We start from the raw sequence: 60948 nt of genomic DNA, 5'->3' as shown, positions 1-60948 counted from the left end.
GTCTGATCTCTTCGTATCCATGCTCCTTACAATTTTTCTCAATCATGATCTTATCATTGGGAATAATAATAATGTAGGCATCGTTGACAGGTTCTATTATGTCCTGGTCTAATTGAATTTGCATCGTCTGGCATTGATAATCGGTTTTACCAATTAGTAATTTCGGAAAACAATCTTCCTTTGAAATTTGGTTGCCAACATGGTATATGCAGGTATTTTCAATTCTCGTACAGGGTTCATCTTCATAATGATGGTAAGTCGAGTTGAGAATTATATAGGGTTTTGAAGGAACGATAGCTTAGTTGAGTATTGGAATTGGAAACAAATTGAAGTAATCATAAACATTCTCAAGAAGTATCGGAAAATGAATTGCAATTATAATAATTCCATTTTTATAATTAATTTCAATTTTTAGTCATTTGTTATACGACTGAATGTTTTTAAAGTTTGATAAACTGCCTTTGTATAGGTTTAACATTATTTTCAATTATTCTTCGATATCAGATAATGTTAATATCGTGCTATGAATGATGTTCAAGGTAGAACGGTAATCTTTCGTTGCTTGGCCTATTCTTCTTTCGAGTTCATGAATGAATAACAGAGACTCCGGGCCATAAACACCAGAATTTTCAACCGCTACTGGATGGAACAGATAGTTACCAAGATTTTAGTATTTTCTTCGTTTCAACTTTTCGCCAGACAATGCTGCGTTTCCAGCAGACTCCGAACTTTCGGCTAGATGGGAAGCCGCGACCGTGTCAACGCAAACGAAGTCCCATACCACAGGTTTTCCGAATTTCCATGGTATGAAAGATATACCATCTGATCGTTCAACATCATCTCGACTGGTACTTAAGGGTTCCAGACATCCGCTGACACCATAGCTAGTTTCAATATGTCGTTCACCTCGTGTACATCTCGTGATGTCGAGATGTACGCCCTGCACTTCTTCTGCAACTCGAACCATGTGTACCTTTCTCATCAACTTTACTTCCGCAAACACAAGTATGAGGCACACAAATAGAAAAACTCATCTTGAGTCCTACTGTTATTCTGAAAGATTCATCGTTTAATAGTGTTCCAAGAGATGCAACAGGTGAAGCATTCAGCCAAGCACCCAATTCTTTGATTATTGCTGCTTTCAGACGAACCATATTGTATGCATTTGTAGATTTCAGAAGTTTATCATTTATAATGTTCAGAAGAGGTCGGTCCCATGCACTTTGTATTTTTTTTATCTGTAGGAGGAGCAATATTAGTTGCGGCATGCCAAAGTGATTCACTTTCAGCATAAAAAACGTTTTCGATATGGATAAATATGGAAGGAAGGATGGAATCGATAAGATTAAAAACACAATTGACTGACGGCAGAAAAGCTAATAAAGGAGCCGAACGTAGCCCTAGTCCGCCAAGGTTTACAAGAAGCGTTACTTGGAGCCATGAACCATTATTGAAATAATTATTTGTAACAAATTCCATCGTGTTACGGAGTAAATTATCAAATCCGTTATGCTCTAACTGACTTGACCAAGTAGGGGAATATCTGAGGGCGTACATAAGTTTTGGAATCACCAAAGAATTTTTCAAAAGAAACAATGTAACGTGTTTAGGAAGATCATTCAATCTGTTGTTCAGTAATTTGAGCATTATGCATGTTATATACATATTAACCTTTCTCTGGAATCACTCTATCTGTTAAAAAACTCGCATCAAAATTCGTTGCGTAGTTTTGAAGGTCTAAGCATATGTAATAGGGACAGAAAGCGACTTTTTTCATTGTACGTAGGGATGTGAATTTTCATGGGCCCAATGTCAACACTATTTGTTTTCAATGTGGCCTCATCACTGATTATATTATTCTGGCGAAAATCCATTAGAGTATTTTTCTTGTCATGAAGGTAGAATTATGCTGTCAGTTTCTTTTTCTTATCGCTGAGTCCGAATTCGTATTAGCATTTCAACTTTCAAATGGTTTTGCTTTTGGTTTCTATCAGACAATGCTATTTTCCATATCTTAAATTTATTCGTTGGCATATTCTACAGGGTGTCCCTGGACTTCCTCTTTTCCTCTCGGGAATGTATAGATGGGGTCAAAATATCACCAGTACTTCATATAACTTTTTTTCCTAAAATCCTTCGTTACCAAGTAACGGGCCCTCGAAGTTACAAAATGAAAAATGTTTTTTTTTGATAACTTTTCAAGTGAATATTCAAAATCATCCAAATTTTGGTAATTGACTAAACAAATGAATTCCTTCGATGAGCTTTCATGTAGGAGTCAATTGTTTTGCTACAAAGTCAGGAACGGACTACCCCCGATGGTCCACACCCCAAAACTTTGAAATGACAGATATTTTTCAATATTTTTCAACAAATTGAGGTTACTTGGACAATTTTATGAATAAAAATACTCGTGTGGAAAGTCGATTGGAGCAACGAGTCTTGATAAAAATGTAGTTTCATTCGACGACATCAAACCCGCTCGTCCACCATTATTTGAAATGAATAATTATCAAAGCAGAAATAATAATGATAACGTTAATTTAACAACATTTATCCTGAGATGTCTACCATTATTCGAAAATATTAGTTTTTAAGGAAGATGGAAATGATAGGTAAAATGTTCATAACGAATTTTTATAATGCAAACACGTTTAACTAACGAAACTCAAAAGCCTCAAGAGCAAACAGAAATGAAAAATCCGCTACAGAAACTGCTCGATATGACCACCTTCTCTCTCTATACATTTTCTTAGTCTGCGAAGACACCCTCTCTGTACTTGAAATAGCATTCCAGGGTCGTTTCGTATGGCTTCACAATGTAATGTTATTCTATTCAACAATGCATCTCTTGTGTGAATAGGTGTAGCGTAAACAAGGCTTTTTAGATGCCCCCACAGAAAGAAATCCAATGGATTTAAATCCGGAGACCGCGATGGCCATGAATATGGCCCACCTCTACCAATCCATCTATTGTGGAAAATATGGTTCAGATGGTCACGCACAATCAAACTAAAATGAGGAGGAGCGCCATCGTGCATAAACCACATATCTCTTCGGGTTTGCAATGGAACATGTTCCAAAAGTCCATTCAAATCGTTCTGAATGAACTCCAAATAACGTTCTCCATTCAATCGGTCCTGTAGAACGAATGGTCCTATAAGATGGTTTCCTATGAGACCAGCCCAAACATTCACGTTGAATTTCCGTTGGTGTTTGGTTTGCAATATCCCATGGGGATTTTCTTCGGCCCATATATGGAGATTATGAGAGTTGATAACTCCATCTCTACTGAAACCTGCTTCATCAGTGAATAAAACTCGATTTATAAAAGTCATATCCTCTCTTTGCCTATCCATGAACCAATTGGCATATTCCAGTCGTGCTGGAAAATCTTGAGGTGTCATGGCATGTACCTTCTGGATGTGAAATGGGTGGAGCAGTTGTTCCCTAATTATTCTATGAATAGTGGACTTGGATGTATGGAACTGTTCTGATAGATTTCTGATGCTCATTGAAGGATCATCAGCGACGGCTTCCAAAATATTTTCCTCCAATACAACGATACGTACAGTCCTAGGAGCGCCCTCACCACCTCGTTTTGGCAAAACTGTACCTACAATAATATCGAAATAAAACAACGTGCTCAAATTAATTATCAATTATTACATACCTGTCTCCCTCAAGCTGCGATCGACACGCTCGAATGTTTCTCTTGGCGGTACCGTTCGATTGGGAAAATGCTCCGAGCATTTTCCCGACGAGCTTCTGCAGCATTACATAATGATCGTCCATAAAATACATGCATATCTGCATATTCATTGAATGTAAACTGTTCGGCCATATCAAAAAAATTCAAAATATCCTATAGAATATTGACAATACAATGATAGTCATATGACAACGCACCACTCAACAAAACAAAATCGCATTCCAGTTTCTCATTTTTTATCAAAACTTTCTAAAAGGTTTTTTTGTCAACATCTGTGAAAGAAATGGAACATAATTATTCCCTGGATATTTTTCACCTCAACAGTTTAGATGTGAAGAAGAATTTGAAACATTCGAATGTTGAGTTTCATAAGATTCAGATAACTGATCAACACGAAACGTGATTATTCCACACGTATTATGTACATACAAAATATGGAATGAATTCGATATTTCATAGTAGAGTGGCTTGTTAGTTTAAAAACACCACGAATCTACAGAACTTGATATTTCTTTCGAAAAAATATCTGCTATCACAATTGTGACTTAAACTTCCATATAGGTACTGTACTTTTTGTTTACGACTTCATTTTAGCATACTTTGTATTATTCCTGTTATAAATGTTGTTGAATTAACGTTATCATTATTATTTCTGCTTTGATAATTATTCATTTCAAATAATGGTGGACGAGCGGGTTTGATGTCGTCGAGTAGAACTACATTTTTATCAAGACTCGTTGCTCCGATCGACTTTCCATACGAGTACTTTTATTCATAAAATTGTCCAAGTAACCTCATTTTGTTGAAAAATATCGAAAAATATCTGTTATTTCAAAGTTTTGTGGTGTGGACCATAATGGGGTAGTCCGTTCCTGACTTTGTAGCAAAACAACTGACTCCTGCATGAAAGCTTATCGACGGAATTCATTTGTTTAGTCAATTACCAAAATTTGGATGTATTTGAATATTCACTTGAAAAGTTATCAAAGAAAAACATTTTTCATTTTGTAACTTCGAGGGCCCGTAACTTGGTTACGAAGACTTTTAGGAAAAAAAGTTATATGAAGTACTGGTGATATTTTGACCCCATCTATACATTCCCGAGAGGAAAAGAGGAAGTCCAGGGACACCCTGTATATACACTACACCGTGGTCTGTTGATAAATGCGGTTGATATTTCATAATCTATTTCTTCATCACTTCTTCAATTTGGTCCGACTTTTTTGGTCCGACTTATGAAAGCTGATGTATTACTCACACTGTGAAAAAACAGCATATTTCAACATTATCGGCTAATGAACTGAATACTCGTTCATTGATCAGTCGAAGTGAGCAAGGTTTGCTGAATGAAAGAAAAGAAACTGATAATTGAATGATTGTAAACAAATATCAGTTCATTCATTGCCAGGGTATATTTGATATAACCTCATTAAACTATTCCTAAAAGTCTGTGTTCTCAATACTCCTTCGAATTTAATGAAACTGCATACTTCTATCTTTCGATTCATTGTAAACTTTTGTGAGACTTGTGGAAAAATCAAAATTTCATCTGATGGCATCCTCACTAAGTATTACTGACATCAGTTAAACCAAAGTAGAATAACGTTGGCGGTCAGAGTGCTGATTGGTTTATCATAACCGATTGTAATTATATTCGTGATATGGGTGTATGTGAGATTTCACACTATTTTTCTAAATACATTTTTCAGTTTTTACAATCTCAATGAAAATGGACTGAATGTGGCATCGCCCGAAACGTCCTAGTCGAATGGTAGATGATGATAATAAAAATTGTATTCAATAAGGGCATTGAAGAAGCAATTTTTTTACCGAATAAAGTTCATTGAAGTTCTTGACAAAAGTTAAGTTTTTAACATAAGTGTGGAAAAAAGATCATTATGAATTTTAGAAAAAGTGAAATGAGACACGTACGTATGAATAATTTTCAACATTTCGACAAACTGTTTAAAAAAATGCTCCATTGATTTAGAAGTATATCCTGCTGATAAACGTGATTTTTCACGAGTAGAAGGACATTGACACTTTATTTGATATACATATCATCAAAATACGTTTCTGTGAGATCACAAAACGAATTTTCGAGCAAAATTTTGATGTATTATAATTCAGATATGCTAATAAATTGGAAAGCAAAATCTCAGTTCACACAAGTTTTGATTTTAGAGGGTTTACGTTCATGTGGGGACGTCATTGAGTCAACGAAAAAACCTATTCCAGATTCTATAAGAGTTCGTATAAAGTTTGTTCAAATTGTTTCCTAAAATAATTCATCCATATTATGATTACTGAAATGAGATTTTTTTTATGTCAAAATGTGTTATAATTCCACATTTTAGATCGGTTGAACATAAAAACATCTCTTGGTGTTCTTATTTTTTTTGCCATTGTTTCCCCAGGCTACAAAATGAATTGAATTATGAACATTTGCATCAGAATCTACATCAGAAAACTTCTGTACAACACTATCTCCTGAGTATACTTATCTGATTGTTGAGTGAGTACACTTTTATTATTATTACTGTTTCGCAAAATTTGTCTTCAGTTCTTTTCATCATATCAAAAATGTGTTCTGTGTTTCTAATCGGCCTTTCTGAAGATTTTTTCAATCAAAACTGATTTTCCTCATTTAGAATTACACAAATAATGACAATGATAAATGGAATTGGACCATTATAGAGTATAGTATACTTTTTCAATTAGAAAAGCAATTTTCCAGCATTTCATTTTATTTCAGTATTCAAATCGAATAACTTTCTTTCTCATACGTATTATTATTCTCGACCTAATTTCCTGCTTTGGGCTTTTGGGACTGATAGGCATACTATAATAATATTGACGAGTCACTTGTATTGTTTTCTTTTCAATTGCCATTCGTTGTAAAAACCTTACAACTTTATAGATTGATCAGCTGCTTTAACTACTACTTCAGTTTAACCGGTCCCACTGGTCTTCTTTTGCAGCTTTTGAAGTACTTGCAAACGTGTAATTTCCGAAGAACCAAATTTTCTGTTTTTTTTTATCAAACTCCCGAAGTTATTTCCTTATCAGAATATGTTTTTCCACATCAATTTCGATGAAAAATTTGGTAACACTACTGATACTAGCTTTTTTCAAGACGACTTATGGTAATCCTAAATCGTATGACACTGAACAGGTTTGTGTAGTGTACTGCTTTTGCTTTGCACTCAGAAGAATTATTAATGATATCACAACAAAGAATGTCGTCTGTTAACAATGTGAACATTCCTGAACTTGGTGGTAGAAATCATTGATCTGAGTAGGATCAAAATTAAATTTGGTGCTTGCTATATTCCTACAATGCATATCTATTATTTATTATGTTGTCAATGATCTAACAAAGTGCATTTTGTCAAAGAGATATGATTTATAACCAGTTGAGGATAGTTTTTCTGAAACTGTAGCCTTGAAAATTTCGGAACGGTGGTTTACATAATCAAATGTCTCACAAGAGTCACTATACTGAAACAGCTCAATATTCGACATTTCGTCAATTTCAATCAATTCTTCAATGATATTGTCAAGTATGGAAATGAAAAATAGCGAGCGTGTTTCTCTTCGTCACTAATTTCGCTAATAGAGATAACAACATATACTTCAAAGAAAGATGAGAATGTATCTTTATCATACGAATAATTTGAAAATTTTATAGCTATATAAGGAATTTTTTCAGAAATCCCCACAGAAATTTCATCCGAACTATTAGTTTCCAATCTAAGGATCCTGTTCAGGTGTAATATTTTCATTACTGTTTCCGAAAATATACTGTAGCAGTAATCATGTTCAAATTGCCTCGATAGTATTTTTTCATTAATGTAATTCAATGTGTATATCAAAGTAATTTTTCCGGAAGGCTTTTTATTTCAGTTTGTATCTGAAAGTAACTTTTATGCATGATCTTTACATCTTTGTGAAGAGTTTATTATCCACTGAACTGCTTTCTTTCTTCTTTCGGAAGTTTCCAAATAAAGAAGTAGAAAAGTACAAGTTTTTGTGTAAAGATGGAGAAGTAGAAACTCAAAACCCTTCCTTTCTTTGAATATACAGTCATTTTATCTCCAGATTCCAAAAATTTTTTCTATATAACTCAATTCCAACTAGCAATTTCTCATTTTATAATAGCTGCGAAAACGATTCGAAGAAACAAATTATAAAATTGTATTTCTTCCAGGAATGTTTTCAATGTGTTTATAAAACAGCTATAAGCAGGGAGTTACCACCGTTTTACAAAATATTTGTAAGGCCATTCACAAATACTACAAGACAGTTCCATAAACATCAAGGCAGTTACTATAAAAGTAGTTTTGTGAATATGCTTACAAAATAATTGGAAGGCAATTTTGTAATGCAGCCTAAGCCGATAACGATAAAATAAAAAAGTGTTCAAAACGTTTTCTTGAAGGCGCAATAAGTAATTTTGTTTCGGACACTAGGAAAGTGTAACAGATATGCCACCTACTGAAAACTAACAAATAGGGAGGTTGAAACAATTTTAATAATTTCACTTTTGTACTTATAAACCTGTTGAAGATATTGTTTGTGCTTCAAAGATTAATATTGTCACTTCGAATTAAATCTTAATGGCAAACAAATATATAACATATTATCAGCAAAATTTAAGCGCGCCACTCGTTTATTGACGTTTTTGGACAAAATTATTATATATATAAAAATTCACACTGACGACGTACTAATTTTCCAGTCGCAAACTTAACTCAGTTTGTTTTAAGGTAATTGACGATGTTTCATGACGAATTTCATTAGTTAAGACTTCCATTGTCTGATATTACATAAAATGATATGAAATCCCTGAATGAACTAATAAAAAAAGAAGAATTGAAAATGAATAGCTGTAAATAACAATTATATTAAGCACAAAAACCTGAAACGAAATGATAATGAAATAAAATACAAGTGAGAATAGAACAATAGAACAATTGAACCAAAAATCAAAAATAAAAAGTTAAGAGATTCCCAGCCAAGTTACTTCACGACGTTTCGATTGTTAGTATCCACAATAGTCTTCGTGTCATGACTGCTCCAATTCCTCTGAGAGATCACTATTTATGGGTCATTCGAGTACTTTCAGTTATCTCCACTTTCCGTTTTCAGCTTCACCGGTTTAATGGGACATGACCGTTTGGCGGGAGTTGACCATTTTTCGCTTGATTATGGGTTTCCATATGTTGCGTATCTCTACGCTAGCTTGGCTGAATAGATTGTTAGATAACAATTATGCAGCCTCTTTGAATTTCCTCCTGAACCAATGTTCCTCTCTGTGTATGATCTCAGCTTGGGACCACCCTATGTTATGTTGATGTATCCAAATATGCTCTGCTATACCTGATTTGCAGGTTTCCCCTCAGGAATCTAAGGGATCCTAGATATGCGATATTTCATATTTTCAACTCATCTAATGTCAGTATTCTGAATTGATATCATTTTGAAATGGCGTCATCCTATAAAATGGTTTGGTATCAATAGCAAACATTTTAAAGTATTCTAGCTACTATGTTACCCCTATTAAACTGTTAAGAAACACTTCAAGGAGTGATGGTATTACGGCAGAGTCGGACTACTTTCAAAACAATAGATTTCTACAAAAGTACTGGTATGAAAATAGGATTTCTCACGATAGTTTGGACAAATATTATGTTTTGGCTGACAAGCTTCTTCCATCGATTATAAAGGCTAAATTTCGAAGGTGTTTTGAGCTAGTGATTTGAGGGTATATATACGTGATGCTCCACTTAAGTCGACAGATTTTGATCCGTTTTCAGCAAGAAAAAAATTGGAGTACTAGGTTACGTGGGTCTCAGTCTGAACGAACCTCTATTGTTATTTTTTTATGTAGGTAATGGGATACTAATCAAATGAATTCGACAAATCAAACTTCATTACACGACCTATAAAATCAATGTCAGCTGGTTCTTCCTAAATGCTGCATTTTATTCTTGGCGACAGCAAGTATATATTCGCGGAATTAATTTGAATTTCATGAAAGTTATTTCATTGTTTGGGGATTATTATTGAAGTGACAATAATTTCATCAGAGCTACAGGAAGCAGTTATGAAATAAGTTCGAAATAGTTTCATAAAGATCATACAAACCTCGCAGAAAAGGAATAAAACTGTTACAATACAGATTACTTTTATATGAATATATGTTTATTAAGTTAGTTAGTTTATGTGATAATTTCTTGACTATTTATTAACTTTTTTAATTTTGTTTTATAAACGCTTGTAATGAGTGTTATTTATAGAGGTATAGAACTTTAAGTTGGCATTACTTTTCAAGATGGCGACCGATTTAACAGCTGTCAAGTGATTTATTCTTAGTTTGGTTTGGCAATTCATCATGAATAGACTCACGCCTGAACAACGTTTGCAAATAGTGCAATTTTATTTCGAAAATAATGGTTCTGTGCGGAAAACGTATCGCGCACTACGTCCATTTTATCGTCGACAAAATCGTCCATCAGAGCAGTTAATTCGATTAACCATGGAACGTTTTCGCACCACGTTTACTCTTATTGATAACTCGCATCCCCAGAGACGCCGTACGGTGCGTACAGAAGAAGCTCTTGCTGCTGTACAGCGTAGCATTGAGGAAGACCCGGAGGAGTCCATCCGCCATCGAGCACAGGAATTGGATCTGTGTCCATCCACTTTATGGAAGATTTTGCGGAAGAATCTTGGTTTGCGTGCTTACAAAATCCAACTTGTGCAAGAATTGAAGCCAAACGATCATCAAGTAAGGCGTAGATTCGTCGAATGGGCCCAAAACGAGATTACCGTTGTTCCCAATTTTCATAAGCAAATTTTGTTCAGCGATGAAGCGCACTTCTGGTTGAATGGCTACGTCAACAAACAAAACTGTCGCATTTGGAGTAAAGGTAATCCTCAAGTGTATATCAAAACACCGTTACATCCACAAAAACTGACTGTTTGGTGCGCTTTATGGGCTGGTGGAATCATTGGTCCGTACTTTTTCAAAAACGATGGTGGCCAGAACGTTACAGTCAATGGTGATCGGATAGAGCCATGATTACTAACTTTTTCATTCCTGAATTGAATAACCATGATGTCCAGGAGATGTGGTTTCAACAAGACGGTGCAACATGCCACACAGCTCGTGCCACAATAGATTTATTGAAAGACACGTTTGGTGACCGCCTAATTTCACGTTTTGGACCTGTGAATTGGCCTCCAAGATCTTGTGATTCAACACCGCTAGACTACTTTCTGTGGGGCTATGTAAAGTCATTGGTCTATGCGGATAAGCCACAAACGCTTGACCATTTGGAAGACAACATTCGCCGTGTTATTGCCGATATATGGCCACAAATGTTGGAAAAAGTCATCGAAAATTGAACGTCCAGATTGGACTACATCCGCGCCAGCCGTGGCAGTCATATGCCAGAAATCATATTTAAAATGTAATGCCACAAGATTATCTTTCGGATAAATAAAATTCATGTCAATCGAATAATCCATCGTTGTTTTATTGCAACTTAAAGTTCTATACCTCTATAAAAAAACGCGCATGACCAATTTATAAGACACTCTTATTGCCTACAGCTGTATTGTGTTCACGGCTCATCTAATATAATCAATTGGTATTTTGGAAGTAATTTTAAAACACCTACAAAATTGAAACTGTTACAGAGTTATATACTTAATTAGAACACAATTTTGCTGTAATGTTGATTCAGATTAATTGAAATTTTGGAAACTGTGTCGATTGAATGCTACATTTCACTTACAGATATTGAACTGTTGATTTGGATAATACTGACTGAAAGCCAGCATATCTGACGAGTATTGTTGAATATACGGAAAAGTAGATAACCATAAATAAATTAAAATTATCTTTATATTATCGCCTTTCCCGGTTCAAGGTTCTAGTATTTATTTTGTAGCCATATGTATGGAAGCACGATATGCAGCAAACTTAGAATTTTCATGAGATGTAATTTTTCATAAAGATCATTTTATACTGCTCAATAGAATCAAATCCAAATATTTTTCACTAGAATTCATTTTCATTCAGTTATATTTTGTTATATTTCTATTCAATAATTTTTTTTCTGAAGACTCGAATATATTTGTATACCTTAGATATCATAACATTATATACTGAATCTGCCAGGAGATCTGAAGTGATTTTGTATTTTTTCAGAAAATGAACGGAAGTGTAACCACCACCAACGTTAGTATGCGGTATAGTCCAATCAACAAGTTCAAAAACATGAAAAATAGAGATAAAGGTCCTAAAAATATGAGCGATAGCTCATTCGATTCGGAATCACCTCTAGAAAAATGTTTTTGGAGGATTTTGGTGCAGGTAAAAAATTGCAATTGTTGTTAACAAAATGAGATTTAAAAAAATGGTATTCAGTATTTCGGTAATAACTCAAAAAATATTGATATTTAAGCAATTTTGGAAAAGCTCTCTATCTCCATTATTCATAATTTTAATTTGGCGTTGAAAATATGGTTGCGCGCGGCATGCGCGCGCTGCCGCTGAAGAGAGTTTATCAAAAGAAATAATTTTTTTATAACATAAAATGTCATTTTAAAAATTTGAAAAAAATCAAGTATTTTCTTAACACTTGAATGAATCGAGTCCCGTAGAAAAAAAGTTTCATCACCATTTTTCAAAAAGTTATTCAATTGTTAACTAACAAATTTTTTCCCAATCTCCGTTGGCATAAATAATGGGATAAAGGGTATAAATAATTGGCCTATAAATTTGCTTTACTTTGCCAAGCTTTCGCTTCTAGTGGGAAGCTTCTTCAGAGCTTATAATTTATTGAGTTGTGGGTTTTTTTGCCAAAGAATACAATTACAAATCATACTTACAGTAAAAATGAGTAAAAAAAATTATTAATTGAAAATATAAATCGACAAAAAAAGTTAAACATTAATGGAGTTTTTTGGTTTGACAAATGTCATACCTTCATATAAATGTCATTTTTCAATGGGCATGATGATTTGACAATCTTTGACTCTAAAGGGAAAGTTGATTGATACAATTTTCATTATTATCAATATGAGTTTTGGTATAGTTCCAGCAAGTTACTGTATATACTGCTGAGATTATCAATGTCAGTTCTCTCATTCATACAATTAGAAGACTCATTAATTTCAACCATTTCAAGAAAAAGGTGTTTGGAAATATTTTTTTCTGTACGTAAAATTATTTAAAAATTACGTAAAAAACTCATATCCTATGTTAATAACTGCCATTCTTTAATGTGAAAACAGACATAGCTGAATTTAAATAAAAAAAAAATTATCAACAATTTTTAGATATTTCATTTTGCAATAGTTATAAAAAATCATAATTAACAAATCAATACATTTTTATGAACTTTTATCAGAGGATCCTGAGGAGTATATATATCGAAAGGGCTCCACGAAGTTTAGAATTTATAGGCCAATTATTTATACCTTTTATCCCATTATCATATATATATATATATATATATATATATATATATATATATATATATATACATATATATATATATATATATATATATATATATATATATATATATATATATATATATATATATATATATATATATATATATATATATAATTATAAAGCGTTGGGTAGTCTTGACTGACTAGTTAAGGAGAAATACGGAATGATGTTGGGGATGCAGTCAAAATTGCTGGGCTGTTGTTCAAAGAATACTCTTTGTTATATGGTCGAGCTTTCGAGAATGTTTATTCCCTTTATCAAGACATCTACAATAAATTGATAACATTGAAGCAAAATTGTAAAACAATAGATAAAAAAGTACTTACTAACTTGAGGTTATAGTAAAAAGTCGAACGTTTCGCTGAGAAACACAAACTTAGTACTTTTCATTATGTAGAAAAGTGTCACACATCAAATTTTTATGGTTTAAAGAAACATTTAAGAAGTAACATTTAAAGGATTTGAAATTTTAAATTTTATTTTAACGGCTATGCATGGCACTTACTAGTGGCGTGGTAGCAACTAGAAAGAAAGGAAACAGGAAATATTTGCAAATTGATAATTGACATTATGACATTTGAAGTTTAAAATTTGAAAATTGACAGTATAAACCAAAACAGGATTACCAAAAGACACACCAATAGCAATGTTGACACTAGCAGTTTCAAAAAGTATCTGAATATGGATACAGTGCTGCCAAGTACTCATAAAAGAAGTGAATAACAAGACTCAGCACTGCTTTCAAACTCACACACTATCTGTTACTTTGGGAACCTGGAGGAATCAGTTTCAATTTCAAGATGTAATTATAAATATTAATGAGGTTGTTAATCTCAGTCTTCTTGTTCATGTTATTTGTATTCCTTTTGATGAAGAACATTTCTTTAAACAGCCGTTTGTGTAAGTTACTTTCAGTACACAATACTCTAACTTCGGTGTAATTCATTGTGTGTTTTGTGTTGATGACATGTTCAACCAATGCACAGGTAGCTTTATTCATATTACAATCACTTTTATGTGACGTTATACGTCCTGATAAAATTCTATATGTTTGACCAACATATGTCTTATCACATGTATGACAAGGAATTTCATATACTACATTAGACTTTTCTGAAGTTTTCAAAGGAGTTTTAATTTTGGAAAACAGACTATTCGTAGTGGTGACAATGTATTGAGCAAATTAGGTTTGTGTTTCTCAGCGAAACGTTCGACTTTTTACTATAACCTCAAGTTAGTAAGTACTTTTTTATCTATTGTTTTACAATTTTGCTTCAATGTTATCAATTTATTGTAGATGTCTTGATAAAGGGAATAAACATTCTCGGAAGTATATATATATATATATATATATATATATATATATATATATATATATATATATATATATATATATATATATATATATATATATATATATACTTCATTCGATCCACATTCATTAATTCGTTAATTATGATTTTTTATAAATATTGGAAAATTGAATATCTAAAAATTGTTGATGAAATTTTTTTTTCAATTGATATCTAGCTATGTCTGTTTTCACATTGAAGAATGTTATTACCATAGGATATGAGTTTTTTACGTAATTTATTTATTGAATTGTTTTGAACAGATAGAGAAATTCAATATTTTTGAAAAATTTGTTTTTGCTATTTTGCTGTCTAGAGATAATTATGATTTAAAACAAATTTTTTCCTAATTTTGATTTTTAATTGTGTGAAATCGATTTTTTTATATTTCGATTGTTTAAATAATTAGTCAAGAAATAATCTCGCTTTTAAAAATCCCAATTCACATTGTTGAATGGTTCGGAAAAGAAATTTTCATTTAGTATTCAATTGTGTATTAGTTTAACAATTTGTTGCAAACAAATATTGACCAACGTTATATGTTTTTTCTGGAGCAGAAAAAAGTTATAAAAACAGCTATATATAAAAAAGTGCCATGATTTTTTTTTTTTATTATAATACTTTCTAATATCTATTATAATGAATAAAAAAAATTATGGCACTTCTTTACATATAGCTGTTTTTATAATTTTTTCTGCTTCAGAAAAAAAATCTAACGTTGGTCAATATTTGTTTATAACAAATTGTTAAACTAATAAACAATCGAATAATAAATAAAAAAAGTTTTTTTGTCCAACTATTTGAAAGTGTAAATTATGAAAATTATGTGTCAACTAATCATTTGAACAATTGAAATATAAAAAAATCGATTTTAAACAATTGAAAATTGAAATTGAGAAATTTTTATTTCTTTTAGATTCTGATTATCTCTAGACAACAAAATGGCAAAAAAAATTCTTCAAAAATATTGAATTTCTCTATTTATTTAAAACAATTTAATAAACAAATTACGTAAAAAACTCATATCCTATGTTGATAACTGCCATTCTTTAATGTGAAAACAGACATAGCTAAATATAAATAAAAAAAATTATCAACAACTTTTAGATATTTCATTTTGCAATAGTCATAACAAATCGTAATTAACAAATTAATAAATTTTTATGAACTTTTATCAGTGGATATATATATCGAAAGGGCTCCACGAAGTTTACAATTTATAGGTCAATTATTTATACCTTTTATCCCATTATCTATGCCAACGGAAATTGGGAAAAAATTTGTTAGTTAACAGTTGAATAACTTTTTGGAAAATGATGATAAAACTTTTTTTCTACGGGACTCGATTCATTCAAGTGTTAAGAAGATACTAGGATTTTTTCAAATTCTTAAAATGACATTTTATGTTATGAAATATTATTTCTTTTGATAAATAAACTTTCTTTAGCGGCAGCGCGCGCATGCCGTAGCAGTTACGCGGAACCACATTTTCAAAGTCAAATTAAAATTATAAATAATGGAGATAGAGTTTCGGGAGTCGGGACTTTTTCATCGGAAATTTCCTCCTCTTTAACAAGCTTTTTTCAAAATTGCCTAAATATTAATATTTTTTGAGTTATTGACGAAAAACTAAATAAAATTTTTTTTAATAACAATTTTTGTTAATAACAATTGCAATTTTTTACCTGCACTGAAATCTTTCGAAAACATTTTTCTAGAGGTGATTCAGAATCTAATGAGCTACCGCTCATAGTTTCAGGACCTTCATCTCTATTTTTCATGTTTTTGAACTTGTTGATTAGACTAGTAGAACGGTAGGACGGTAAGACACCCCGTGTGATAAAATCATCTTTATTCGAGATATAACATCAATTTAATAATTCTTCATTAGTTCACTTGACAGTGTACTATTTATGAGTATTTACACTGTGTTTATAACTACAGTACAGTTATGTTTGCTTTGATTGGAACCTGAATCATCCGGCATGAATAATTTTCCTTCAACATCAATTTTCACAACAGGATCTTCTTTTTCGCAAACGAAAAATCGTTGGTCTGAACAATTTTGGTCATTCCATTCCACTTTATCTCCAGAAACAAAAACTTCAAGACATACTCCTAGGTTCATGGAAGCATTGGGTTCTCCTTTTCTCCAATTGAAGTACGTTATGGGTTCGTCATTCAGCCATTCCCATTGTCGATTAGGTTTTCTATTTCCTGCAGTCCAATAGGCATTCACTTCTGAAAAATAAACAACATATTTGAAAAGATATGCCAAGGCAGTGAATATATTTCTCTGCAGTGTTTGAAAAAAATCGAAATGAAATTAAAATTTTTCATATAGCTAATGGATATAATGAATCATCTACAACATTCATTCTAATCGTGTGTTACGATTTTTTTTGAAGGACAAAACACAAGCACTACATAAAAATCTTCAAGGCACTCTACGAGCGGTGCTTGTGCGAAAGTGGCGATTCACATTGGATTTGAATCGCTGGAGATTATATTCATTTAGAAAAACGTTCTCATGAAGTTCATTCCACATAAACGCAGTTCTCCAGTGGAGTTCGAGGTGTTCTGAGTTCAACCTCAAAACGATGAGCAGCCACAGTCCGTCGCGTATTTCTGATATTCACCGCTATTGGTGAAATCAAATGTGCCAAGTCACTTGAGTACTTCCCGTATTTATAGAAGAGAGACAAATCTCCATCAAGAGCCACACAATTATCACAGCGCCGCTCCTACATTTAAATTCAACTTTTGTAGAATTGGTTTATTTTTGCCTCAAAATAGGTCCCAGTTTCAGCAATAACCTTTTCATTCGAGCGAAATTTCTTACCGGTGAGTATTTTTTGAGGTCTGCCAGTAGTCGCTGAAAGCCAAATCTAGCGAATACGGTGGATGCGACAGCAATTTGAAGTTCAATTTATGTAGTTTTACGATTGTTTTGATTGATTTGTGACACGGTGCGATGTCTTGATAAAATAAACGACCATATGCGGTCATTTCTTTGTAATTTCGGCCTTCGAACGCTCCAATGATGCTATATAATATTCACCATTGATGATATGTCCCTTCTCAAGATAGTCGATGAATTTTACATCACGCATATTCCAAAATACCTAAGCCATAACCTTTTCAGCTGATTGTTGTGCTTTCGGGAGCTTTGGACGAGGTTCACCAGCTGCTTTCCACTCAGATGACGATCGTTTTGATTCCGGAGTGGAGTGATGAATCCACGTTTCATCCATTGACACATATCGACGTAAAAATTCCGGTTCGTAATGTTTAAACATGGCCGAACACTGCTCAGAAACATCAAGACGTTCTTGATTTTGGTCAACAATGAGCTCGCCCGGCACCCACTTTGAGCAGAGCTTTTATATAGTCAAATGCTCATGGAATATAAAGCCAACACATTCTTTTGATAACTTCACAATTTGAGCTAACTCACGCAGCTTCACTTTTTCGATGATTCGAAACGAGTTTGTTGATTTTTTTTTATGTTTTCTGGTGTTACTGCCTCATTTGGACGTCCAATGCGTTCTCTATCATCGGTGTCTCTACGACCACGTTTTGAGTCAGCAAACGAACGTTCCTCATGAAGTGGAGTCCTTATAAAACTTTTTAAGCCATTGCTAGGCTTGTACGGTATTGTTTCCAATCAAGAAGCAGTTCAAAATTAAAAGGCGAAATTGCTTTTGATCCATTGTTTTGAAAATAACAAAAGTAATGTCACTCTTAGCACAATAACCTACACGTCGTCTTGATTTTAAACATGTTGGAGCCTGGCTCCCTTACCCTTTGGACAGATGTTTGCCAGAAGGACAAACGGGTCATAACTGATGGTGAGTGTTGATGGTATGGCGGCATGAATGTCCTCAGACATCAGTACCGGCCTTCACGGTGTACCCCTACCTGGCTGGGGTGAATTGGATGAAAAAATTGTTCATCTTCAAACGGAAGACATAGGGGCCTCATTCGACAGAGTATCGGGGCCTTCTATATCGGGAGGGGTCGTCTACAGTATAATCCATAGATTCCCTGACTAAAGGGTTTTCATGAGTTTCTGCACCATCAAAAACTCTCTGATTTCTAGACTGAATGGATAGCACAATAACTCACTAACGAATGACTTTTGAAGGTAAATACTGACTGAAAAAGCGGTGAAAGCAGTGACTGGCGCTATCTATGTGTTGGATCCGATACTTTTCAACCCATGTAGGACATTGGCTAAGATTATCATACGACAAGTATTCCTCACATTCACAGAGGTGCTGACTACACCTCAAGTGACACTGTTTGATAATCAAGTTGGTACTTCAATTTTGAATGTATTTGATATCTAGTGATAGATGTTTTTCGCATCATGATTCAAAAATTGAAGATCTGAACAAATTACGAGCGACAGATTTGAATTCTTGCACGATCTATCAACATATGTACAAAGTTAGGTTTTTATCATTTTTAACGTCCAAATTTTTCGGCAAAACAAAAGCGAATCGGTAAAAACACCGGGGTTTCTGTGCATCTTGAACATTACTCAACCATGACAATCAAGCATCCTTTCAATATAGTTTGTAAGTTCGAGGTTATTCGTCGTTGTAACTCTATCAGTGGAGTTACGTGAATGCATATTCAAAAAAGTTTCAGAAATGATTTTTTTCTTGATGTCATCGGCATCCGACTACATTGGTCATTAGCCTGGTGTCCTGGGTAAGTAATGTTAACAATTCCCCGAGCCACATATGGAGCATCATGACTATTCGCAGTCTTTCAGCCATGTAACGTTGCAGAATCATCCCAGCTTCAACTAGATACATTCTCTCGAGAAAAATAATTGGTCGAGGTTGGGATCGAACTCATCATCTTCCACTCATGAGCCGGGCGCATCACCACTGCGCCAATTCACCGCTCAGAAATGAAATATTGAAGCTGAACATTTCTATATTACGTTAAAATATGGATGAAGTGAATTTTCATTTATCGTCAAGTGAAGTAGAGTATGGCTCTGCTCTTGAAACTGATTTGTGACAATTCATATAAACATAAGCACATAATTTTACATTCCAATATGGGCTCAGCGCCCCAGAATGACTAGATCACTCACCTTTTTCTTTCATCACTTCATATAATGCCCGATTTTCTTCCGCATTACGAATAATGGCGAGTTGCATAAACATATCCGAACAATGCTTCAACGCTTGAGAACGAGTAGCCTGAAAATGAAAGTGTCACTAGTAAATGTAGGTTGTAGTGAGAACAAAACTATTGAAAGCGGCGCATAAATGTTCATGATTTTATGGTTTTCGTCTGAAGCTGAATAATATCATACATACTCGTACACCTGGAATATAGTAAAATGTGTAATACATGCAATCATGACTTGTTTTCATTCTCTTTATCCCCCCTATCTTTCTCTGTCAGCATGATGATGTAATTTTTCGATAAGATACTGAAGAGAACTGTCCAATTTGTGGCATTCAAAATGATTCGTTTTTCAACAGTTTCTCCTGGGAGTTCCGAGATGGCCGTGGTAGAGGACGGACGTGCTGATAACGTCCGGAAATGTGTGAGTATCCGCCGGTATCCAGGCCGGATTGGTTCGCATAACCACGTAAAGGGGGATGTATAAGTGAAAAAAAACCAAAAGGTCTCCTAAGCAGGAGGCGACTACATAAGAACTAAATTGTTTTTATCATTTAAAGAATTGTTTTTATAACAATACAAAGTTCGAAAAAATGGGTGGCAGCATTGCTTCGTGCAAGACCGATTTCTGTGGCTGGATGTGAAAAAAATTATTCTGAACATTATAAAATGGTTATTGAAATGATGTCGTCTTGCCTTTGAGTGTTCAACCAGACCCTGCACAGTGTGTAAAAATGAATAAAGTTGAATCGATAGGGAATTTCCTGAAGTGTAACAAAGGACAAACTGAGCGCCTCAATCGAACATAGGTATTATTTCTTTGACAAAAATAAAAAAATTAAGTGTACAGATGTCATATTCGGTAATGAAGGTTCATATGTTATAGGTTATGTTTACAACCCCTTATCTTGATAATGGTAACCAGATACGATCCATTTCCACAGAGTTGGTTGAAATATACTTGATATGTGGTGAAAGACTGAGTACATGCGGATTCTTTAAGATTTCCCATTTTTGCGGAGAATTTCAGGGTAACATATTTTGTCTCATTTCATTTCATCCGATTCCGTTATCAGTCTCCTCTTTTTATGTGTACGATGTTCGTATTCTTTTACATCTAGGTGTTTCGAAGTTTCACTTATATAATAATAATATTAATCGATTTTATTGACGAAATGTAATACAACATGTAGTAGATATGAATAATGTAGAAAATTCTCAAATAATATTTTTCTGATTGATTCGGCCGTTACTTGATGAAGATCCACAGTAATTCCAAAAACTACACGTCACGATTTGATCTCTACAAACTTTATTTGAACAATATATCACAACATGTTTCGCTAGCACAGCAGCTTTATCAAGTGAGAAAGCTTTTTCAAGTGAGAAAGCTAGCGAAACATGTTGTGAAATTTTATTCAAATAAAGTTTGTGGAAATCAAATCGTGAGGTGTAGTTTTTGAAATTCTTAAATAACATCTTCTACATTTTTGTCAAAAGGCAGAATTTCTTTATAGGAACAAGGTATAATATGAATACAATCTTTTTATTCATCCGTATTTTCGGGTTTAGTTTGTGTCAGAAGATATCTCGTTTCCATTTTTTGAAATAACCAAGAACATGAGGTATGACATGTCTCTAAAAACTGTCCTTCCGGATAGGCGTTTTCCTCCAAAATCGTTTCAATGATGATAAATTCCTATTCCTGTGGAAAATCTTATATACAGATGAAACTTCAAGACTCCTGGATGTAAGAAAAAAGAAAGATAACAGTATCGTGACTATTGATCTTATAATAAAAGAAAAATATGAATTGTGGAAACACATCCTGCATGTAAATATTCATGTAGATTATCGAATATTACAACTGGATATTTCTCAAAGAAATTACACGTGTTTTCGATTGGGTCGGTCTTCAACTTCACGAGTGAATTTTTGCTATTTGATAATGGAAAAGATTTTTTTTCGAAACGTTAACCATCTAAAGGGAGGAGTGTATACCATGTTTTCTTTGATAATGCAAAATTGTTGAGATTGTTTATGGCTAAAACACGAAAAATAGTAGGAATCATTAACCCACACACAAATATTGTTGGACCCGTTTCTAACAAAATTACTTGAGTGAGCTGGATAGGAATCGTAATTTAATCATGAGTATGCACCAAGATGAACGATTTTTGTGATATAATTTTGTGATAAAACATATTTATTATAATACTTGGATAATTCCTGAATGGAAAAAAATAATTCTGTTATGTTATGTTAACGATTTTCATGGGCCAAAAATAAACTTTTATAGCCCAAGCAAAGTATTATGTACTGAGGACAATTTCAGAAACTGACAGAAACGATGGAAACTAAAAAAAGACAACCACATGAGCGAAATTCAGTGATGTCAGAAGGGTATCGAAAGGTTGTCCAAGTGTGAGTCGTTCGTAAATTGCATGTGCGAAAATGTTTGTAGGTTGTAATTCCCATCTATTTCCTTTTTGGTATCATAACTGTTGTGTTGAATAATATGAATATGTTGAACAATATGAAATGAAGAAAGATTTCATTACTTGAAAGAATTTCCGCAACAATGCCAAAAAGTCGTTTATGACATTCGAAAGATTGGCTTGGAAATAGTTGAAAATAGCAGAATGTGATACCAAAGACTTGTCAACTGAGACTACTTGATTTATTTCAGAAGGTAAAATGTATAGTGTGATCAATAAAGTCCACATCAAATGTGATTTTTTCATTGATAGCTTCATTCGAAATTTGACTTTGGCATACATTTCTGTTTCGATTCAGTAGAGAAATAACCAAATTTTGATTTTCTCGATTCCAAAAATACGATTATTATTCAGAATATCTAGAATATCTAGAATATCAAGAAAAAATTGTTTGCAAAGTTAATTTATTTTCAACCCATACTTAACAAAGCCGATCAGTTTGTATGGCGAGTGGTGTATGGAAAGAGTACGGCCCTGCCGTACTCTTAAAAACCTGATTCAGTTCCCAGCGGGGAAGGCAGTTACGTTACACATGATCGAAAACAAATAACCATTCCATCATATGGAATAAAACATAGTCGAAACTGAAATGTTTTATGTAGTGTACATAAACAGAGGCATAGTTTACAGAAAAGGGAGAAAATCTGAATCTTCTTATGCTACTGAAATTTGGTCTATGGGCATCAAATTCAGAAAAAATAATTTTTCATTAACAGTTTCAACAATAACCTCCATTTGAATGAACATTATGTAAATCATATGACTATTTTTCTGATCATTCGAAATCTCAAGGAAAACAGAAATCAATGTCAAACAAGTAGAATTTTTTAAAGTTATTCGCATGTGAGTAAAAATAACAAATCATGTAATTATTTTATATCTTTCATCTTACCTTCTGAGTACTGAGATAGAATTTCTTTGGTGGTGTGCTTGGTTCTGACGTGCTTATAGAACACATTTTTTTATTCACGCTAACACTGACCAGTTTCGTATCGCATTTGTTTTGTATTTTTTCGCAAACATAAGCACGTTTATCTTCACAGGGTTGGTCGTTCCACAGAACATCGAATTGCTTTTTAAAAACTTCCAAGCAACTTTCATTTCCTCTAGCCGAATTAGGTTCTCCCGGACCCCAGTTGAAATATGTGAACTTCTCACCATTCAACCAGGTCCAGGTTGATCCGTCAGAATTTTTATTTCCGGATGTCCAAACGGGATGACTATAATCTGCAACAAATGGTTAGTCAGAACATTTCAAGGTAGATTATTTATTTATGAATACTGTGCTCATTGAGATATAGACAGTATTGTTAGCCAAATTATTATCATCTGACTGAATATCATCCCATATTCAGTAGTCTTTTGTATATGGATGCTTTTAACCAACTTCAAAAAAGGGAGGAGTACCTCAATTCGCTAAAATATTCCTTTGTTCAACTATAAATAATTCCAACGTAGACTGATTTCGATGATATTTTTTATTTGAAAGAAACACTTCAGGTGTAGTTTAATTTATATTTGGTGGAGTTATAATAATGAATGATCAAACTTATATTTAAATGAACTATTTCATGATAAAAGGGCGAATATCACTATGTATTCTGAATAAAACAATATATTTTCCTAATCACTAGTTAAATAAGTGAGAACTGTTCGACTTTCTCATAGCCTAAAAGACAGACAATTAACAATTTTCTGTAACTTCATTCATCAGAAATTCTTTACTATCATCATAATTATTTTTGCAGATAGAGAAAAAATTGGTTCATATTCATGCAAGGTTTTGGAAACTCTAGACCTTAGTTCAGCTTATATTTTTTGACAAACCATAGTTATGTAGGATAGGATCTTCCCAAATAGGGTTTTGAATTTCATTAGTTGACTACCCAAAATCCACAAGAAAGATGTTTCGCTCAGACCTATCATTATCTCCAGAGATTCAACTACTTAGAAATTGTCCAGATTTTAGCTACCAATAATGAAACCACTGCAAGGAAAAACATCATCTTTTGTGAAGAATTCACATCTACTAGGGGCAATCGAAGTCAAAGAGCCAGATTAACTCATCAGTTTCGACGTGAAATTCCTATTCACCAACGTTCTTATTAAAGAAGCACTTCAAATCATACAGAGAAGATATCCGCAGATTGGGACCTGGGAGATAGAACGAACTTATCGATAGAATTACTCATGGAATTACTAGGATGCTGTGGACGAAACTGCTACTTCCAACTGAAGGACGAATTCTTTACGCAAGATGAAGAACTGCCAATAGGATAGCCACTGTCACTGTTATAGCCAATATATATGGAGTGGTTTGAAACTCTGGCCATTGAAGAAGCTCACAAGAAACCCCGAGTCTGGTTGAGATACGTGGACGACACCTTGATAATATGGAACCATGGGAATCCAGAACTAGACACCTTCCTGAAGCACATCAACAACGTGAGTCCTTTCATCACTTCCACAATAGAGAAGGAAGTCCACAACGAATTGTCATTCTTAGACGTATTGGTGAAGAGGACCGATACTACATGAAAAACATCTGTTTATCAAAAACCCACTCACACGGGACAGTATCTGAACCAGGAATCAAACCCCCATCAATCGACTAAGAGAGAATCATCAAGACTCTAGTAGACCCTGCTTTCGGGCTTTGTAATACAAAGGAAGGTCTGGAAAAGGAACTAGGCATCATCAAAAATGACCTTCAACGGAATGGTTACTCCAAAGTGATGGTGGAACAGACTTTGGCTAGAAGAAAGCCAGAGCCTCACAAGGAAGAGAAGCTGCCACAACCAGTACTTGAACTTCCCTACATCAGAGGATTGTCGGAGTATAATATCAGAACCTGCTTCAGATCTGGGAACACTGTCCGTAGCAGTTTCACGAAAACCAGGCTTCCAAACGCGGACTGCGTTTCCAAGAATTGCATTCACCGGATACCCTGCAAGTGCGGAGAATCATACATCGGTGGAACTAAGAGGCCATTGAAAGTTCGCTTTGCCGAGCACAAGAAACACACACAGCGAGGAGAGACCAGCAAATCAGGAATAACAGAGCATGTTTGGACTCATCAACATCTCATCAACATCTCAAGCTGAAATCGTCCACAAGAAGGAACACTGGTTTAGAAGGAAATTCAGAAAAGCCGCATATATGTTGTCCATTAACGCATTTAGCCAAGCTAGCGTAGAGATACGCAACATATGGAAACCTATAATCAAGCGGAACACAACCAACTCCCGCCGAACGGTCAGCTCTCGCTAAAACCGATGAAGCGTAGAGAGGGAAGAGGGAGTAGGTGAAAGCACTGGAATGACCTATAAATAGTCAGATCTCGGAGGAATAAGTCCAGTTATCACCCGAAGACGATTGTGGATACTAACAATCGAAACGAATGAACTTATATCACATTAGACAATGGCAGTCCGAACTAATGAAATGCACCATGAAACATTGTGAACCTCCGTCAAACAAAGGGGTTTTGAAATTTCTTATATAATATTGTGTACCGTTTCTATGATTGATATCTGATTCACTTTCGTAACGAATAATTCAAGTACAAACTACATAGGAAAAAGTAATTTTCGCATAATTCAAAGTTGACATGACAGTAGCTGTTTGTTTTTCAATGTTCATGTGAAAATATATAATTGTTTCGGGGTTTTTTTCCAGTTTGTATCTGAACGTAACTCCTATGCATGATCTAAACTTTTTTGTCAAGAGTTTATTGTGAGCCTAATTGTTTTCTTATTTCCTTCGGAAGTTTCACCACAATTTTTCTGTTCAAAGATGGAGACGTAGAAGCTATAAAGGCTTTTTTCTTCCAAAAACTAATCTCTCCCAATATATTTTCCTTTCAATTCAATATATCAATTTTGTCGTGAAAATCCTCAACAGTGTACCCATATGACTCGCCGAATGGCGTTCGATATTTTGCAAAATTTGAATATCCGGCTGTAGCAAGACAATCGTCCATACATGATTAGGAATGACTGGCATGACCATGGAAATGTGCTGTATTATCAACTTTGGGATGATGTAGATGTAAATACTCGTATTCAGCATAAGATTGCGAATCACAAGAAACCATACATGAAATCTGCCAGAACATTCTCAAAAACATAAAAACGCGAGTATCCCTATGAATCCTTTCTTCACTATATATAGGCATTTGAAAAGCAAAAATAGCTTTTCAGTATATGGGCGATCTGGATGAAGAATTGCCATACACGCCATCAGAAAAGCTACAGCCAGCATAAGCTTCTGCTCGTAGTCAAACTTGGAGTGGCCACTTGGTGATGGTGATTAACTTCACCCAGTTGGAAGTCATCAGCAGAGAAGACTGTCGTTTAGTGAATAACTAAATTCATGAAATTTTCAGACATCTCAACAGAAGGTACGACGTATCTTGACAGAATGGCGATCCCAAATATTATTCTGTCTGTTAAAAAATTAAGTGGATTTGCATTTTTACCAAAAAATACTCATTTATTCGATAATTTCCATTTTCTCTCCTCCAAAGTAGTCCCTTTCAGATATAATACACAAATTCCGAAAGAATGTATGGCAATAATTCTCTTTATAACATAATTCAATTAGTAATATTGTCTTGTTCATCAGTGATATAGAACACTTTTTTTATTAAATTCTCCCACTATGGATACAAATCATGTAAGGAATACCTGAAGATGAAGAAATACATGTTTTTGTTGATTCTTAACTCATAGTCTTTTGTGGATTATAGAACTTTTACAGTTTGTTACTCACCTTTGTCCTGCAACAACTCAAAAACAGCATGGTTCTTTTCGGAATCTTGAATGCTCACGAGTTCCATCGATCTCTCCCGGCAAAGTTGTACTGCATCGTTACGAGATACCTGCAAAGTTATATTACCTTGAAAACTTATTTCAAATCACATCGAATAATATTCACCTTCACAGTTCCCAGAAAGAAATTTTCTATATTGAGGGTAGTTCTTGGTTTACCTGAAAGTTTGAGAAATTGAAAATTCAGTTTAACTTTCTCATAAGGTAGATTTTCAAGAATTTAAAATCAATGTTGAGCAACGAACCAAATGAAAAAAAATTAAATATTGAATTCTCATCGCAGTCCTACATTTCCGAACTCAATTAAATATTTATATGAAAGTAGCTGTTTCAGGGGGCTTCCTCTTCCGGTTTGTGTCTGAAAGTTACTTCTTTGCATGATCTACACATGTACAGAGTTATTTCTTTTGAAACTGATTGCTTCCTTCCTTTCTTTGGGAAATTTGCACATTTTTTGTATCAAGATGGAATAGTAGAAAGCCAAAAACTTGCTGTATTAAAAAATTTGTTTTAAACTCTGTCTTCCCGTTAATCAGCTTTCGTTCCCATACGACAACTCTCAGAAGTTGGGAAACTTGTGCGAGCTGAGGACTAACAAAGTCTTACCTTTTAACGTGTGATTCCTCAAAAATTATTTACTTCTAAAAATATAATCCTTTCGATTTAAACTACAAAATGTGTATGTCCCTGAATGTGGAATTGACAATTTTCAAAATATGAAATGACCATTGAGTTGTAAATTTCTCATTTGCCTACATTTCATGTATAATAAAATAATTAACTCTTAAAGGAGTGTTGAATATTCAATGGTGGCCTTATCAATGATTTGGGTAATTTTTAATTCTTTGACAATTATTGTATTGAACCCACTTCTTAGCGTGACTTTGGAAATATTGGATTCACTCTCGATATTATTAGTTGGAGATTCGGATTCTCTTAGTGAAATTTAATCGCTCTAAGGATATTAAGATTCCCCACTTGATAAAAAATTGAAAATTTTTGTTATCATTTTGAACTGCACAAATCTGGAGTGGAGCAATAAAAAATCTCCATGTAGGGTATTCCACGATTACGCCAACAAATTGAAACTAGTGATCCTTTACAATAAATTTCGGATTCAGAAATATTTTTCCAAATGATCTGCGATTTAACCAAATGAATTGAATGTTGAAAATTTCAGTCTTCTCAGGGTAGTTTTTTGTTTGGAATTTTGAAACAATTCATGGTGCAGAAATTTTTGTGAACTTTTTGGTGTTGTACGATGTGAAGAAATCGAAATTTAAAATTTAAAGGGTATGATGATATCAAAGTATTTCAAGTACGTTGGTTGCTTCATTCATGCAAATGAGAGAACACTGTTGAACACATTTTCGAAAATGAGCTGTGGTATACAATAAAGATAACACAGGCCATCAAAAAATGTTTTTGAAAACTTTGTTCACTTTAATAGCTGATTTTTATAGATTTTTGTGTGCTCAATCCAAATCTGGTCTCAGTTTTTTTATAATACCAATAGGTTTTGAGAAATTGACTTTTTTATATAATTTAAAATCTGTACGGTATATGGTAAAATTAATGACACACTATATTGAATCACTTTCATGATTTTTATTTACAGTGGGTTACTTGAAATAATGATACAGTGTTGTAATGTAGGTTTCACTAGTCAGATGGAATTGGTTTATACTTCCTTTCTCTGTTTTCTTTGAAGTTTCTTGTGTAGATTTTCCTGCGATGAGTCGCTTGTTGAGCTTCACGGTGAAGTGACATACAGTAGTCTCCCATCATGTTGATGTTCCAGCGGCCCTGGTAACGTTTTTCCATCAATTTAATATCTTGGTGAAAACGCTCACCCTGCTCTCCTCACTAGAATCTCCCAAATTTTCCGGGAAGTAATCAAGATGACTGTTCAAGAAGTGGACTTTCAGACCTATCGAACATCCTAGTTTCCTAAAATTGCTAGCTGCAATGGTACGATATTCTGGATCTTTTGCATTTTCTAAGAATTTCGTAACAACTTGCTTGAATGATACCTATGCTTCTTTCTCATGTATGGTTATTGTGGTTTCAAAGTTTACGTCGAACATCGTTTTTCGAATGTCGGGTCCTACAAAGATGTCTTCTTCAAGTTTAGCCTCTGAAAGGTTTGGAAATTTCTGACAGAGATACTTGAAACAAGGTCCATCTTTGGGCAATGCCTTTACAAACTGTTTCATGAGGCCTAACTTTATATGCAGAGGTAGTTAGAGAATGTTTTTAGGATCTACAAGGATTTTGCGAAGAATGTTTTTCTCGCCGGGTTTTAAAGACTCTCTCACAGGCCAGTTCTGCACCAATGTTGATCCCTTGCTCTACTGTCCCATTCACACAAAAACATGGAAATTTGGTAAATCACCTTGCTGACCAAGAAACATACATTATACTTTCAAGTCACCACATATCATCCAATCCTGAGCCAAATAGCTAATTTTATTCAACACTATTTCTAGGTTTTCATAGGTCTCTTCATAAGTGTTATTATTGTGTAAACAGTTTAGGACCTATATTTGGAACTCTTTGGAATATTGAAACTCTTCATCATCTTGCTCATCTGTATCTGACAGTACATCAGAAAATATTTCAAATCATCTGGAGGTTCTGGGACCGGCAAATCTACATCGTGTCCTACTGGTCGGATGGCGGAAGTTAGGTTAGAGAAGCGTAATACCTTCTTGTTTTTTGAGTTATGGCCAGTAATATCAATACTACAAAAGTAGCAATTATGGATGTGGTTTCTAGGTTCCCTCCATACTATGGGAACAGCGTACTTAAAGGCTTTTTTCTCATTTTTTGACCATTTTCGATCTTCAACACAAACATAACATACCTTATGCGGGCCCAAGATTTATCCTGATCACCAAGTTCAATTCCAAAATATGAGAAATAAACCTTTTCACAAAGTCTGTAATGTTTCTTTGATGTTTTTTTAATGAGCATATGTACTGTAAACCAGAAAGTAAGGTTAGGTTGACAGTAAACAAAACATCAGCTGTGAACAGAACAATATAATTTTCCTTGATCTGGACAATGAATGTGTTTCAGCAGTGCTGCCAACTCTTCTACATCCAGCACAAATTATTTAACAATTTTATTTGGAGTATATAAAAGCTGTTAAATTATGTAATGAATCAAAAAATGTAATATATTGATGTGCAAATGTGAAAAAAATGGTAGGTGATACGGCTGAATAAGTGTCATATTTGGATTAAGCACCCTAAAAAACAGAATAATATGGTGTTTTAAGTAAAAAAGTTTTTCATCGTTGGCCTGTGTGAGTATCACTTCCATTTAAGCGAATATCCTGGTCTTAATAAAAAAATTATCCACCCACTTGATGATTGTCAACGTATCAAAACTGAGTTGATTTGACTCCTTGATAGTATTTGAATATAACGATAAAAAAATTGACTAAAAAATATATGTTCTCATTTGTAATTTCAAAATTGACAGTCGGACGGCATCCTGTTTAAAAATTCTATAAACAGTGAAAGTTTTTCGAGTATAGTACGGAACTGAATTTGAAAAAGTCTTGCAGATGAAAAATATAACAAACAGAAAACTCCAAAAATTTCTTTTTTCTTCTTATCTACGAAACAAAATCTATGCATAAATTCCAATTTGCAAATTCTTGCGTATCAACACACAGACACACATAAATGAAATTAATTTTGACTCACTGTGAATTTTTGATTGTTCTTATTCTTCAGCTTCTTGATGAAAAGTAAAAGTTGGAATTTTTACAAGTCCTTTACTTTCATTTGTTGGATGATAACTATTATTTTCAACTACAATACTTCGAACTAGAACGCCAAACTCTAACATATGGATTATTATACAACCTCCATATCATTTAACCACACTTTCGAATCGGAGAAAACATTGTGTTGATCTTATCAGAAAGGTTATTTGTTTGTAGAAAGTAAAAAAAACTATGCTGATCGTTATGAGGATCAGGCGGACGAACCTTAGCATATCTGCGGAAAATTCATATAAAATGTACACCATTGATGTCATTTGAATCTGAATATGATTTTTCTCCAAAGATACATAGAATCAGAATCACCTGCATCGACAAGAAATCTATTATGCCGGCTTCCTCCATAAACCTTTTTTTTGTGAAAATATGAGATATTATATGCCTGTCAGTATCACAATTTTTTTTGAGGATGAAACACAAGAACAGGAAAATTCTCAAAGCACTCTAAGGGCGGTGCCTGTGCGAAAGTGATACAATTCGAAATCTATTCGGAAAAACGTTCTCAGGAAGTTCATTCCACATAAACGCAGTTCTCTAAGTGAAAGAGCTCTGAAACATGGAAGTTCGTGGTGTACTGAGTTCAACTTCAAAAAGATTAGCAGCCACAGTTCGTCGCGTATTTCTGATATGTACCGCAAGTGATGTTCGCGCCTCCAATCCGGCGGATGGCTCGTTTCTGGATGGAATCCAGTAGCTTCAGGGTATGCTTAGGGGCGGAACTCCATACATGAGAACAATACCACAAATATGGTCTGATTTGAGCTTTATAAAGCGTCAAAGGTTGCTGAGGTGTGTACAGTTTTTTGGTTCGGAACAGTGTTCCAAGCTTTTGAGAAGCAGCCCTCGCAATCCAGCGACATGATTGTGCCAAGACATATTGGTGTCTATGTTAACCCCCCAACAAACTTATCGAAGTACAAAGCGGAGTTGTCTGTACTAACATTATTATATTCGGTTCGGAGAAATTTATTTTTTTGGAGAAAACCGATGCCCGATTCGAAATCATTCCTAGATCCACATTAAGATTTGCAAACTTCTGCTACCGGTGAAAATGTGCATCCGCAGCCGATGTTCTGGAATCCAAATGGAATGACGAGACAAGTATGCTTTCGTCAGCACAGCAATATATTGGATTCTTGTTTTTTTTCCAGTAAGTCGTTTATATACAATAACAAGAGGGTTGGAGACAATATGGATTCCTGGAAAACACCAGCGTTGATGGTGAAAGTATTCGAGAGATATCCATCGACGGACACTTGCAGGGAAAGTTTTTTCAGGAAGCTGGAGAGCCTTACCAAATATGGGTGACATACGATAGAAGGTCGCCTGTTGATCTTTGTTTCCGAAAGCCATATTGATAATCGCTCAAGATATTCCGTGTTGAAGGCCGTGGATTTTTGGATTCTTCTCCTAACGTTTTGCTATCGCGAATGCCTAACTTCCTCAGAGGTTTATACAGCCTGAGTTAATATCTCCGATGACTAGATATCACGGCAGCGTAACGCGTATTTATGTTGACTCATCAGGTAGTTTATTGTGCCTACACCTGTATCTGGCTTCGATGAAATAAGTAAAGTGTGTTTACCTACATGTAATCTGGTGTGATGCTACCTGTACCTGGATTTGGTAAATTATCAATAACGTTTTACCAATTCACCAAATCCATGTGCAGGTATTATCACACCAGACTATGTGAATCAATATAAACACGCTTCATGTAATTTACCGAAGCCTGATACAGATACAGCACACCAAACTACCTGAGGAGTCAATATAAATAAGCCTTACGCAGCTGTAATACTCAGTCATCGGAGATGTTAATCAGGATGTATGAACTTCTAGCCACTCGCATCAGAGAAACGTCAGGAAGAAACTTCGCCTGCGAGATCCTTAACCATTTTATATGCCTATATTCGATAGATTTTCGTTTCAAAACTTTTCAATATCGATCTGTTTGTTTAAGTATAGCTTGTTAAAAACCTTCACAGCGTCAAATCTATGAATCCGGAGATAATTTTGAACAATATGCCTGAATCAAAATCTAACTTTTTGTAGCAATGATATTTTAGAGTATAGTACACATTTTAAATCAGAATGAAACTGGGTAACACTTTTGACTTTTACAAAAAACGTGATACATTTTGCAAGCTCACCGTTTTTAATAGGTGAAATACACTTGTTTTCACTAGAAAAAAATACTGTCTCTCGTGGCGCTTTTAATTGAAGTCTTTTCAATAGAAGCTTATCTTCGTTTTTTGTAATACCTGATGATGTTAATCTGAATTTCCATTAGATCATCCACATCCGCACATTCACAAAAAGTTGCATTTTCAACTCATAATCATGATATTATTGGAGCTATATTTAAACTATCACACATTTCTCAGTTATTCAACGAATATGATCGATAAACAAATGTACTTACCATTTCCTACCCCGAAACTTGAAAAGATCGCTAAAAGTAACAATACTGGACGCTTCAAATGAGACATCTTCTGGCTCTTGGAACTATCAGTTACTATGCGAACAATAATTTGACGAAGTTTATATTTATGCAGATATGTTGTTAATCAGAAGAAATAGTTCTTTCAATAATCAGAGGTTATCAATAATTTTTGCTAGCAATTCAAAGGCAACAAGATTTTTTGATGTCAGCATTTGTTATGTATGCACTTTTCATTAGCTGATGATGAAAAATTATGCTCAATTTGCGCAAACCGAAAAAAACTGATATTCAGTGATCCATAAGTAAAAAATATTTATGTTGCAAATTAATATCGCAACTATCGCAACATTTGTGAACAAAATATGTTTGATAAATTAATTACTGATAATTTTTGTATTGGTAACACATTAGAATTCGTTGAGCCATCTGTGTGAAAATTTATTGATTCTGAAGATCTATCGTCCTGTTTTGTTATGAAGGTGAACAAGAATAAGATAGAAGTCATGAAAATGTTTTGAGGAACGGGCGAAAAGGACAATCTAAGTTGAAATTGAATTGTTGAAGATTTTTTCGCTGAAAAATGGCGTGGGGAAGTTTATTCTACAAATTACATTTTCCAAATGGACAAACTTCTTTAAAAGCTTTCATTTAACTTGAGTTGCATGCATGTTAACAAATATTGCAAGTGTAATTTGACCCACTTCCCGGTATCCGATTGATCTGAAATTTTGCATGCTGGTTCAGAATCGATGACAATGCATGACAATCATAAACGTGACCTGATACTGCTGCCAGGATCGGCTCCGTACGAAAGATCTCCTGTAAATAGTACAGGATACGCATTCGTTTATGATAGGTAGTTGGTAGGCCCACCATGAAATAGATGCCACATCCAGGGTTCGCTCACATGAAAAAATGTATTTCTAGAAAAAATATTGAGTCAAGCTTTTACGTTCAAATACCTACCCCCCCTCGACTCTAAAAAGAAGACAATAAATGGTGTAGTAGGTTGTAAGAACCTATATTTATTTGCATTGCAATAAAATAATTGCATCAAAACTGGTCTGGGAATGCCATGAAGAACTGAATGAACTTGCAAACAGGAACAAATTAACTTTGTACTGGGTGTCAGGGCATTCAGAGAGGAATTACAGGTAGTGATAAAGCTGATGAATGCGCTAGACGCAAATCATCAACTTCATATATAGGTCCTGAACAAGCTCTGGGGGTACCAAAATCATTGATACGAAACCAGATTAGGACATGGACCAATAAGAAGCACACAGAGTACTGGACAAAAGTACCTGATGGTAACAAACACAGTAGTACCTTCATTAGGGAACCGTCCGAGAAAAGAACCGAAGAACTACTTTAATATAGTAGGGATCGGCTCAGAATAAATACAAGGTTACTAACCGGTCATTGTCCGCTTAGAAGACACCTGAATGAAAAAGGGCTGTTTAACGGAGACCTCAGCTGCAGATTATGCAACGAAGGGATAGAAACAGTTCTACACATCTTATGCGAATGTTAGGCACTGAATCACAGGAGGCAGGCAATATATGTACGTACGAAATTACGTCTAGAAGAATATGACGAACATCCAACACGGAACCTGTAAAAAATTGTATAGGGAACGAGACTGATGGAATGGGTGTCATGAGAAGATGGGAGAATAAACTCAATAAGTTCAAGAGGCTGCAGGGTTTTCTGTAGACTTGGATTAAATGGACAAGTCAGACAGCTCCCAAGGTACCAAAAAAGGGCCTAGTGAATGATGTCATCGGACATATTATAGAAAATTATATGGCCCTGTTTCCGGAGAGCACAAATGTATGACACGGACATTCCATCAGTCCGTATCGACTTCGGCAAGCGTACGTGGTTTTAAGTAGGGTCACATCAATTGAAGGCCTCCTGATAGAAGAATTAGACTGTTTGAAATTAACTGGGAATCGGTCATGTAATAATGATGAATCAATGAAATGAAAAGACTAAGAAATATAACAAAATAATTCTTTTATTAGGTATGCCGGAGGAGTAGGTACCTACCATATTCTATAAAATATAGTTTATCCTAATAATAGTTTTCCCTGTTCCTTAAGTTTTTCTGTTGGAGGACTATCCGTTTTATAGATGGACTGTCGTATTGATCGATAAATATCGATTGAAACTAAAAAATGTGAAATAAAATAATGATAAATTTTTTTAAAACTAGATTTCATTTAAGTGCCCTTAAAAGATCAAAATAAAATTTCAAATCACATTAACCACATTCATTTATGACTTTACAGAATTGAAATCATAATAAAAGCTTCTCGCGATGCTTAGAAGGAATCTCTACATATTCAGTCAGATGAAATTTAAATAAAATTTTAAATTTCAAACCCGATAAATCCTATGTATGGAAAAAAGTTATTCAAGGTTAAAGTTTCACATTTTGAGTACTCACGGCACTTTTATTCAATTACAAACATTGTAGTTTAGTAGTTTGAAATTTTATTTTGATCTTTTTAGGGCACTTAAATAAAAGCTTGTTTTGAAAGATTTTTCATCATTATTTTATTATCTTAAAAAAAGACAATACTATTGTTTGTTGAATATTTCTGATTGAATTGATTTTGAAAAAATGATTCGAATACTCTCCAAGAACGAATTCGGAAACGTGGTTTAACTTTCTAGCTTTCTATTGACTTTTTAGTTCCTCAAGGTTGTTTGTAATCTCTTCGAACACGTAAATAGTCGTTTTTCATTTCACAATCTGCGAAGAGACAATTTTGTATTCAATGATGCAAAATATGCTATTATTATTCGCTTCCCCCAGTACTAATACTACCCGAGTGATAAGTAATATTCACACAGTGGAACCAGTAAAGTGCGAATGACATGATATTTTTTTAATAGCTCTATTCAAAATTTGATTGTTATATCGATTTCTGCTTGGATTTGGAAAATGAACAAATAAATTATTCACACGCGATTTTGATCATCTATCAAATTTAATTTCTTATGATCGGGAAAACTGCTTTCGCATTTCACAGGTTTCAGGTTTACCTTGTGTCAACATTAATTCTTCGTAACAAATACAAAAATTGATTTATTTCTCAAAATATCGGGAAAAGTCATTGAAAAAAGCTTTTTTGAATAGTTCTGACAATGAAGAGGCCATTTATCAAATGTAAGTTTTTTTCACATGATCCAAATTGGCTATCAAAATTGGATCAGTTTTGATGCAAAGTTCATTAGTTTTTGACCCTAATTACCTAGCCGTGGTAGCTCAGGTGCAGGTAAGGAATATTTGCTTCAGAAGCAAGACATACTTATACAGAAACTTCTGCGGTTTCACCCCCTCCTCCCAAAAAAAGATTTATTTCCAACATGAGTACCCAGTTACAGGAAATGCTATTATTACAGAGTGTATATGAAATAAATATTAAAAATAATGGAATATAGAAATGAATGAAAGTAAATGCTAAAACAAAATATAAATAAAGTATTCGTATACGTAGAATTTCAAAAGAGGAATGAACAATTTAGTATATAACACAAAAAGTTACAAATCGTGCAATGTAGCAGTACTGACACAAATTTTATTTATAGTATTATCAAAATTGATTGTGGATACATGATACCAAAGCGTTCAGAGAGTCGAAATGAATATCGCAATGTTCACAGATTTTATTGAAGCTACTGCACATAAAATGCAATGGGAATCGTAGCATAACATTTGTGCGTGATGCTTCGCAATAAAATTTCAGATTGTGTCGACATTCACTTCTTGGTACTAAGAAATTGATCTCGGGTAAAAGAACCGTACTGTCAATATTGTTGTTGAGTAATTGAATTCAGGAATTTTATATCAAGGGTAACTCTCCTATTTTCAAAAGATGTCATATCAAATCGTGTCAACAAAATGTTATGATCGATGCCTCTCGTGGGGTCTTGTCCATCAACTTTCAGGCATAAGTATTTTAGGAACTTCCTCTGCACGCTTTCAATTGATGTTTCTTTGGTAGTCGTAAACTGGATTCCATAACACAGAGTCACACTCTAACCATAAAATACCGAGGCTGGCAAACAAAGTGTAATAGGAAGTATGTGCTGTCGAAAGTAAAGTCAACTTCAATGTTAGAATTAGGTGAAGTTGGTATTTTAATATTTGAGAATGAACTCACACAATGTCCTCGTTTTCTGTCTGTTAGTTTCGATGTAATAAATAATGACCACTTACGTTTTTTCATTACCAATGAGATGTATGAAAACCAGAGGCGAAACGTAACGCATTGACATCTTTCCTCAGAAAGACGCCATCTTTCCTTAGGAAAACGCCATCAATGGGAATCAAACTAGTATTTCCGAGGCGTGTAATGTAATTGGAAGATACTTAATGAAAATTGATAACTCATCCAAGTAACACTTCATTGTGGGATTTTCTCCGGAAAGTATAGAAAACCGCAACACGTGTTTCGCTATGCAATAGCTTCCTCAAGCGTTTATACTGACCGAATTTTACTGAATTTGTGCTTTATACAGGGCTATTCAAATTCGTTTCTGTACATGGGGATCTCGTAAACGATAAGAGATAGAGTGTCGGTTGAATTATGGCGAAGTTGCGTATTTTAGAGACCCATTCAATGAATGTAGCTTTTTTGGTTCTGGAGATATACAGGAAAAACCAAAATATCCAAAATTATTTTTTTGCCTATATCCTCTTTATTCGCAGACATATTGAGAATCTGTTCACATTTTGCTATTGGCACTTGATGTGGGCTCTCAAAATATATCCATGAATCTTTTATACAAGGTGTCATCTGACTTGGGCCACCCCCATCTATGAATTTTTAAATACGGACCTGTATTTTTGTTGTAGTTTTTGGATCGTAGATGTTCACTTCTTACTAAAAAATTAAATTCAATTTTATATTTCGAGATGTTCCAGTAATATTCGATTATAATTGTGTGAATTATTCCATTTTAAATTACGGCCCTGGAAATTAGTTGACTGAGTTGGATAAAAACATAATAGCAACTTCCACGTCTCCTTATGTATCGTAGAGTTTTTCGAGAGTTTTACATGAAAATGTAGAAAATCTATGAGACTGAAGCCAAAATATCATATACATTATACAGTGTGGTCCAACGAAAACTTAACACCTCGAGTTTCCGGCGTTAACATGAAAATGTGGAAAATCGCTCGAACCCGTCAATTTCTGATTCGAGGGGGAACAACTGTTCCACTGTTTTCATCCCCGTGACTTCAACCCCCTAACGGGGGTGAGCACAACCCCTTGATTTTGAATAGGGATGAGGGGTGTTGAGATACCTCATTTTGAAGATCTTATCGTGTACTATCTGACCGTAAAATTTCGCTCCAAAATATCCATCGATAACGACATGACAGGTAAAAGAGTGGAAGAGTACGTACTTTTGTGATTACTTTATTAAATGTTCGAAATGGGCACCATCCACTTCCATGCAGTAATATAAGTTTTGCTGAAAACGTTCACGTACATTACTCAAGATGTCTGGTGTAATTTGACGGCATTCATTAATGATCCGAGTTCGCAAATCATCCAGTGACTCAGGCTGGGTAGCGTAAATCTTGGATTTCAGGTGACCCCATAGAAAAAAGTCCAGTGGAGCCAGATCCGGTGATCTGGGTGGCCACTCAATATGTCCCCTTCTTCCAATCCAGGCGTGAGGAAAATTGTCATCTAAAAACTGACGCACCGGTTGAACAAAGTGAGGTGGTGCGCCATCTTGTTGGAAAATGATCGTTTGATGGTCTTCTGCATTCTCCAATACTTGCACGAGGGCTGGATAAATAGCGTTCTCCAATAGATCGAGATAAAGTTGGCCTGTGAGATTACCGGGTAGAAAAAAAGGGCCGATTATGTGATTTCCATAAATACCCGCCCAAACATTTAATTTTTGGGGGCGCTGTGTATACACCTCACGAAATAATCGTGGATTTTCATCTGACCAATACCGACAGTTATGCCGGTTTACAATGCCGTTAAGGTAAAATGAACACTCGTCCGAAAAACAGATATCGAACATGTAGTTTTGATTGCAGTTAATTATTTCACTGATCACTTCACAGAACTGGAGTCGGCGATCGGGATCATCCTCATTCAGTTCCTGAACCAATCGTATCTTATACGGATGGAATTTATGTTGTTTCAGGATTCTCATGATTGTTGTGCGTGAAACACCAGATACCTCGGACAATTTCCTAGTACTAACGGTCGGATCCATTGCTATATGACCTAAGACAGCCACGTCCCTCGCTTCGTCTCTTTCATGCACCCTCTTTTTGTTTCCAACTGACCCAGTAGCGTCAAATTTGGCAACCAGTTGCACAACGTAAGCAGCGGATACATTTTTTCCAGGATGTCGTTCGTTAAATAAAGCCGCTGTTGTGCGCGCAGAGTCGTTATTTCGGAAAAATAATTTCATCATTTCCACCCTTTCTTCTACGGAATACACCATTTTAATTCCACTACAAATTTACAATCGCTTGTACACACTTGTACCGTTCTTAACAATTCACGATAGACTAAGGTACAAAAACAAGGTCCGTCTACTTTTTTGGACAAAAAATTAACCACTCAATACCTTTGAAATGCGTCGGATACGAATAATATTCTCGAGATAAATTCCATATTGCCTCTTTCACTATTTTCGCTGTTATTTCATTATCGATGGATATTTTGAAGTGAAATTTTACGGGCAGATAGTACACGATAAGATCTTCAAAATGAGGTATCTCAACACCCCTCATCCCTATTCAAAATCAAGGGGTTGTGCTCACCCCCGTTAGGAGGTTGAAGTCACGGGGATGAAAACAGCGGAAAAGTTGTTCCCCCTCGAATCAGCAATTGACGGGTTCGAGCGATTTTCCACATTTTCATGTTAACGCCGGAAAATCGAGGTGTTAAGTTTTCGTTGGACCACACTGTATATAGAGGTGCAAATATAATCTTTTGAAGAAAATTATCAATTGATACGGAAACTTATGGTTTGTCAGCAAAGTGCATTCGAATGACTCTTTTATTGCTTTAGCGCAGATTGAACTTTGAAAAAGTGTACACAAATGAAAGAAAATGGATGAAGCAAATTCGCAACACTCCAAACTATTGGAATTAAACTATTGACTCTTCATTTATGCACTTTGCAGTGAAAATATGTGTGGTATTTTTTTGTACTTGTGATTCATTTTGTGAATCGTAAATAGAAGGAAATCATTTCGGATGTCAAACTGACGTTCAACTTACTTTCATTTTGGAATATATAAAAGGAAAACTGAATATATTTGACATGTTCATGCAAACTACGAGGTCATCTTTCTCTCATTTGTAGTACTGAAAAAATCAATCAATTCCGACTTTGATAATGAATTTTGGAGAATTTGAAATCAATTCCACAATCTCAGTAATTCTCTTTCATATTGTGTTTGATGTAACAAATACCCTGTCATTTCTAGAAGGTACCTTGAAATCACCTGATGCAGAACTCTCAAATTTTCATTTTTTTTTCAGTTTCTCATCATTCCATCAAAATAATGCAATTGAAATGTTGTACAGACTACTGTTCTTCCATACAGTCTACCACTTGAAAATGTACTAGCCACTGTAAAATATATATCATAATCCAGTTAACCCAATGAAGATTATCTCTTCCTTCAAAACGTAAGAGCCAAATCATTAAATTGGGCCGATGAGGTTGTACTTCCAAAGCCGATTAGAGCTACCCGTAAACAACCCAATGTAGTTTTATTCATTCTGTATAGAAATCTGTCCAGTCTAATCCTATTACCAAAAGGAATATAATGAACTTCAAAATCATTTTACCAAACAAGAGGGTTTTCGAATCAAAGAAGATAAGCCTAATATGAAATTTCATCACGAGACTTGCAAGTGAATCACTTATCAGAGACCCGAGCTTTTTAATAAAGTGACAACAAGTGACTTGAGTTTGCAATGAATACACTAATGAAATTATTGAATAGTGAGCGTGGAAAAGAGAGGAAATGAGCTCATCATGTTTTGAATCCGACTCATGAAATTTCACTATTATCTCTTCATCTACATATTGAGTTCATATTTAAGACCAAATCAATTACTATTCCCAATAACCAGAATTGCAACACTCTTCTTGACGTGCGTGTTTTACTAAGTAAGTTGACGTCTTCAGGAGATAAAGTATACTTATTCCTATCAGTGAAATTGGTCTAAATTTATACAATGCATTTCTTTAACGTCCTCCCCCTTTTATTTCTTGAACAGGTCAACTCAAAAAATTGAAATTAGGGATAATAAAATCATTGCATGAACACTTTATTTTGAATTGAAATTGACAGATGAAACTTTCAAGATGGCGACTGGGCGCCATCCTAGAATATGAAGTCAATATCTTTACCAACCACAAAATGGCGGACTTTTGATAATTGCCTGACATATAACTACATAATATAAGGTAATAAGCTTGAGGTCAGTTCAGAAGATGCTCGAAATGGCTGCCTTGAACTTCTTGACATATGAACAGTCTATCCGATATTCCACGCCGAACATTTTCGAACATAGTAACGTCAATATCTCTAAGAATATTTATTATTTTCTGCCGTATATCCAATATTGGAGCAGGTTCAGTTTTGTACACCTTTTGCTTCAAATAGCCCCATGAAAAAAGTCCAAAGATGTCAGATTTAACGAGCAGGCTGACCATTCTGTAGGACCTCGACGGCCAATCAAACGACCAGGAAAAGTAGTATCCAAATAGTTTCTTACTTGTCTGGAGTAATGTGGTGGTGCTCCATCTTGTTGGATCCATGTTATATCCATATCGAATTCATTAGGATTCGCTTCTACGATTTCAGTGATGAGAGGGTCAACAGTTATTTCCAGCATATTCAATTACAGTTCCCCTGTTGAATTTTGATCAATACAAAGAGGTCCTACAATATCGTTTCCCAATATTCTTGCCCAAACGTTAATTTTTTCTGGATATTGGGTATGTGTTTCCCGGAAAACGTGAGGGTTGGTGTGACTTAAAATTTCCATGAACAGAAAATAAGTTAACAAACCTCATCTAGTTGTGGTAATTGCTATATAGTAGATAAAAAGGAATATTTCTAGAAATATCGGTATTATTGTGTTTGTCTGCTGTTTCCAGACTTTCGAACGCATTCGAAAATCTAGGGTCATGTACAAAACAATTTCAGATAGTGTTCAATAATTTTATGGCTGTTCTTTGCCTGACCGCTTATTTCTTTAATATTTTTAGATTCGTTGGAGTAGGCAAGGAATACTTATTTGATGTAATGAATATATGCGTTTTCATAATATGTTGCTACTGTTCCTCATATCCTTTATAACATTTTCATTTGCTAACTCTATATAAACAATTCTGTGCAACTCAAGGTTTTTTTTTCGTGTCGAGATCGACGCACACAAGAAAGTCACCAAGTTTCTTCTGAAATTACAATTCTTCAGCCGACATCGTTTGTGATTTCAGGATGAATTACTCCTACAAGTATATATTCTTCCTTGAACAATTTTTTAATTTGTCAAGCAAAGTCACTTTACACTTTGTCACTTTACATTCGCAATTGCGAAGTTACTTCAAGAATAAAAGCTTACAACTCAAAAAGATCATTTAGGAGATTTCCATAATTTATTTGGACCTTTGAATGAAATCAAATTCTTTCTTATGGCATAAAATAATGATCATTCTCCGTTTCGTGGAACCTTTTTCAATCTTTGTTTTAAAAGAGCTAGCCAACTGTTTAATATTTCGTCGGTGACAATTGTATCCGGTAGTAGAATTCAAAAATGGAAAATGAGAAAATTTAACATTCTTTTTAAAAGGGTTATCTACATAATTCATCTGAATAGTCTTTGATGTTGATTGTTTTTCTCTTTGGGATGGAAGTTAATGAACAGAATCTGAATATTGATGTATCCTTTCGCTTGAATATAGAAAAAATGAGAAACAGTCAACGTCAACTAATCAAAAATGGATTCCTTCATACCTTCACTGAATATTGATTAAAATAAAAAATTAGTTTCGATAATATTTCAATTTTGAAAGATGTAGAACTTTATCCACACTTATACAATGCATATTACTGGAGTTTTTTCCCAACACCTAATCGTTATTTTTAACACCTCGACACGTGTTTCCATCACCACGTGATCATCTTCAAAGAGAAAGATTAAAACTGTTTTAATCTTCCTCTTTGAAGATGATGGGAAAAAAGCAATGAATTACAAAAAAGGTAACTCTATACAAAGATGCAAAGATCATGCAAATAAGTAACTTTCAGACAAAAGCTGGAAAAAAGCCTTCTCGAAACAGTTACTTTCATATAAACATTGAATTACACGAAAGAAAAATACTGTCGAAAAAAATACTTTGATATGTACATCAATTATACAAAAAAAACATTCTTCTCTATTCAGTTCGCATTCCACACATTCGTATGAAATTGAATCAGGTATCATTCACAGGATTCCTACACAATAGAATAAATGAAAGAAGTGAAATTTCACTTTCATGAAACACTTTCATACTCACTGGTAGAAATTCAATGTTTCGCAGTGTAACACTTGCCTCATCAGCTCTTCAGTAACACAAATGAGAAAAAACATAATTCATTCATAAAATTACGACTTTATGTCACAGAATGAATTAGATCTACTCATGGCATCGATGATACTGCAATAACATTCAAATAAGCGAATGAATTTCATCATCCAACTTATAAAGATTATCTGTCCGGTAAATTGGACCGACAAGGTTATGTTTCCAAACCGATTAGAGCAATTTTTTGAAACAGCCCAATATATTTCAATATTTAGGAATTTCCATGTGAAATTTCATTAAAATAGTTCCGATACAATAGACCCATAATGGTAGATGAAATTGGAACTTCTAACGTAGAATAAATCGAATACAAGCATGTTTCACAATCACCAGAAATACAATACTCTTCTTGACGCGCATTTCACCAACCAAGTTGGCGTCTTCAGGAGACGCTGACGAAGTTTCAGTTTGATAGATGCATTATGTCTTCGCTTGAGACTACATCAATATACAGATTTTTCTGACATGATTTCCACATCATTTATGAAAATAATTAGCATCAAAGTGTATTGAGATGAAAGTCTTTGAAAAATTTTCAGGAAATATTCAAGTTCTTCGTTTTTCAAATGCACTGTCGTCGCCGACGAAGGATTAAACAGTTGGCCGGTCGTTTTGAAGTAGGGCTGGAAAAAGGTTTTATGACATTGAAAATCATAATTTATTTTTTCGAACCATAAGAAAAGGAGTTAATTCATGAGAAGCATACAAACAAGTTATGGCAATATTTCAAACGCTTCGTATTTTTTTCTGCTCGCTTTTGTTTTTGAATCACTTTAGAACTGTAAGTATAAGTGAAGGAATGAAAATGAGTCAAATCTCATGGGAGTGAGAATTTTTCCTATCGAATTGAAACTCGTTTTTTTACAAAACAAAAGTACTACAGAAAACTCCTTGAGGCGCTCTAAGAGCGGTGCAAAAGTAGCGATTCACATTCAATTTGAATCGCTGGAGATTAAATCCATTAAAAAAAAACATTCTCAGGAAGTTTATTCCATATGAACGCAGTTCTCCAAATTGAAGAATCCTTGAACAGTGGAGTTCGAGGTGTACTGAGTTAAATCTCAAAACGATGAGCAGTCACAGTATTTCTGATATGGAATCAAATGTGCCAAGTCACTTGAACAATTCCCATGAAAGTATCTATAGAAGAGAAGAAAATCCCCAGTCTTTCTTCGATGTTGGAGACTATCAAGGTTGCAAGTGATTTTAGCGTCTCCAATCAGGTGGATGATTTTTTTCTGGATGGAATCCAGCAGCTTCAGGGTATGCCAAGGGGTGGAGCTCCATATATGAGAACAATACTCCAAAGAAATGGAAATTTCACCATTGTGACTTCCTAAAGCGTCTCCAAGATGTTTTGCAGATATCACCAGAATAAAACAGGAACTCTGAGGGATATATAATAGATTACCGGATTGATGACATCCTGTACCTACCGAGAAGATGAAACACAGATATTGTGAGATCATGTGTGTACCACGAAGGATAAAACAGAGAATGTATAACGCCTGGTAGTAGTTTTCAAAGCACTCAAAATATCTTGTAATTGTCACATCATCGGGATGAAAGTCATTACATATTCATAATAAAATTGTTTCAGTTTTCATGAATATGAGTTCGCGTGTGCCAAGCTGAGACACTTTGGGGCAAATACTGCTAGAGCGGAAAACCAGCACGTGTCATTCGAAATACTTTCTTCAATGTTTATATGAAAGTAGGTGTTTCAGGAGGACTTTCTTTCAGTTTGTGTCTGAAAGTTACTTCTTTGCATGATCTACACATCCATGTATAGAGTTACTTATTTTCAAATTGATTACTTCCTTCCTTTCTTTGGAAGATTCCCTCATCCCCTTTTTTTGTATCAAGATGGAGTAGTAGAAAGCCAAAAACTTTGTTTCCCAAAAACTTTCTTTTACTTTAATATTCTACTATTCAATGAGTCAACGTTCTAGACTTATCTTCTATATAAAAATGGATGTTTGTTGGTTGGTTGGTTGGTAAGTGATAAACTTCTACATCGCTCAACCGATCGTGATGAAACTTGACATGTATAACTAATTTTTTATTGAAAAGGTTTTTAGGTTATCAATTTTTCTGTAACTCGCCACTAGATGGCGCTGTAGAACAATTTTTTGAAAGCACTGTATCATAACGCTGCGCGCGCCTAAGTTCGTTGATTCTGATTCTGTCAAAACATTGGAACAGCAGCGATACAGCAACATAGTACTAGTAATATACAAAATAGATAGTATGCGTGGTCAACTGGAATTACCATTCCTACTTGAATTACATGTGTAACTCAAGAATTACAGGATTACAGAACCCACGATTCATCCGATTTGAGCTATTCAAGATATTATTTACATTCATTTATACAATCAGTGCCAACCGGTTCCATTTTCTAGTTACTCAAGTAACTTTTCCCGAGTTTACGTTGGGAAACAAAAATCGCAGTGGTTTCCGGACAGAATTCTCCGAAATTGTAAACAGTTCCCAACAGAATCAGTGCACGTCTATGAATCAGCTGTGAATGCAAAAAGTTATCGAATTCAACCCAGAGGTCATCAAGTGAAATTTGAAATGTATTTCGCGCTAAGATAGCATCGAAAGATAAGTTTATTAGTATCATTATTCACTCCTACAGAAGTAACAATTGGCTCATAGTAGATATAATATATGTACATACACAAAATAATCAATGAAAGATTCTATTGATAATTATCCTTTCTCTACATTATCATATAATTATAACAATATCAATATTAATTAGTTCCACTTAGATTAGTTTAAGTTCAGTCGAGTATTCTGTCGAGTATCACGAGATGCACACAATTTTTTAAAGCTTGATGGCTCTTGAATGATTTCTCTCTCTTCTAATATGGAGAGAAATGTGATAGTTCCGCGTCTTTTTTTATCTAGTGTGGTGTGGTGTATACTTTTCTCTAGCACAGAACAGTATCTCTCGTTGATGTGATCAGTACTCAGTGGCATCTAGACTCTCAACAGTTGAATCGAAACAAATTTGAATCATTCATTTTTCCTTAATTGGCTGTAGAAATTCTGATAAATATTGGAAGGGGTTTATTTCTAGGAGAGATACATTTTCGAGAGTAGAAGGTTTCATACAAAAAAAATGTGGGAATCTTCCTGAGAAAAAAAAATCCGTTTTTCCGTTAATCAGCTGTCGCCCCCATACGAACGACAACTTTTAGAAGTTGAGAAACTTGTGCGAGCTAAGGACTAACAAGGTCTTACCTTTCAACGTGTGATTCCTAACACGGTTGCAGAATCATTCCATCTTCAACCAGATAAATTCTCTCGAGAAAAATATCTGGTCGAGACGGGAATCGAACCCACGGCCTTCCGATCGTGAGTCGGGCGCACTACCGCCGCGGCCAATTCCACAACGAAGAAAGAAAGGAAGAAAGCACTCGATTTCAAAATAATCCACTTACAAAGATGTGTAGATCATGCAAAGAAGTAACTTTCAGACACAAACTCGAAGAAAAAGCCCTCTGAATCATTCAAAAACACGTTTTCCTATTCAGTGTGTACTCCAAACATTCGTTATGGAATTATTTCAAATATCATTCCAGGGCATAAATTGAAATGACATCGTGATGTTTTTTGAAATCACTGAAAAATCCTCAGAACCCCAATAATATCATCCAGTTGGAATTCCCCGTATATATATTCGCTCTCATGATTTTGGTGTGATCTTTTTCACTGTTATGATTCGTACTCATTAACTGTTTTTGTTACAGGTGAGTCTTTGGAAAATGTTTTCGGTGAGTTACTGAAGATGAAGAAAATACCTTGCTACCAAGTTGCTAGTTACTGAAGAACCCTAGTGAAGGAATACTAATGGAACTTGAACATGTGATTATAATTAACGCTGTAATTTATATCAATACACATTTTCAGGAATAACTGTCAAATTTTGTATAAATTTCTCCAATCTGGACTGTGCAATTTCTCATTTTTAGTACATGTGTATTCATCATGCACTTTTCTTGATAATCTTATCGTTTTTATTCTATACCATACATTCGAAAAGTAACGCATAAGTTCATCATCAGCCAAATTAACAATATCAATAAGAATTCTTGATAAAAATAAATTACTATTTTTTGAATTGATGATTCAAGTAACAGAGTGACAACAATGAATTTATATAGTTGGTAAAACAACTTAAAGGGGAATTCATGACCTCTGAAAAAAAACGTTAGAACTATTGATGGGAAATCACTTTCTTGTTAATTTGCCTCTCGATAACAATCAACCTCTCCTTACTGAGGGCGGCAACATCCAAAAAAGAATAACTGACAGGTCGCCAAGAAACTAATTGTAGTAACGGCAGTTGATAGTTGATTTGACGATAAAATCATTGTAGAGTGGACGGCATATGTTTTTCATATTTTGGGGAACGAGAATATTAGCACCAAATAATGAATATTACTGCACTTTAATCGCAACACCAAAGCGTTATTTTTAACACTCAACACATGTTTCAATCACCAAGTGATCATCTTCAAGAGGAAGATTAAACGATTACACCAAATTACTTACAATATTGCCCTTATTTCTACCCTAGATACCTCTGCTAGGTACCGGCGTCTTGATTGTCTTAAATTCATTTTATATGTTGCCTTATACACTAGTCAGTATTGTAAAATCTATTATGAGCACTCTCGAAACTCCTGTTTCGAGAGTGCACGAGGCACTCTCGAAACAGGAGTTTCGAGTCGAATTAGGACTTTTCAATACTCATCATTCGAATGTGAAAGTATTTTGTGAACAGTGAAAAAAATGTATTTCCAGCTTGGAAAAGCGAAATATTATTTGTATATTTCTATTCAGCAAATATGAAAATCGTTAGAAAATGTTTCAATATTGAAATATGTTGCTCATGTTATAGAGAAGTAAATGGGGCATTATTTTTTTGTAAATTCTAATGGCATTGTCTTACAAGTTGTGTAGTGAAATGAGAGGAGGCTACCTTCATAGATCAAAGTCTCTTACATATTTTCTGTGATCTCTTTTATCGATTTTCAAAAGCCGTTACTTCATGGACTGCACTTCTGTATACCAGAAAAAATATCAGTACCAGTTTGAAGAGGATTCAGTATTGAAAATCTACATTTTTTTTCGGACACCTGTAGGTTTTTCCTCGAGGGTAAAAGTCGCAGCGTTTGTACCTTATAGCTAAAGTTGATCTAGTTACACTTTTGTCTTTTGAATTTGTGCCATAATCCTTCGATGGAGATATTTCTTCCTACTCCAGCTGCACTTTAGTATTTATTTTGTGCTGTTGATGAAACCAACTCGTGTTCCACCTTTGCCTCATCTGGGATTTCTAACTCATAGAACAATAGACCACCGAGAAGGCAGAGGTTGGGTTCGGTTAGGTCCAAAGTGAGTAGGTCTATTCGACCCTCCACCGCAACTCGCAAGGGTTTATTGTGGCTCACACCTATTCACACTCGTCCAAATCGTCCCAGCTTCTCAACGAAGCCGATTAGTTGGTATGATGAGTGGTCTTTCAAGTCAGATGGTATGAGTACGGCTCTGCCGAACTCTAAAAACCTGAATCGGTCCCCAGAGTGGCAGGCACAAAGTATGTACTTTGCTGTTCATCATTTTCCAAACAGAGGCGACACACGCTGTCTTCCGACAGTCCGAGGCTCTGCATATGATGATTAAAATGAGATTGACCTACATAAGAAGTTCATCCCTACTGTTCATCTCTACTGTAGTCCAACAACTGTTTGGTAATAACCCGTCGAAGGGTGAGTAAACGCCTTGGAGTGAGCCAATCTTGTATGATTCTGCCCGAAGTCTATAAATCTTCTTGTCATCCAGGTGTTGAAACTTTGTTTGGCAAAGCCTAAAGCGATGCTAATGACAGGTTCTGGTCTGATAAGGCTGCTTGCAGTACCCTCCTTTGTAAGGGAGTCAGCAGTCTCATTGCCTTCCGGGCCAGTATGGCCAGGAATCCAGACCAAAGACAATCTGTTAAGTCTTCATCTCGAGGAGAGTCGCTTTTGGCAATTTGCTACCAATTTAGACGTTGCTCGGTAGGAGCCAAGAGCTTTGAACGCCACTTGGTAAAGAGTATTCCACTAGACCCAGTAAACTTCCAATACCAAATTCCTCGAGATCAACCCTATATGTATATTTTCTCACCATATATGAGTGATTAACCGATCGAGAGGCTTGTGTGTCGATGGTGAAGATACACTCTCTATCGTCCAGGTGACCTTTGATCAACAGGCTCTAAAGATTGCTGTTGAAGATATAATTGTTGAATAATATGATTCAAACAAAAATAAATTTTCCTCAATTTTCACTAGTTTCAAATACGTCATATCGTAATCAATGGATTTTTTGGTTTCAAAATATCATATCTCGCACTATATCAGATTCATCAATTCACTATCCCGGAAATGTAGAAAACTTACTCATTTAGGAAACACATAGAATTTTTACATTTTTGTGAGAAGCCAACAATAGCTACCACTGAATGTAGCAAATTTTCCGTCTAGAATGCAAATGTCATTTTCGCATAGAAATAGCAGGGAAATATTACGACGTTCAAGTTGAAATGTCAAAAGCTAATAACCAAACGACGTTGTTTCCTTTGCACGATATTCAAGACCTGCGGCTTCCATTTTGCTCCCTATTGACCTAGTTATGACTTCCATTATTATTTTCACCTTTTGCTATAAAGCAGAAGAGTGTTATTAAAATGAATGATGAATACATTCTTTTTCGGTATTTCACTGTTATTTCATACTTGTTTCATACCCACTGGGGCGCCTTTCACTTGTCCTGGCAACGGAAATATTTGATGTTTCGTTTTGAGAAGGGACAAAGTTTCAGATACTGGGATATTTGTGAAAAGGGATACTACGTCAATGCTGACGAGGATGACTGTTTGTTGGATATTGAAGGATTGCAGAATTTCTATGAAGTGATGGGAGTTTCGGACATATGATGAGGAATGCTCGGCTAGTGGCTGGAAGATATTTTCAAGATACTTGGCAAGGGCGTGTGTGGGTGAACCAAATGCGCTAACGATGGGACGAACGGGGATTTTTTATTTGTGTATATACATACAAGCGGGGTGTACCCGAAGATTTCTCTCGTAGAATGAGAGGTTTATTCCTCTCAGTGGGAATGTTAGAATTGTTGATGAGTACTTTGGTCTTCTTTTTAAGGTATACGGTTGTGTCTCTAGAGGTTATTTGGTATTCCAGAGAGTCGAGTAATGTCGTCAATTTGTGAATGTAGGAAGGACGACTATATTACAGTAGTTGTTCAGGTATTTGAGGGATTGTCTCTCAGCTGGGATAACATTGAATTTCGGAACTTTTGCTCTTCTTAATGTGGTGTCGATGTCTTGACGTGCTTCTTCAGGTAGGTTTTCAGGTAGGTGAGCAATGGCCGATTCTGTTTGAGTAATAATGGTTTCGATAGAAATGGATCTGGGAGTTATGGAGAAGTTGAAGCTTTCATACAGGATGCTGAGAGTGTTGTCATCCATTGTGGAATTGGAGAAGTTTTGGACTAGGACGTGGGGATCGGATGTGACTGACTGAGGTGTTTTTCGTTTCATAAGTGAGTCTCTTTTACCTGAGTGGGGTTTTGTTGTCTCTGATGTGTTCGTCTTTTTCATGGTTTATCCTGAGAAATGTGTTCCAATTCACTGGAATTTTTGAATTTGATAAACGTCCGTAACATTGGTATAAACTTAAGTTGTTATCTTGCGTGACAACAATGATATCCATGCTTGTAGTAGTCTCAGCGAATCATCTCGCTTGTTAAGGCAGTTGAGACGTTTCTCAATTTTGATTGCTTCACGAATTAACCTGGCCTGAAGATTTTTCTCCGTCGCAATGATCTTGGTGTTTTCGAAACTTATTGTGTGGCCTGTTTCCTGGTGGTGTTTGAAGAGAATTGGAGCTGGGTCTGATTTGCGAACAGCTAGTTCATGTGCATAGGCTCTGTTGGAAATTTTTCTATTGGTCTGGCCGGTGTAAGTTCTGCGACAGTTAGAACATGCTATTTCGTATATGCCCTGTGCTTCATTGCGTATCGTGTTCTTGGGTGTTCTTAAAAGAGTGAAGATTTGGTTGTTAGCTGTGAATACTGTCTTAACGTTATGTTTCTTCAGAATTCGGATCACTTTGTCACTTCGTGGATGTAGGGGAGAAAAGCTTTTCTATGACTAGTTTATTCCTCGGGTAACTCGTGAGGTGGGGCTTGTGTTTGTTGTCGTTAGTTGGATATTTGTATATGGGAGACGGTATAGTCGTAGTTCGTAAAGTTCCCTGAATCTGTTGTGGTTGTCAATGAGTCTTATAGAACGATGTATGCGAGAATTCAAAAAGGAATTCAGCTGAGCAGAATGATGATGGGACTCGGCATTGAGATAGCGACTACTATGGGTAGGTTTTCGGTAGACCATCTGTGAGAAGGAGTTGTTGTACTTTGTGATGAGAACATCCAGGAATGGAAATGAGTTATTATTTTCAACTTCCATAATGAACTTTATGTCGGGGTGTAACGAGATGATGTGATTCAGGAATGCATGAAGATCTTCGGATCCATGGGGCCATTTAACGAAGACGTCATCCATGTATCGGAGCCAACACATGGGTTTGAGATAAAACATGTCAATGGCTTTGGCTTTGAAGTCTTCCATGTAGAGGTTTGCAAGAACTGTAGAGAGAGAAGAGAACTCATTGGGGCGCCTTTCACTTGTTTGGAGAATTTGTTCTGGAAACGGAAATATGTACTGGACATGCAGTGGCTGATGAGGTTGATCGTGTCTTGTGGAATTTGATGTCAGCAAATGAAATAAAGTATCTTGAAATAATTATAGATATAGATCACATCAACTTCGATTTGTTCTTTATAAATTCCGACAGTTGAATGATATTCTTGAGTTGAAACAAAAGAAAATAATAACAGTAAGACAAACACTGTAAAAGACCGGTAATAAACACAAGAATTAGTTAGTGACACTTACCCACGACTATAGTACTGGGCATCGTAAGACGTTCCAATGTCCTCGTGTGTATAAATCGGTGGGCCAAAACTTTACAACAGGTCACCTTCGAATATTCAACAGATCCGTAATATCAATTCAAATGTGAACCAGTCAGATTTATGAAGAACTCAACTTTATAAAGAACTTACCATAATTTAATTTACTTCAATAATAAAACAAAAGATAAGAAACAGTTGTAAATAATGAAATTTGAATCTCACAATAGTAAAATATAAAATTGGCCATCTCTGCCTTGTACTCCATATATGTATATTATTCTATTTTATATTATAAATTTAGTCAACATTCATATCTCCTTAGTTTATCAATACCTATGTATAATATGCACAATTCACAGCTCACAGAAGATCATACTTGTTTGGGAGTACGATCTTCTGTTTGTTTGTTTTTTACCTCTTTTGTAACTTTTGATTTTGTTTATTAGAGCGGAAATGTATGACATTATTATTTTTACTATTACAACAAATTTTTGTATGCGAGTAATTGTATGCAACATAGATGAATAAATATTATTATTAGTATTATTATAATATTAGATGAACTCAAAATTGACATGATTCTTGTCAGTCATGTACTAGATACTATAGAATATAACTGTCGATATTTGTTAGGATGATGAATAGATAGATAGATAGTTAGATAGATAAATAGATAGATAGACATTTATTGATCATACACCAATTTACATTGGATTGATAAGTCAAAACAGAACAATGTTAAAATAATGGAACAACAATAAAACACTTTAAACATATTTTCAAACCAAGCAACACTGAAAGTAGGTAGTACACAGTATACTGTTCATTGACAGTCCGAAATGAATTCAGAAATACTATAAAATGCCCTAGACAACAGATAACATTTCAATTTTTTTTTGAATCTGAACAGGTTTAGCTGATTCTTCAAGTCATTATGTAGCATGTTAAAAAAATTTGCCGCAGCATATTTTGCGGATTTTTTATAGGTCAAGTAGTTGACAATTTCCAATCTGAATTGGTTTCTTTGACGGGTTGGGTAGTGGTGGACATCCGCATTTTGAGTAAAATGGTTTTTATGAATGTAGGCAAATATTATTAATTTATACAAATAGATACTCGTGAATGTCAATATTCTCTTTTCTTTGAAAACATCTCTGCAAGATTCTAGAAAACCCAGGTGAAATATCAATCATATGATTCTTTTCTGTGCTATGAAGACTCTGCTGCTACCGGTAGCGGGACCATAAATTATAATATTATGACTAATGGAAGAATATACCAATGCATAGTAAACGCTCATGAGACCTTCTTCATTTAAACAGCTCCTTAAATTTCTCAACGCAAAGAAGTGCTTATTCAAGGTGGAACATAGTGACTCTATGCATTTGTCCCATTTGAGGTTTTCGACGACGATTATACCCAAAAAATTGGAGCTACTTTGAAATGTGATTGAATATGAATATTTTCAATTAAAGAAAAACAAAAGGTGAGATAGAATATTTTTTCAGTCCAAAATCATCGCAATCATGTTTAAGAATAATCAAGGAGGATGATAACATTTGTGGGCGTTGTTCAAACTGTGTATTGAATAGTGATTTTCCGCTATGTCGTTGAATAACGGAGAGGGTGACAAAACCCAGAACTTTGAACTACCCTGCCTTATAACTCCTAATTCAATGTAAGTGTTTTTCCTGCCAGTGCTCGAGAATTATCGCGGATATTGTAAGTGGAAATGTTCCAATTTGGTGGAATTCGGTTAGGTGTCAAATTAAATTCGCACGCCATAAAGAATATTGAAATGGACCATTAGATCCAAATAGTACATCAAAAGCGCCTTTCACCACTCGTCGCTTTTATAATTTGATTGCTGTTAAACGAGAAAAGCCTTTTCGATTTTTATTCGATTGAGGGATGTAAATTGAAAATGGAATAATTATAACAAGGGTATTGAGTGTATTGCCAGAATACCGGGTGATATAGTGACCAATAATTCTAAGGATGAGTTTAATATTGTCTCTAGAAAAAAATTGATTCCCAGCGAGCTCTATATTTTTATAAACCTGATTCAAATGCATACTTATTCGATTGCGTTTTTTATAAACATTTTGGAACATGAAGGTTTCGAAATAAGAGCAATTTTATGAGGGTTCGAAACGTTCTTGCATCTGTTCCACTTTTTATGTGAATGATTTGGGATCCAATTACGGAGCGAGAAGGTTCCGAAGCGAGAAATAATCGAGATCGAAACGTTCCACTTCATATGTTAATGAACTGGAATTCACTGAGGGTGCGAGAAGGTTTCGAAGCGGGAGGGATTCGAACTCGAAGCGAAGGAGATTCGAACCGTGCGACATGTTATGAACAAAACAAATTTAACGAGACGCTTGCAAAAACTTTAGTATTTAGTATAGTGGCAACCATTTCGATAAAACAATTTATTCTCGAAGAAATGGAAGTGTTGAGTATGAAAATTTTTAGGAAATAATAAAAAGCAATATGTAATATAAAGGATGATTCACGATGTATGACACATAAGACGTTTCTGGTGAACCAGACACCGGATCAGGTTGAACATTCAATGGTAAGCATATTCGGACATTCTCTAATCTACTGAAATATTGAAAAAAAAACGACAATGCGGTGTTGCCACTTTTGTTAGAAAGTAGTAGCAACTTGGGTTTTCGAATAGAACACCCTGTAAATTATAACATTTTTTAAATCTTCAACGGCTTCAACGTTCCTTGATACCAAAAACGGTAACAGATAGGTATACTGTTACCGTTTTCGAAATATTAATCAATTACAATTTTTCTCTTAAATCATGATCTCTAAAAATGCTGAAATCGTCTATAGTACCAAACTTTGGTTTGGAGTTACTTCGATACAGGATGGTTATTGAAAATTACAATATTTTCGTTTGCTCAAAAAAGTGACTGAGAGTTGATTATTTGAAAAGCAACACCGTGTATATTACAACAGATACAGAAAGCTGTTGAAATTTGCTTTCTTTCTATGTATATCATGCGTATACTCAACTGAAACTAACTGATACACTTTATTGTATGATTTTCACTATAGAAGGTTTTACGAAAACCGCGACACCTGTTTCGCGGCACAATAGCTTTCTCGTGTAAGCTATTCTATAGCGAAACACGTGTCGCGGTTTTTGTAAAACCCTTCATAGTATTCAACGAGAGTCATTTTGTGTGAGGGCAAATCAGTTTTTCATCTACCTTTTTTGGGTATTTTTTATCTTTCACAATCTGAAAAATATAAAAATTATAATGGAGAACTTTTTACAAGTGTAGAAAGTACCTTAATATGCAGTTGGTTAGTACCTCGTCCACTAGATGGAGTGACATTTTGTTGTATCGCTCCAACTTAGGAAGAGGAATAAAATACTCTGAAAGAATTCAGATTTTCAGTTATGGAATATCATTGACTTTAGGTCGATGATGGTCACTATATTGCACTGATGAGTGGGTAATGAGCCAGAAACCGGTCTGCAAGTGTGCCCGTTCCAAAATTGAAGGTCGACTCTTTCAGTTGTATTGCCAATTGCATATGCAGGAAATTTTCTGTGAAGATTCCTGCACTGACGCCTGTCAAGTATAATCCAACGCCCTTAGTGGTATTAGCCAGGGGAGTAGTTGTTTTCTGATAGGCGTCACTTCATTTAACCTACTGTGTAGGTATATTCGAGACTGGCTTGAAATTTTAAAGTTCATTTCTATAGATTTGTTCACTGCCAGTCTTCAAGCATAGCCTACTGACTAATAAGAATTTTTTTTTCCTTATTCAGAGGAATCGGGCAAATTACGGATATGCAGTTGGTTAGTAACTCGTCCACTAGATGGAGTGACATTTTGTTGTTTCGCTCCAACTTAGGAAGAGGAATGAATAACTCTGAAAGAATTCCGATTTTCAATTATGAAATATCATTGACTTTAGGTCGATGATGGTCACTATCTTGCACTGATGAGTGGCCAATGAGTCCGAAACCAGTCTGCAAGTGTACCCGTTCCAAAATTGGAGGTCGACTTTTTCAGTTGTATTGCCATGTGCATGTGCAAGAAAGATTCTGTGAAGATTTCTGTACTGACGCCTGTCGGTTATAATCCAACGCCCTTCGTGGTATTAGCCAGGGGAGTAGTTGTTTTCTGATAGGCGTCAGTCCATTCAACCTACTGTGTAGGTATATTCGAGACTGGATTGGACGTTTAAAATTCATTTCTTTAGATTTCTCATGTTATCTCAACTGTCTGTCAAGTCCTACCAATAGAGACGAATTGTGAATTTTCACGTGTGGATAAGATCAATAATTTTAAACTGCAACGTATTTTATCAAATATTAAACATTCTCTTCCAATTTTTGTAAATGAATTGTACCAATGTTCATCCAACACTATGTGCCAAATATTTTACATAACTATCGTATGAAACATCCTCAACAAAGTTGTAAGTCTAACCATCCATTTACATCTCAATATTATTTACACGCACAGTTTTGTAGCATCCCTGATGATAGAAACAATTTATTAAATTTCTGAATATAATTTCGTTGAACACTATACACGTCCTGCTGATAATTTCATCACAATGTCCAAAAATAACGAACACATTCATGAGAAATCTAAAGAAATGAACTTTAAGCGTCCAATCCATCAGAAAACAACTACTCCCCTGGCTAATACCACGAAGGGCGTTGGATTATAACCGACAGGCGTCACTGCATGAATCTTCACAGAAACTTTCTTGCACATGCAATTGGCAATACAACTGAAAGAGTCGACCTCCAATTTTGGAACGGGCACACTTCCAGACCGGTTTCGGGCTTATTGGCCACTCATCAGTGCAAGATAGTGACCATCATCGACCTAAAGTCAATGATATTTCATAATTGAAAATCGGAATTCTTTCAGAGTATTTCATTCTTCTTCCTAAGTTGGAGCAAAACAACAAAATGTCACCTCATCTAGTGGACGAGTTACTGACCAACTGCATATCTGTAATCTGCCCGATTCCTCTGAATAAGGAAAAAAAACTTTTTTATTAGTCAGTGGGCTATACTTGAAGACTGGCAGTGAACAAATCTAAATAAATGAACTTTAAACGTTCAAGCCAGTCTCGAATATACCTACACAGTAGGTTAAATGGAGTGACGCCTATCAGAAAACAACTACTTCCCTGGCTAATACCACTAAGGGCGTTGGATTATACTTGACAGGCGTCAGTGCAGGAATCTTCACAGAAAATCCATTTACATCTTGATATTATTTACACGCACAATTTTGTAGCATCCCTGATGATGAAAACAATTTATTAAATTTCTGAATATATATATATATATATATATATATATATATATATATATATATATATATATATATATATATATATATATTCATTGATTGATGCAACTAATTTTTCTTTATTTTAAGTATTTCAATATTAAATTCTACAAAAAGGATTTGAAGCTTTATATCTTCTATTAATTATCTGCGAGCGCTTTCGACATAAAAGTGAGATTAACTATTTTTGTACGAAACTATAAAAGTAAAATGTATCTAATGTTAAATTAGTAGAATAGAAAATTTTCCTGAAAAATAACTTGAAAATTTGTATATGTGAAAATTGATAGATGGTAACTAGAGGAACGAGATAGATTTTCAATTGTTTCATCAACAAGGATTCTTCTTGAGGCAACGAAAGAGACACCACGCTAAAAAATTCTCTCCGTAAAATTTGAATCATATAAAGTACATGAATTAAGAATTAAACTGAATAGTAGTGAATACTGATTAGCAATAATAAAGTCAGTGAAAAAACCTACCTGTCCAGCCAAGTCGAGTAAGAAATCCACGAGTTCCAGCTTCACAGAAATATCACACCATACACACACCAGTGTTGGAGGAAAGTAAGGTATTTACTTAAACCATTTATAAACAATATATGCATATATTAATGAAAAGACCTACGAACTGAATAAGACAATAACAAGTATTAGAAATCAAATCCAGAAATTGGACTCTGCCGAATTACAGTGACCTGCAATTCATAAACTGACAATCACCACATTTGTTCGGTATTTCTATATTGAATAGTTCGTTGTTCGATGTAGATTTGGGACTTTCTTAGAATTAAGGAATTTCTCTTTTGGCAATTGACAAATTTATATATTTCTGAATCTGAATTACTTTTAACTATAATAACTGTTCTATATTTCCTGACAACAATTGTGTCTTTTTAAAAATTTTTCCACAGGTGAAATCTACTAGAAAAATCAAAGTTTGGTAAGTAATTGTTGTGTTTTTGCCTGAATCCACCTGAGAGGTTGAGAAAAATCTCTATACACTAAGGTATAGGATTTTAACTCAACGTAAGAGTCTAGCCGAGTAAAATTTCCATAAAATAATAATAACAATAATAATAAAAATAAAAAATCAAAACTCAAAATAATTTATCAACATCTTCATCATCATATAATATATATATATATATATATATATATATATATATATATATATATATATATATATATATATATATATATATATATATATATATATATATATATATATATATATATATAATCTATACAGGGTGTTCCTTAAACACATGCTAATATTTAAGGAGGTAATTCTTAGACCCATTTTAAGGAAAAAACGTCCTATGGACGTATGTCCTAAACGCCTTAACTTTTGAGATACAGGGTGGCAAAGTTTTCAAAAATAATCAGTTTTTTAATAATAACTGAGATAATTTTGTAGACATCTTTGGCATATTTGGTACATATGTTCCATGCCTCAAGGCGCATTTTCTGATGTACAATTTTCTTAATTTTCTCTGCCAGTGGCGTACGTACGAGTTTTGAAATGTATATTTTTGACGAAAAAAATACTACGCCATTGCTTTATCTTGAATTGAAAATTATTTTTTAAATCTCCATACATTTTTGAGCACATTTGATTTGCTGGATTTTCTTTGTCCGACGTATGGTTTTCGCTCAAAAAAAAATTAAAAATCGCTTTACTTAAGGATACATTCCTTAAAAATCTGATGCGGTATCGTGCATCGACTGAAAGCAAACTAAGAGATCAGATTTGTTGCAGAATAATTGAGGATCTGAAAGGTATTTGTTTGTTGTCAGATGCACTGTTCTCAATTAAAATTACGTCATAACGCAGCACCGCTTAATAATTTTTGAAAACATAAATGTAGTTATCCTGGAATAAATGACGTGTAGCAGAATTTATTTACTGCGCATCTTGGAAATATGGAGTTTGTCGATATGTGATTTCTTTTAAAGATTAGAAGCAGAAAAAACAGCGTACCCACCATAGCAATAAAAAACGAATTCTCTGTATGTACAAACGTCAGTAGCTAATATTGATGTTGGTTTAAAGTAAGGTGTTGGTGTTAAAAACTGTCACAGCGCGTTTTGATTGATTTTGAAGTGTTATTGAAGTTATTTTGGTAGTCCGCTGTTTTTCTGAATATCAGTAAATACGGTAAATTATACGAATGCGGAAATGGCGCAATTGCATTACGTATATGGCCTTGCCGATGGTAATGCAACAGAAGCCAGGCGCATTTATCAGGAAAGATATCCTAATCGTGCCTTACCAGATAGCCGAACCTTTTCAAATATTCATCGTCGACTTGGGGAAACTGGTAGTTTCAAGAAAGGGACTCCGGAAGGTAGACCTCGTGTAGTAAGAACTCCTGAAATTGAGGAAGCGGTGCTGCAAGAAATTAAGGAACATCCTGAGACGAGTACGAGGAAGATCGCTAGAACTCTGGATATTTGTCATCAAATTGTTTGGCGTATTTTGGTTGATTTTTTGTTATACCCATACCATATTTCAAGAGTGCAGGCATTACTCCCCAGAGATTTTCCACAGCGTGTGAACTTCAGTCAGTGG

At 34.7% G+C, this 60948-nt stretch overlaps 2 protein-coding genes across 2 annotated transcripts; one reads left to right on the top strand and one right to left on the bottom strand.

Annotated features, from left to right (window-relative positions):
• Positions 1-10253: 10253 nt before the first annotated feature.
• On the top strand, positions 10254-10799 carry LOC141484741 (uncharacterized). Its single transcript, XM_074180070.1, has one exon. The coding sequence runs from the start codon at positions 10254-10256 to the stop codon at positions 10797-10799; it is 546 nt and encodes a 181-aa protein (XP_074036171.1).
• A 5635-nt stretch (positions 10800-16434) lies between these two features.
• LOC111511327 (uncharacterized) lies at positions 16435-33447 on the bottom strand. The gene is made up of 6 exons (XM_023167347.2): positions 33302-33447; positions 27187-27239; positions 27022-27130; positions 23141-23475; positions 19713-19821; positions 16435-16840 (listed from the first exon to the last, which is right to left on the bottom strand). Exons 1-6 carry the CDS (start codon positions 33366-33368, stop codon positions 16521-16523), a joined length of 993 nt encoding a protein of 330 aa, XP_023023115.2. The 5' UTR covers positions 33369-33447; the 3' UTR covers positions 16435-16520.
• Between the last annotated feature and the right edge of the window lie 27501 nt (positions 33448-60948).

Source organism: Leptinotarsa decemlineata, unplaced genomic scaffold, assembly GCF_025532065.1.
Source record: "Leptinotarsa decemlineata unplaced genomic scaffold, Ldec_3_MD MMD2_P_RNA_scaffold_2, whole genome shotgun sequence".
Taxonomy (NCBI): domain Eukaryota; kingdom Metazoa; phylum Arthropoda; class Insecta; order Coleoptera; family Chrysomelidae; genus Leptinotarsa; species Leptinotarsa decemlineata.
The sequence above is the reverse complement of the archived record's forward strand: the minus strand, read 5'-3'. Positions and strand labels throughout refer to the sequence as shown.

Excerpts from the sequence above, each read along its gene's own strand:
- LOC111511327 (XM_023167347.2), bottom strand. The coding sequence starts at position 33,368 with ATGTCTCATTTGAAGCGTCCAGTATTGTTACTTTTAGCGATCTTTTCA. Across the intron at positions 27,240-33,301 it reads AAGTTTCGGGGTAGGAAATG|GTAAACCAAGAACTACCCTC; the intron begins GTAAGTACATTT and ends TCAAACTTTCAG. Across the intron at positions 19,822-23,140 it reads TCTATCTCAGTACTCAGAAG|GCTACTCGTTCTCAAGCGTT; the intron begins GTAAGATGAAAG and ends TTTCATTTTCAG.
- LOC141484741 (XM_074180070.1), top strand. The coding sequence starts at position 10,254 with ATGGAACGTTTTCGCACCACGTTTACTCTTATTGATAACTCGCATCCC.